Raw genomic sequence first — 70,373 nt, 5'->3', positions numbered from 1 at the left:
TTTCCCACAATGTGGCTATCAGGAAAAGAAAGATTCATCTTGCTGCCTTTGCTTTCCATCCTGACTGAAATTTAATTCAACCAAAAGAAAACATAGCTCAGGAGCTGCACTATAGCTGCAACTTTTAAGTAAGCCCAAGCAACACCCTCATCTGCTCTACCCAAGAGAAAGTCACCATATAAGGTTTTAGGCTCTACACTGGGAGGTGATTTCTTACATGTTTAAGTCTCCTCAAAAGAGTATTTTGAACAACATTAGCAGGCAGACACTTCCACCTTCGCTTTTGTACTCTCTTGGTTTATGGTTAGTTAATTTTCTCTCTTGACTCTCACTTGTTGGGCACACTGGGAAAGACTTTTTTTCAAGAAAGCATTTGGCTTCACTTAATTGGAGAGGAAGTAGAATAATTATTCTGCCTTCTGCTTTATTCTACTTGCATCCAGTATTCTCTTGCTTGACTTTACTGCTACCCTGTTTGTTGGTAGCATGAGGACAGGCCAGCTCTGTCCTGCTGAAATGAGCTAACGCCAGTGTAATAATTCAGAACTTCATATGCAAAATGTGCTGATCCTAAAAGTCCAAGCAGCAAATAAAACTCAGAGAACCACAGATACATTTTTCTACTGGTAGGTAGACTCTAATTTCAACATCTCCATAAACTACTGTCGTGGTTTAGCCCCAGCTAAGCACCACGTGGCCACTTGCTCACTCCTCTCTGTGCCCACCCTCCATGGGATGGGGAAGTAGATCAGAAGAAAAAGGCAAAACTTGTCAGTGGGGATAAGGACAGATTACTAGGGCAGCAAAGGAAGAGGGAAATAACAACAACAGTAGTAATGAAAGAATATACAAAGTGGGTGCTACACAATGCAATTTTCTCACCGCCCAGAACCCGATGCCCAGGCTATCCCCGAGCCACCATCCCTCCTCCCTGGCCAGCTCCCCCCTTTAATACTGAGCATGGTCGTATGGAATATCCCTTCGGCTGTTTCAGGTCAGCTGTCCTGGCTGTGTCCCCTCTCAGCTTCTTGTGAAAATTATCTCTATCCCAGCCAAAAACCAGGACAACTACATTTCATAGTTCTGTTAAATACAGTGTTACAGTGACGTAGTACTTACGTAACATGGATTTTTTTTCCTGAGACTTTGAGGAAAGGCCCATAGAACTAAGCAGAAATTCAAATTTTCATCCCCTAAACCCTGAATTGAGTGCCATAACTGCTTTCTGTTCTCCAGCCCACTACATTTTTAGCAAACTCTGTGTCTGGTCAACCAATTTATCTTTTCCAGACTTACGCTTTAGTGTTACACTCAAGTTTTCTGACTCCAGTCAGCAGTTTTAATACTTTTTTTCCCAACAGATTACAGAAATCAGAGATTTATCTATGTAATCATGTCACATGACAGTCTTCTTTTTTTTAGTGAGACAAACTGATCATGTTTCTCACATCTCTTATGACACATTTTTCAGTCCTTGTAATTTTTGCAGCATTTCTCTGTTACCATCTCCAGCTTTTCAGCAGTTTTGGAAGCATAACTGCCTGCAATACTGAAATCCATGCTTCATCAAGTCTAATACATATGCTAAACCCTCCCCCTACGTCTTCTCACTACTCACATCTATGCATCAAGGATCAGATGAGATTTTTCAGACAAAGCATCATTAGATCACTGCATTTGTGCGATGCAGCTAGTCCTCTGTGCTGTAACTATGGCCTCAATAACTTGTTCTAACAAAATGACTGCATTCAGAGAGCTCTTTAGAAACATCCCCTTTCTGTGTCCATTCCTCATTGGCAACCCAGCTCATTCCAATTTGATGATATGTTCTTAGCCTCTGGAAGACATGATGTTGCTAGTGACAATGTGTGTGTAGAATACAGTGTGGTCCTAACAGAAAGTCCCAAGAAAAAGGCAAGCCACTTTGAGCAGAATCACATTCAAATGAACTGTGCACTTATCAATGGCATCACCTTGCTTCTGTAAAGGCATAGTAAATATATATTTAGCACTTCTGGATTTCGAGTTTTAGTAACACCTCTTACTCACCCCATGAAGAAATGCATCTTGACATATATCTTTCCCCAGTTCTCTTTTCCCCTAATATTCTTAGATTCCTCATTGTCATTAGCCTTGTCAACCATAGTTTTCCCTGATACCACTGGCTTCTCCTGATCTATTTCGTACATTTCATAATTTTTAATTTGTACTGCAGTACTATGTATTTCCTTTTTTCTGTTCATTTTTTGCAGCTTTTTTCCTGCCTTCCCTTCTCCTCTGAGTCAATATGCCAGAGTTGCCTTCTTGACTGACTGCCAGACAGTTGTTGACTGCCAGACAGCTATTGCAAGAATTTTGGATCATGGAATGTTATATCAACAAGGATTGCTTGTTGTACTTCATTAATCTGTCTTTCTATCTGTATTGTACTTACCACAGGCAACCTTGGCATCTGGATCAATACTGAGATGAGCATCTAGAACAGCATCACTTATCTGATCACACATCTTATCTAGAAAATAAAAATAAGACAGATATAACATTTCTTTTTGTGATAAAGACAAAAAAGTGATTTCTTAATAAACTTTCATTTCCAGTGGGCAAGAGACTTCTCTTTATAGAGCATCTGCCAAGAGGCAATTTTAGCAACTTACACTCTGAGAGGTATGTCTTACCCTGTTTTCACTCCTTTCCTCAAGTCAATCCTAACTGACGTTTTACTATCATCTGCACAAGCCAGCAGCCTCCCAGGTGAGGGGACAATGAAAAAGACCTGCAAAGGCGTCCTGAAATACTAGTTTCAGGAGAACAGAAGACACAAGAAGTAACTTTGGAAGAAGTATTTAAGCTAAGTCCTTTCTGTAGGGCTTTTGCATTCTTCCCCTCTTTATTTTAAACTTTCTATTGCATTTTCTGTGTAAATTACCTATTTTGATCTACATCTTATAACTATAAGAGGTCTGCACTTAAGGCAGTGTTCATCCCTTCACTACCTCCAGTGGGGACCTCTGAGATCTCATGGGTCAACTTTTTTGGATGACAAGATCCATTGCCCTCCCTGCAAACAGGTACATTAGATTGAAGTTCACTCCCAGAATTATCCACAACTATCCAGCTCATTTGAGTTTAGAAGAGCATCTGCAAACATTCTCTCAGGAAAAGCACTGGCCACTCACAAGTTTCCACAGTTGTATTTCTGAGTCTTGATCTTTTTCTTAAGGACAAAAGCACTGGAGAAAAAAGTTTTTACCTGTTCTGTCTTTAGTACCTATGACTTATTGTCCAAGTAAGACCTGAGTATGCCAAACGCATTTGGTTTGTTAAAAGTTAATGAACAATTTAGGGGACAAATTGAGATTTTTTTTGTCTCATTGGGGTAACTGAACCAGGTAAAAGCAATCCATATTATTTCTTCAAAAGTACAGCTTTGAAAGATTGCAGAAACAACAAAGGTTTTGCAGAAACAACATGAGCAACACACATTAATCTTCACCCACCATCATTACTAAAAAAGGTATCCAAAATATGTTCAGCCACACAACTACACAGCTGGATCTACAATACTGTCTGTAATAATGAGCCAGATGAGCTACACAGCTGGATCTACAACACTATCAGTATGAATGAACCAGATGCCTGTATCATTTGCAACAACCTGTATAATTATTTATGTAATTGCCAGTCTAAAATAACTTCTCTTGCAGGAGTGACTACGGTTACATATGTACATAGGTTTGAGGGCCCAAAAAGGAAGATAATAAAGAAGCGTATCTGAACGTCTACCTTTAACTACCTATTTACTTTTAAAGATAATCTGCTCTGGAAGCAAGCAAACATCAGAATGAAATTATAAGGTAAGAGTGGAGTTATTCTGTACCCCAAAATATCTGTAATTCAATGCAAAGTTTAAATGCAAATTGAATTTAATATGAGAACTTTAGAGTAATATCTTCCAGTATCATCTAAAAGCAAGGAAAAGTGAAACATGCTAGCCTGTAGCGTTGAATGGATGAGCCATTGCACCATTAATGCTCAGACACAAACTAAAAACAGGCTAAAAGCAAAGCATAAGAGCTAAAAATGTATGTGACCCTTTTATTCAGTCAGGCTACGGTGATCTCAGTGTTGCGTGAGATTGCTTCTGGAGGTGCTGTGTTGGGTTTGCATGGCAAGGTTTTGGTAGTGGGTGGGGGGGCTACAGGGGTGGCTTTGTGAGAAGCTGCTAGAAGCTTCCCCTGTGTCTGAGAGACCCAATGCCAGCCGGCTCCAAGACGGACCCACCACTGGCCAAGGCCAAGCCCATCAGCGCCTCTGTGATAACATAGTTAAGAAGGAAAAAAACAGTTAGAGAGAGCTTTTGCAGCTGGAGAGAGGAGTGAGAAGATGTCAGAAACTCAGCAGACACCAAGGTCAGGCAGAAGGAGGGGCAGGAGGTGCTCCAGGCGCCAGAGCAGAGATCCTCCTGCAGCCCGTGGTGAAGACCATGGTGAAGCAGGCTGTCCCCCTGCAGCCCATGGAGGAAGGATGAGGGGGTGTAGAGATTCCACCTGCAGCCCATGGAGGACCCCACGCCGGAGCAGGTGGAGGCACCTGAAGGAGGCTGTGACCCTGTGGGAAGCCCACGCTGGAGCAAGCTCTTGGCAGGACCTGTGGACCTGTGGAAAGAGGATCCCACGCCAGAGCAGGTTTGCTGACAGGACTTGTGACCCTGTGGGGGACCCACGCTGGAGCAGTTTGCTCCTGAAGGTCTGCACCTCATGGGAGAGACCCATGCTGGAGCAGTTCGTGAAGGACTGTAGCCCGTGGGAAGGACTCATGTTGGAGAAGGTCGTGAAGGACTGTCTCTCGTGAGAGGGACCCCACGCTGGAGCAGGGGAACGATGAGAGGAGTCCTCCCCCTGAGGATGAAGAAGTGGCAGAAACACCGTGTGATGAACTGACCGTAACCCCCATTCCCCGTTCCCCTGTGCTGCTGGGGGGGTGGAGGTTGAAGCTGGGAGTGAAGTTGAGCCTGGGAAGATGGGAGGGGTGGGGGGAGGTGTTTTAAGATTTGCTTTTATTTCTCATTCCTCTACTCTGTTTTGATTAGTAATAAATTAGATGAATTCCCTCTCTAAGTTCGGTCTGTTTTGCTCATGATGATAACTAGAGAATGATCTCTCCCTGTCCTTATCTCGACCCACAAGCTTTTCGTTGTACTTTTTCTCCCCTGTCTAATGAAGGAGGGGAGTGATAGAGCAGCTCTGGTGGGCACCTGGCCCTCAGCCAGGGTCAACCCACCACAGGTGCGTAGGTCTCTTCACTGGCGTAATTCTCAGAATCTGAATCAGTAATTTCAATACCTTTATGTTTCATTTCTATAGTATTCTCTGCAATCAAGCTGAAGCTAATTTAACTGTGCATTACATAAGCATTTGCAAACTAAGTCCAATAATTTAGAGTTTCAGAAAAAAAAGCCAACCTAATAGCTGTAAAGCCTGTCTTCAGCTATTTGTACTGCACTGATCCCCAGCTCAAGCATTATCTTACTGAAATTTCTTACTAGTGTATTTACTCAGAGAATCAGAATCCTGCTCAGTTACTTAAGTTATATTGCACCTTCACTGATAAAAATTGACCACAGTTTGAAGACACAAGGACACAAGAAGCATCATGTGGTCATAATTTCACACTCAGAAACAATTTGTGCAATCAAGTAGAATATCAGTAATGCCAAGTTCCAAAGTTTGTCATCTGGCTAGTTTGTCAACAGCCCTGAGGCAAATGGAGTCCTGAAGATTGCGAAATGGATTCACACCAGAGGATCCAATGCTCAAGCAGGAATGGCATAACCTGGAACAACTGGTAAGTTTTATTGCCTTCAGCTATTTGCACCATTGCAACATAAGGTGCAGTTTTTTAAAGCAAAGAAGTGGTTGTGGTGCTTCAAGATATGATGCTACATGCTGCAGGGATCTTGCAGCTATTGGATGGTTCACTAGGGGCTGGGCAGACAGATTAATATAACTGGTCTCATACAGTGCCATTCCCACCTAAAGAGTAAGAATCCTGAGAATACAGATACACAAGAAAAACTCAGCTGCAAACCTTCAGTGTTTGACATCACCCTCATTTTCTCACTATTAGGCTTTTTATCTTTCCTTCTACTATGGAAAAAATAAGAGGTAATGTTATTTTTAGTCTTAACATTAACATGCTCCTCCGTAAAAGGAATGGTTGCTACCTCTACTGTAAATTTGAGTCACTAGCACATCTGCTGGAGATCCAAACTTCCTGCAGCCATCAGTTAACATAGCTTCTAGATATATATTTGTGTAAGAAAAGCTGTGTGAAAAATAGCTGAATTTAATGAACAGCGATTAGAGCTGAAGCATTGCCTTGCAGTCCCAGACCTGGAAAATACAATGACTTTGTACAGCCTACAGCATATGTAAACTTGTGTTAGGGAGAGCAATGTGGCAAAAGAGGCATATGTAGTATTACAGCAGTATCTGGAATGCAGCTCTGATGAAAATCAATGCTTAGTATTCCAAACGTTTCAGAAATTCAGTTTAATAATCACCTATAATAAACATTTGCATAAAGTAGTATTTTTTCATTACAGAACTAAAAATGAAATTGTAATTCCAGTATATGTGGCAGCTCCAAGTCTACCTGTAGAAGACTCCCTCCGCACTTTTTTCTCTCAAGCAAAAGTTTAAAGTTGTCTATACCAGGTTATATTGCATACTAAACAAATAAGACAAATTCTTGTCAAAGACGCTACTCTTAAGCCTATTCAAAATAATTGGTTCTTCCTTTTCTCCACTGGGGGAGATATGACTGAACTTTCATCAGATAGCATTCCTCAGTGCAAGTATTAATAAAAGCAAAGATTCAATCACCATTTTTACTTACCAGAATGTCCTTCAGCAACAGATTCTGAGGTAAAAAGAAATCGTTTTTCTTTTTTTGAAGTATGAATTGACATGTCTTGGTATCTTTAGTGAGTCTGCAAATGAGAAAGACACAAACTGGACTACAGAACAAGCACAGGAAGAAGGTGAAGTGGAAAGGTTAATGTATTTATGCAAACAGCTGATGTAATTGCTTCTGTGTATTTGTTCCTCAGAAGTCCAATAGATTAAGACTGATCTGTGTGGATTTTACAATGCACTGCTACAGAAACTCCTTTCATAAGACTTTGGTGTTTGGTTAACCTTGGTCCTGCTAAACTCTGCAGAAGTGTTATCATTATGTGAAATGTGAACACAGCCAAGCCAGAGTTCAGTGCTTCTGCACACATCTCCAAGCCTCCTTTCTTACTCTTTCTTCTAAGTGCTAACTAAAAAGCACTTCAAGATAGTTACACAGCACAGAGATTTTATCTGCATTTGTAAGGGCAAACGACACTTTCACCTAGGCATAATATCCATACGTTATACTCAGCTGCAGCAGTGAACTGTGCAGAAATGTGTCTCTGTGTGAGAACAGATGCTTATAACAGCTCCAGGTGGTAAGCTGTGCTCTTCTTCCCGAATACTATTTGCGTCAGTGGCTAAGTGAAGAGCTGTAGAGCAACCAACAGCATGCTCTGTAGAAACAGCGATAGTGGGTTGATTATAAGCTACTTTGAATTCTGAGACTAAAGGCTATGCTTTAGCTCAATAAATCTTAAACTTGTCAATGGTCAGGCTCTTGCAATTCTTTTTACTGAGCCCTTTTCTCCTACCGTTTGCCTTGATGAAGAGATAGTCATAGGAAACAGCTGGACTCAGGTATCTAAACTCTGCAAAGAAGCGCTGCCCCTTTGGAAGCACTTTTTGCCTTCGGCTTATTTCAGAACACAGTGCAACAGCACACCAGCGCACCTGAGTACAGCACACTGTGGCAAAGCAACAAGATGTGCACCTGGCCTTAAAAACCCTTGTCCTGCTGAGCAGGTCTACACTGTGCAATACACTATGTTGAGCTTGGCTTCTCTAAATCAGCAGTCATTTCTGAAAATCTTGCTCCATAACCTAAGCATGTTAAACAGTAACGAGTGGTACTGAGACACAGGTACAACTTCAGCTACAGCTGAAGGCTTTACCGCAGGCCATCACGAGCAAACCATATCCCCTACCAGGCCACTACCAAACATCTCACAAGAGATCTGTGTGTCCATTCTGCAAAGACGTCTTCACTGCTGGGAAGCAGCGTACCTTCACTTCAGGACACTTCCCAGTAGTGAGTATATGAGGTAACAAAAGCAGTAACGAAGGCAAAGCACTTAGCAAATGAGTCAAAGCCAGCACTCAAAAAAACTAAAGAAAAATTTTATTTCAACTGCAAGAATAACTGGAGAAGGCGCTGCCTACCTGTGGTGACTCAAGTGGTGGCTAGTATACTGGAACAGCCCAGTCCCCCTCAGCGAAAACCACCACCCTACAGAGCAATACACGAAGAGGTGACTTGGTTGGAGGAAAGAGACCATCTGCACCTCTTTGGGTTTTCGCTTTTTTTTTTTTTTATATATATCTATCCCAGGAACAAAAGTTCTTAGCACATAACACCAAAAAACACCAGTTCTCAGAGGACAATGATTGCTTAAGTGTGTGTGAAGGAAAGCGATAAAGAGGAAGACTTTAAGCCACAGTTAATGATTATCAGAACTGCCCTATGAAATCCATTAACTGGACTATTTCATTGCCTTTCTTTAGCTTTAGAATGTATTATGATAGAATACAAAATAAAACTAAACACAGAGATTGTGTACCTGGTACTTAAATTCTGTGAGCTGAAGTTACATGTTCCATAAAACACTTCATACAAAGCATAGAACAACATTCATATGAAGAATTTCAGTCTCCTCCATCATGAATTCATATTATGCTGCATTCTAAAATTCTTGTACTTTGTTTACATTGTGTCTTGTATTCTAGTCTCATTCAACATATGCTCCTCAGCATGTTTTATAATGTAGGGTATACAAATACTCCAACCCCAGCCTTGAATGTAAAATAAAAAAATAATTTAAAAAAAAAATATACAAAGGACAGTCAAGCTTTGTAAGTGAAAAACCAAAAAAAAAAAAAAAAAAACCCAAATGGGGGCAACAGACACCAGTGCAGAGGCGAGAGGTGCCAGGGCAGGAGAGACATGAAGGCAGGAAGACACTGGAGAGAAACAGGGCACAAAAGTAGTTGCCTGAGCAGGACTAGAGCAGAGAGACACCCGCACGGGGCAGAAGACACAGGGCAGGTATGCCTCCGAGGGGTCTGCAGACGATGGAGTAGCCCTTGCCAGAGGAGTGGAGACAGAAACCTGGAGGAGCAAGAGAAAAGCAATCACAACACACTGAGCCCAATCTCATGCTCCCTGTGGCCTCACCCAAGGGACTGAGGCCAGGCATTGGGGAGGATAAATGTTCAGAGGGAAGATTGGGTGTTTTCCCTAAGTGATCTTTGGTATTCTTTATTCTTCAGTACTAGAATCAGTAATTAAACATTTGCTAATTGGCAATAAATTAAGTCAAATTCCCTGCAACAAAACTGTTGTGTTGCCTGTGGGGCTGTGTTTTACAAGGCAGCTGTCAAGATTAATCTGTCACTGGTGAATTTGTTCGAGGAATATCAGTTGCTTCTGTAAAGGTCATGGTTCTTCCTTTGCCTCTTTTGCTGATATTTCTTGACCAAGTGTGAAAAACTCCATCAGCATCAACAGATTCAGAAAGCTGCTATGGAAAATGGCAAGATGAACTAGAAGACCTTTTAAAAATGGGATTACTTCAGCAGCTGAACTTTCAATATTGCTCTGCATCCCAGGACCTCATGAAAAAACTACTGTTGGAGCCTCAGAACTGTACCTGTCCCAACTGAAGTCCATGCATATTCTGCTTAGATTTCACACACCAATTCAGTATTTCAGCCAAAGGCTTGCTCCTTTTTGTTTTACAAGTTTTTTTTGCCACAGTTCTGCTATTTTCTCTCATCATCCATAAAATACTCTAGTTCAATTTGCTTATGAAAACAGATTGAGTTCTGAGATCTCACAGTTGAAGTGGCTCTTGTATTTCAGTCACTTCCGCAATTAGTTCAACAATGTGTGCTCCAGCTCAGAACACTCACGTCAGCCCCAAATGAAAATGTTGTTCATTAACATAAGCTGCCTCGGGAAACTTCTGCTGAACAAATGCTGCCCTTAAGGGCAAATGTATTCAGGCCCTTCTCTCTAGACTGTTTCTGGCACTCCACCAAGATCTCCCAAGGTGGTTCCCCAGCCTGGTCTTTGCTGATGCCCATTGCTAGTGCCTGAGTCTCCCCATACGCATGTTAAAAGGCTACTTGGCTGCTGCTTTTTTCCAGGTGAGGCCTCCCAGCTTTTCAGCACTTTCTTCCAGCTGCTTCTTGCTTCTGAGTGCAGCCAAGATTCCTGGCTTTTCTCACATTCTTCTTTCTAGGAAGACCACTGCAATTTTGAGGCATATCACACTCTCAGGCTGATTGGTTCTGGCATATAGGCAGGTCTACAGCATCCACCCACTTGCCTGCAGACCCCAACTAGTTTAAGAGCTGACTTTAACCAGACGTAGAAACACCTCTTGATCAGAGCCTGGGGCACAGCTGAGTGATTTCCACAGGTTCTTCCAACTACTGGCTAGATTGTATTGTATTATTTCCAGCTCCTATTTATGAATTTCAGAGATTTCCACAGGAGTTCTAGCATATCTCCATGACTCTTCCTTCCAAAAAGTCTATTAAAATAATTAAATAGACTAATACAATACAATGTTAAAGTCAGCTCTTAAACTAGTTGGGGTCTGCAGGCAAGTGGGTGGATGCTGTAGACCTGAGCCCAGTAACTCATGTCACCTGCATCACCCATCAACTTTAAGATTTCAAGACACCAACACAGACATTCCCAGATGTAGAGAAAATCACCCTTAGTTATTTCCAACAGCAGCACCAGTTACCCCAGCAACACCCCGCCTTCTCCCGCCTGGGAGACCCGTCAGGCCTCCCCTCCTGCGGAGGCCGGCGCCTCACAGAAGGGCGCGGGAGGGGCAGCACCGCTCCCGCCCCGCCCAACGGCCGCCGCCGCTGGAGCCGCGGGCGGAGCGCAGCGGGGCCATGTCGGCTCCACGGGCCGCGGCGCAGGGCCCCGGCGCCGGGGCGGCGGAACGGGAGACGGTGCGCGGCCGGGGGCTGGAGCTGGAGCTGGGGAGCAGCACGCAGACGTCGCACAGACTGCTGGCTTACAGCGACGCGCTGCTCTCCATCATCGCCACGGTGATGGTGAGCGCCCGGCCCAGCTGCGGCGCGGGGCCTGCCCGACCTGGCTCCGCCGCGGAACCCGGGTCGGCGGCGTTGTGCGAGGCTCGGGGCGGGCTGACGCCGCGGGGCGGGGGCGGCAGGGCGGCCAAGCCCGGGGACTGCCGTCGGGCGGTGTGAGGGGAAAACCCCGAGCAGCCGCAGGTTGTCGGGGACTCTGTGGATTGCGTTCGTGCCCTATCCGTGCGCTTGTCAGCCTGGCGAGCTGCCTCCCAGCCCGGGCGCTTTCGAGGAGCCGTGTTCGCTTGTCCCGCCCATCCCCAAGCCCCGTTCCTGCAGCGATACAGCGAAATGTGGGCGCCGGTCCCGGAGTGTGGGAGCCGGAGAGCGCGGCGGGGCGTCCCCGGGCAGCGGTGCGCGGTCGTGGGGCGGGGGTGACCGCGTTGGCCCTGCGCGCCCGAAAGTGATTCTGGCTCCCAGACGGCAGGCTGTTAGCAGCTGCGTGATCCACGAGTATCTGCGGCCACCTGAAGATTTTTTTTTTTTTTTTTTTTTTTTTTTTTTTAGATTTCAATAAAGCTCTCAGTAAGGAAAAGAATGTCATGTACTAATAAGGGTTTGTTATTTCAGATTTTGCCTGTGGCTCACACAAAAATACATCCTGATCAGGTATCATATGTCTTTTGGTTTGTCGTTTCTTGTCTTTGCAAGTACCTGTAACATCCTAATTTAGCACCCCCACTTAATTTCAAGTTCCAGACTTTCAAAAAGCCCAAACCATTATGTAGCATTAAAACCAACAGACATTTCCCCTAGGGAAGGAGCTGTTGAACTTGGGGTGAAGAATTTAAGTACTAAAAATCTGTGTAATCTGCAGAAATTGCGATATAAAAGCTGAATGAGCTGTATACTGTAAGCCATAGATTTTATACGGTTACTTTTGTATGACAAATGAATTGCCCATCTGACCAAAATATCTTTCAGAAAGCATCTGGTATCTTTGGTAATACATCATCACTTAGAGAAGCCACTCACATATTGCAAGCTGAATGCTGGTTTAAAACTCAGATTAATAATAAATGTTATCAGAATAAGCAAAGGTGGAAAAGAAGACTACAGAAAATAAACTAATTCTGAAAGAAACAGGAATGTTAGGAAACAAATTAATCATTTGAGAAAGTTTACAGGTTTGGAGTTTTTTTATCATGACTTATCTTTCTGCTCTTTAAAACTGACCTAGATGCAAACATTTTGTCTCAGTTTAGGAAACTCAAGTACGATCCACAGCGTGGCAGATATGCTGCATGAATCTATTAAAGCCATTGTGGTGGTACATGCAAAATTTGCTGTGGTTAAGTCCTTCCCTACCTCATTGTTAACAGTCATCACATGAAAACTTGTGTGATGTTTCTGCTCCAGAAGTCAGTGCTAAGAACATAAAAGAGGCATTTTGTGGCCATCCTTCCTCTAAAATGCATTATCACAGTAACAGTGATGAGAGAGTGCATAAATGAATCACAAGGTGAGCAGAGCATTGGGAAGCCTTTTTACAGATTGAAGACGTGTTGGTACATCATATGCCACTAACTGCATATTTCAGCATACTTAAAAGTGTCTAATAAACCAGTTCCTCTGCATGGTAGTAAAAAGATTGCTGGAAGAGAACTGTATTTTTGGCAGGCATTTAAAAAAACCTGTTACATGCATGTCCTTCCTCATTTTCAGACTCTGCTAATAATTTCACAATGTAACCTTTAACTTTTGCTTTCCTTTGTCTCTGGGTGTCATTTTCAGAAACTAGGTGAAAGTGTTCAGCAACTTCTTCTAGCAAAAATTGCAGTCTACTTGATGACCTTCTTAATAGTTACAGTGGCATGGGCAGCTCATGTAAGGTAGGAACACAGTGTTTAACTCCAAAGTTTAAGAAAAATTATTGTTTGAAAGGACAGGAGGTAACCATGTGTGTGATACATTTCTGTCTTACTGATACATTTCTGAATTGTCTTTTGTTGGATAATACAAAAAATTCATTGTAAAGAAATGCTACCCTAAGCAGTGGATAACTGTACTCTTACACCACTGACACAGGGATACAGAGAAAAACAAGCATTATATATATTTCAAATTAGAGTTACATATATTATCTTCATTCTACTTCATATTCTAGATGGAATTAAACTTCTAATTATGCTGAAAAAGCATGACTGTGTAACTTGTCTGCTACACAAATAGAGGAACTGAAATAGTACAGCTGATCTAAAACTTGTCTCTCTGTCCTCAGCAGTGCTTCTGACAAAATTACTGTAATGTTGCAGATGCTGCATTTTGCAGAGCTGTGGATACCACCACCTGCCTCTGTCTTGGTAGTTAAATTGACAAGCAGGCATGGTACTGGAATCAGGGCAGGGTTTTTTTTAATTTTGAAATTTACAATTGTTACTATATTTTTTCCTTAAATAAGTGGATTGACTGCATTCTAATAGACATGTGCAACCTGTAATTCAATACTAATACTTCACATCAGGGCTTTTATCACATTTATTTTATTGTATAAGTAAATGCTGAGGCATAGTCTTTGAATAGTTTGGGTTTTTGTGGAGGGTGATTGATTCCATTGTTTCTAAGTGACACTTCCGTGGATGAGGAATTTCATTAACAAGGTGTGGGCAGTTTGCAAGAAAGGCTTATTTTCTTTGCATAATAATAACTACATTGTATCTTCAGGAGAAATAATTTTAAGCCTTAAAATTCTGAAAATACTCTGGCCCTAACAGCATGAACTTGCCTCTGTTCTCCCAAGTAAAACTCAGAGAAAATCAGAATAATAGGTCTTCTCAGTGGCATATGAGACAAAAATCTGAGACTCTGGATGGACTCTGAACATATGGACCTGCAACAGAAGATCTGAGCCGTGCTACTGCAGGGCTCAGATCCCTATACAACATTGCTTCATCTGACAAGCTAAAAGTCAGTCTAGTGCCTATATTTTTATTTTGACATCAGAGTATCAGTTGGACTTTTTCATGTTCTTGCGTGACCAGTGAACAGTGCCTGCTGGTGAAAGTCTGCCTTTGTTCACGCTTCAGAAGCATTTGCTTGAGCAGTGAGCACCGGCTGTCAGCCTCCAGTTAGTTCTGGGCCTTGTCTGTGCTTAAGTAAATAGGTGATTAATTGACAACTAATAATAGTTGTCCTGTGGCTGCCAAGCCTTGTGTGGCTCACTAGCAGTTTGCTGGCTGTCCTGTGCCAGGTGTGTCAGGTGGCAAAAGATAGAGCTGTTCTGGAACAAAACTGCTGTGGGAGAAAGCAAACCAGTGGCCTGCCACGTGGCCTGGCTGTATTTCATCCTATAGGGAAGTGGCAAGTCCTCCAGAGAATTGTCGTCAACTCCTGCTCCGGAATCACCCCCATATCTGCCATTTTTCAAGGAATGATATCTATTTGTAGCTCACTGCCTTGTTAGGTTTTTGGTATGTGGCTCGATGGGTCAGAACTGACATCTGGGTCACTTCTTCACCAATTAATTGGCTTGTAACAATGGTGAAATTTACTTTGAACTAAATATATAATTACAGGTGTAGAGGAAGGATAGAGTAGGGGAAAAAAAATGAAGCCTGTCTGCTACATCGTATGCCACTTGTCCTTCAAATAGAAATGAGATTCTTAATAACCGCTTCATGATTGAACTTGACTGTTTGTATCCTGCTTGCTAATTTTTCTAACAAATTACTTCCATGTTTGAGCTAATGAGTTTTAGTAGCACCTGGACTACTTGTATAAATTCTGGAACAAGGGAAATCTGGTTCCCCTATATCATGATTTGTGCAATTTGTATACAGTATTGTAAAACATATTTCCGGAGCAGGCTTGTTCATATCTTGTCTTGCCTTGACAGGTTGTTTCAGGTGATAGAGCTTATAGATGATGTCCTCGCTCTTCTAAATCTGGTGAGTCTTGGCAGACATGCTGGAAGTTCATCTAGCAAGCACAGGCCACTTTTTCTTAGGTCACTTTTTCTTAAGTCTGTATGTACATATCCAGATGTTTCATTTAAAGAGCATAACTTTGCCAAATTTCCAAGTCAGGAAGATACAAAGAGCTTGAATTCCTCCTTGCCAGAGCGACTGATGGATAAGTAACTTGCTTTTAACTTCCACGTTTTATTTGAAGCCAAAAGAAGCTCCACAACAGGTTAGTCTGAAGTTCATCTGAGGGAACTGAAGAGGCACCTATGGCAAAAGCTTTTGATTCTGTTCATCTGTGTCCAGCTGAAGTATCTGTCCTCCAGGCTTAATAAAATGAAATGCTGTGTATTTTGTGGCAAAAAATCTTAGTGGTAGGTTTGAATTACAGTTATGTTTTCAGTCATTTCTCTGTTTAAGTTCCTCAGAAATTCATTCTGAAGCTTATTTGAAACAGCAGATTATATGATCTTTCAAAAAATACCACTGAGAGACCAGTCTCTGAATCAGTGTTTTGAGCTTTACACTTGTCTAAATAATCTCTCTTAAAAATTCATTTATTTATGTTTTTTGATGAGCTACCCTATAATATCTTGGTTACTAACAGTTATAATGGGGTGCTGTGATGGTGAACATATAGAGCTTTGGGTTTTGCTATATTGTTTAAAATTCTGTTCTCTGACAGTGCACAACCACACAATTAATTTAATTTAGTTAATAAAAATACTGAGTTTAAACTCCATGGGATAACACTACAGGAAATTATTTTAGAGGACTAGCTTAAGGCATGTAATTCTTATCTAATGTAGCTTTCAAAGCAATGCATTTCTTTGTGCTTGAGGTGTTATTTTTTTTTTAATTTGTCCTTTTTGTATATGAAATATTTGTGATCGGATCACCAATGGTTTTGGTGAATCAGAAACACCTCTTTAGGAGTTGTGGTACTTTTGGCATCACTACTTCAGAACGAAGTCTGCTAAGAATCATAGCAAAACTTTTACCTGTGGTATTGGTAACAAAGCTGTAGTGTTTTCTAAAATAAGCCTGTGCAGTTTGCATAGCAAACATGGAAGATGCGTAGAGAACTAGCCATTTGTTACAGTCAAAGCTCAGTAACTTCAGAAATGTGGGTTTTTTTCATGATGCCACATTAGCATTGGATCTGTGTTGCAGTCTCTGGGCGCATCTTTAATGGGGGAATTGCTTGCTTTATATTTTACCTAGTGTTTCAGTACACTTTTTTTCTTTTTTAGGCTTGTATGATGATCATAACTTTCTTGCCATACACAGTAAGTACTTTTCTAAAATTTGACATATTTTTAAATTACAGGGGTTTTTCCTTTATTTATTTGGAAAGACTTTACCACAGTATTTAGAACCCAGGAAAGTGTTACTATAGTATAAACCCTGAATCCCTTGTAATAATTAAGCCTTATTTTTTTAAAATTCATGAGGCCATGTTATAACTTTCAGTTACTGCATGTCATAGACCTGGCAGAAAATGGGTGTTCTAGAAGAAAAATTATAGTCATGGAAAGTTATAGTTTCACATGATATCTTTTAAAAATGCAGCTGAACTGAAAAAGGTCAAAGTTACCTGATGAGAATTTTGCATTTTGTAAGGGAACTAAAGCTACATTTCAAACTGCTCTTTAGATGACAGAACATTTCCCTTTTGTAACCTAGACAGAATTTTTGGTATCACATTTGACTTATTCAGCAGGGTTGATTCTGGCAGCCAATCATTCATTTTTTAAATCTGCAAATTTGATATTCTGCACAATTTCTGGTAGATGACCTTTAAACCTAGCAAGAATATTTGCAGATGAACACTGTATTAGCAGAACAAAACAGCTGCTTAAAATGCATCTTGACTTTTACTGTATATGTAGAACAGATTTATATGACAGGCACTTGTTTGTTTGGGGATATATCTGTGTTAGATATTAATCTGCAAAGAATAAGGCTGTGGTCAGTAAAACGATCTTTTTCAGCAAGAGCACATACCATTTACTTTGCCTTGAAGCTGAAATAACTTTTGGAAAGTTGTAAATGTTACCCTAATACTACTCCCTGCTTCCCCCCCACACCCCCAATGTGGCTGCAGAAGATAATACAACAGGGAGCCATGGAGGGTAGAGAAATTAAAAGATTCAAAAAGGTATCCTCATACTAAGAATTTTCACAGCTATGAAACTCTTATCCACTGAAAACACTGTTAAACTTTATGCTCAGCTACAAGCCAGTCTGTAGTCATTATGGAGACAAAGTGTCAGAGAGGTTAAGGTTTTGCAGTATCAACATGAGAGCAAAGAAATTGCATTTAGCGGAATTATGTTGAAATGCAAAGTATTATTTAGATTTTCGAATTTCATTATCGAATGAAGAGTGCTTCCATTTCTCTACTGTTGTTCCTGCATTGCTTCTTAATAAATACTTGATCTAGTTGCATTTTTTTCTAGTTTTCCTTAATGGCTGCCTTTCCAGATGTACCTTTTGGCATTTTTCTGTTCAGTGCCTGTGCTGTTGTCATTGGCCTTATACAGGTATTGGAGCTATCTGTTTACATTTTCACTTTCAAATAGATTGTCTTGGGTAGAACTAATATTAACATTTCTTAGCTGTGGGTATAAATTGCTAAATGTATTTTTTGTTTGTATAGCATTCTTTTCCAAAGTTATGCCTGTTGTGATAATATAGTATCTGTATATAAGATGAAAGTTTGCATTGCCACTGTCCTGTGAAGCTGATTTATGGAACTAAATCTGCTGATCTCAAAGTCCACAGAATAGTAAACCCTTTTCCACTCTCTAAAAATGCCTTGGGGAAATAGCAATTGGCTCTTCCTGCCAAGTTTCTTTCTGAGCTGTGCAGCAATGGCTAAGTGAACATGGGCTTTCAGCCTCAGTCCAATGGCACTGGTTTTCTGATGGTGCAGTGTCTTGTTGCTTTCTGTTCATAATTGTGGAGGTCTTCATTCCTCTTCATATAAGATCCATGGTCATGACAAGGTCTGCAGAGGAGATTAAAATCTTGGTATGCAGTGTTTTGTGAAATCTCAGAATTTCTAAGACCAGCCCTCCATGTAGGAATGAAAAATAAGGTTGAATGTATTTTGGAATTTGTTGATTTATAGTTTTACAGTTTTATATTTGAAATGCTGCACATACTTCTGTGTAATAATTTCAGTAATGCTCTTCTCCTTGCAGGCTGTGATAGTAGCATATGGATTCTATCACCCACACTTACTGAATCAACAGATACAGTTGTCTGAAAATCAGAATTTCTATAAAAGACATATCTTAAAGATTATCCTAAGAGGACCAATTTTATGCTTTTTAGCAGCCATCTTTTCTTTTTTCTTTATTCCTTTGGTAAGTTCTCCCAGTGAACCAAAAACTTTGATGCAGCGGGTTATATTAGTTGTATTTAGGACTGTGTATTAAAATAACAATGTCCATGTCAAATATGCAGACTTTCTCCGTTGCCAGTTCTGTGGTGTTGTAATCATGGCTGCAGTGCACAGAGACCAATCATAATTTGATCCATGAGTTTGCATAATTTTGAAAGAATATTCTGAAAGAATATTTGCTTTACTTGCTCTGCCTGATTTTTTTTAAATGCTTCTTTTAATTAGAAGCAGGTCTTCTAAACTGTAACTTAGCATCTTGCTCAATCATAGGAAGGTTACATGAAATAAACATCACATTGCACAAACTGAAGACAAGTGAATATAATCACTGCACTAACTCAGGGTGTAAGAGCAAACAGAATAAGCAGACCAGTTAGCCACTCTGCATCTCAAAACAAATGTTTTTGCCTAAGGGCTGCTCTTAGACAGCCTTTTTCTCTGCCATCTTTATTAAATGGCACTGACTTGCTCCTACTTATTAATAGCTTTTATCTTTCTCAGAACACCTGCTTGGAATTGAAATCTAGTTTTCAGATGTATCCTGAGCTTTCTTTCCTCTGTCTTTTTCTGTAGGATAAAGTGGATTTAACTGAATTTTGAGAAAGATTCTGTGGGAATTAGCAGTGTTTAAATAATCCCCTAATTTGGGAGGAAACAGGTTGCTGTCAATAAAAGGGACAGTTACAAGTCCAAACGTGAAAAGGCCTAATTTTAACTGAAAATACGTTTTCCTCTTACACCCTTACTTCCCTCTTCTCCCTCACCTTGTTCATTAGTGTATTTTCTTTTAATAACAGTCAAATTAGTCTCCAAGTTGCTCTTTCGCTTAGACCTGTGCAAAGCCTGTGAACCACTTATCACCCACTGAGGTGTCTTTGGGACACAAGTAGTAGAATCACAGGATCACAGAGTATCTCGAGTGGGAAGGCACCCATAAGGATCACATGGGACAGTTCTCCCAACTTCCAAAGTCATTACTGCATTTTTGTAAGAATTATTTCCCTTCTTGTTCTAGCTTGCTTCATTACTGGTAATCAATTAGCTATCAAAAGCAGTATTAAATTGCACATGCAATATTCAGGAGGTGCATGTGCATTTCAGGTGAGCCTTTTTCATGTCATAAAGTCAAGATTTGTTTTTCTCAATGTGATTATACCTAAAGATTGAGAGTAATTGTTTCATATTCAGCTTGGAAGGTAATTTATATTATAACTAATTTAAACTGTATTCATTTTCCTCTCCATAGTCTTACGTACTTCTTGGACTCGTGATCGTTTTTCCACATCTCACTCGATTCCTTATGTGGTGTAAAACGAAGATTGTTGGTGAGTAATAATATTCATAGGAGTATGTTCAGATATGTTAGGAGGTTGTCAACATGTTTTCCAAACAGCCTGGAATGAAGTAATTTTAGTTCTACTTCCATGTTCAGTCTTGGAACACAGTAATTTTGGGGCTTATTGCTGTGCTTCCAAACAGTTTCTCCCTTGCTCCCTTGTTTCCCTTAATTTGTGACTAGATTTGTGTAAAGTACAACACATTCAAAGATCATTTCTAAATTCAGAACCTCTCTGGTTTGTCCTGAACATGCATGCGCACACACACACAAATAATGGCTGCAGGCCATCTATCCCTTCTCCCTCCTAAAAAGGGAGCATGGGGATTGAAGAACATAGGAAGCAAGTGCTATGCCTGTATCACTTTCTTCTCAGCAATACTGTATGGTCCCACATTTTCAAACTGGCAGGCAGAGCACCTATAAATCAAACTTTTTCAGGGTGATTGACTGTTTAGGGTGTTACATCTCATTAATCTAACTGCTGTGGTCTAAAGGTGTGCCTTCACAAGTGGTTTAAGTCAGCCTAAATCCATGCTTCCTTCCATCACCCTCCTTGCTTATGTTCTCTCTGCCCCTCGTGTCAGCACTAACAATCGCGCAACCACACCAACAGCCAGAACAGCTTTTAAACTCTGCTGAGGAGGAGGTTGCCATTGCCAAAATAAAGGACAAGGTGGTATTGTGCAACCTATTCAGCCAAAAGGTGGAGTTTCCCTCTTTAAGAGCAATACAAACTGACCACAAAAACAGTGAATAGATCATGTCTTTGGACTTGGCACTCACAAGGTGAGTCACAGGAATAACAGCTTCGTGCTTCTCCCGCTGCTGTTCAGCCTAGTACAAGTCCATTGGTGTACACCGCAAATGGGAGCATACTTTCGACTCCACCATGTGGCAGCAGTAATGGCTGGGGAGGCAGAAATGCTTTGAAACAGCTAAAGCCAGACTCTCAGAGCCAGAGAATAAACACATACAAATATTGCCTCTGCAAATATTGCCTGTGCAAATATTGTCTGGGCTCACTGTGACAGGGGCGCTGCGGTTTGCAGTCAGGTCATGTCTGTGTACATCTCACCTGGTCAGATGGCTGACATAAATTACTGCTCTATTGACTGAGTTGTGACTACACTTGGTTTTCATTCACTTTCTCTCCTTCCTCTGGAAGCTGAAAGGTTTTTTTGTTCGTCCAGTCTGTAATCCTGAAGTGGTGCAGCTTGGCTAGCTGGGCAGTTCAGAGTCCAGTCTTTAGGGATGTGTTTGACATTTCTTATAAAAGCTCTAGAGCCCCACCTTTTGACCAAAGACCGGATTTATTTTAAAGCAGACCATTTGATGTCCCAGAGCAGCCCCTGTGCTCCAGTAAGTTTCTTCTCACGTGCAGTATAAGTTCCCCACACTGTCTTAGAGGACCTATAGCTATTAGGGCTTCCCAAGGCATAGCATCTGATTTGTTTAGCTCAAATGTTTTGTTCAATTACAGCTTTGAGTCATTACTCACTTGGTAGAAATGGTCTGCTATACAGTTTAAAGGACAGGGGGTTTTTGTTTCTGCAGCACTTGTTGTCCTGAAAGCAACATGAACTTCAGGGAGAGGCAGAGCTGCCAAAAAAAGTGGAGTGACTGACCTGTGTGGATGAACACCACTCTTCTTTCCACAGAAAGATTTTTGCAGGTGGTGAGAATGAGAAAGGTCATAGTAGGTTGTTTAACTACCTTGATTTATACTACCTGATTCTGTTTTTCATTAGCAAACATCTGGATTTGTTTCCAGGCCAGAGAGATGAAGAGGAGGCACACCATAGCTTAGAAACCTTCACTTTTTACCTCAGTGAGCCTTTGAGTAAGGAACGGGTAGAAGCATTCAGTGATGGAGTCTATGCTATTGTAGCAACCCTGCTCATTTTGGATATATGGTAAGTATTTGTGTTGCCTCTTATACTTTGTGTTGTTAAATGTAATACTAGCTTTTGTCTGCATGCAATATTTGATGAAATAAAATTAACAAAACATTGTCTTTGCCTTCTAAAACCTGCAGTGTATGATTTTCTGGAAAGATACAGAACACAAAAGATATTTCTAATGCCCACATTTCAGCAGTAGTGATCATCAGTCTATTTAAAGTATGTTGGGGTGGGGAGTCTTGAAGAACAAAGCTTCCTTTATGCTTAGTCATGTTTTCAGATAAATGGCTTTTATCAACAAAAGCTGTTCAGTCACTGTGGCAACTTTATTACATTAACCTAAAGGAACATCAACTTACTTTTAGATTTCCTTTCAGATCTAATTTATTTGCAGAGCTGTTACTTGAAATGCTGCTTTTAGGTTACAAATTAGAGAATTACAGAGTGGATGCCTGTTGTTCCATACTTGCTCAGAGTAAAGTGACATAGTTCAGTGCCCCAGGTGTGTTTTTGTAACATTTACATGCAAAGTAAAGTAAGTTTTCTCTCCACAGTGAAGATAACGTCCCTGATCCCAGAGAAGTTGAGGAGAAGTTCCATGGCAGCCTTCTTGAAGCTTTAAGTGAATATGGGCCAAACTACCTTGCCTACTTTGGCTCATTTGTAACAATTGGTCTCCTGTGGTTTGTCCATCACTCACTTTTTCTTTATGTAACAAAAGCTACACGATTAATGGGACTGCTTAATGTACTTTCATTGGCTTTCATTGGTGGGCTTCCACTAGCTTACCAGCTGACCAGTGAATTTGCAGAGAGATCTCACAATGAAATAGAAGCCATTCAGGTCAGCTGTGTTATCACTTTCTTTGCCAGCATATTTCAGTTTGCAATATGGACTACAGCCCTCCTCCATGAAAGGGAAACTTTGCATCCTTTTGCTAGATATGGTGGCAAGGAGCATGCCTTCATGTTTGCCAAGCTGGCTCTCTACCCTTGTGTAAGCCTTGGGGCCTTTTTTCTAACATGCTTGTTAAGTGAATTTAGCACAACAATTTTCCATCTTATGCAGATTGTAATCCCATTTGCTTTTCTTGCCTTGCGCATTTTTGTTAGAATTTCTTTAACTGTCATAAAGTCCGTGATGTCTCTCTCCAGACGGAAGGTTGTATTGTTAGAAGAAGAGGAGGCATGTTTGTCTCCTACGGAAACACTGTCCTAAATTTCTGTGCAGTACATGTGAAGTTATTAACTTCGGTTCTTCTAACTCTCATTATCTTCATGTGTGGATTATATTGATCTAAACCAAAGCCTGTGTTGGCCATAACTGCGGCGTATTTAAGTTTTAGCTGGTCATGCTTGAGATGTGTTCTCCAAAACCTGTAATTGAAAAAATTGGGTAAATATAGGAGACAAAGAAAAGCATGTTTCCCTTCCTTTAGAGGTACCCTTTTGGAAAAAATGCTGCTTGACATACAACTGCAGTGATAATCAATTAAGAAGTGCATGAACAGATGCCCAGCAAAATGCCCTTTTCTCTGACATATGGCAGTGGTTATGGCAGCCAAACATAGGTATAGAAGCTGGTTGTGCTGCTGTAAGCCTGGGAGTGAGGCTTGGAAGACATGGAGACCTCTGAATTTCTGTATGGTGCATCATGGTAAAATGTTTGTGCATACAGGTTGTTGGTTCTTCCCTCCCCTTCCCACCCCCCCCTGCTTTTTTTTAATGGTTTCAATGTCTCTGCTGCGTAGTCACAAACTTGTGATAGCATTTTGAAAACTACTTGTGCTTGGCTCTGAGCATGAGTTTAGATGAGACTTGCAATCGTGACTCCTACGCAGTCTTCCAGGCCACCTGAACACAAGTTCTTCAGGCATAATATATGAAGATTCATGTGGCTATGTATCCAAGATTTGAACTAGCTTTGGTATCTCCCAGGGGAGAGATTCAAAGACCTGTGGGACTAGAAGTAAATTTGTTTTCAGTTCTGAAGCAGCTGCTCATCTGAAAGGAAAGGTTTTGGTTTCTCAGGCTTGTGTCTGTTTTCATGCCTATTGAAAGGAACATCCTTCTGTTATTCTGAAGGTATAACGTCATATTCAGAGAGAGTATGAGACTTTTCTTCCATGTATAAGAGTTCCCCATTAGGAGAAGGAGTTTTTCCCTAAGTAGAGGCTAACTAAGAGATCCCACAGATTTCTGGGTCTCAGCAAGGCAGCAAAAGAAACTAATCCTGTAGAAATGCCAGTCCATAGCGTGTTGAATTTTTTTATGCGTATGTGCAGTTTGATAAGCTTTATGCTTATCAAATGTTACCCTGCAGAGAGCTGTACAGAAGGAGTGGGCAAAGTCATCTAGCCTCTGGCTGCCCTGGAAGCCATTACATTTCTTTTCGGCAGAGCCGTTAGTTTGTATATTGAAGTGTCTTAGTGCCTGATAACTTTAATGCCATGTTTAAAGGCATTTGAGGGATTTTGTTGTTCCTCTTAAAAAAAAAAAAAAATACTGTGGCAAAGAATGCCTCAAGTAATTGTTAGTGAAAAGAAATTCAGGTATCTCGTCTCAGTTTAGATCAGTCTTGAAAGCACTTGTGCTTTTTATTTGAAGCACCTTGGTACCAATATGTAATTGTTAGTATTACGTACTTCTTGTGAGAAAGTATGTTCAGATGTTTTATACCTGGTTGAGGTTAAATGACTTGCAGTAGGATTCTGCATTGTGTTGTAAATTGCTGTTTTTTTCTGATATTTAATAAAAGCACTTTTGGTTCTATATGGTTTTGTTTCTCATGTGCAGCAGGCACATAATAATATGTGTATTTGTAATAAATTTCAGTCAGTGAGGAAAAGCTTCTAGCCCCTTAGTACTATTCTGCAGATGAAACTTAAATCTGATGTCTACAATTAAAATTATGTTGGACATCTTTTTTTTTTCCTTCAGAATCATCAAGGTCCCTTCTAACTTCAACCATTCTGTGATCCTGTGTGAAACATCCAAAAGCTTTTAATGTAATATAAAGAAATGTTGATTCTAGTTCTGTTCAGTCAAAGAAAATGAGACCTGAAACAATCTGATGAAGGAGTTTCTTCCCAGTGTTTACAGGGGCGCTTTGAAGAGCAGTGAATTGCAACGTATAAATAGAAGGAACTGTATTGGCTAACTAATGCATTTTTCCTTTTTTCTTTTTTACCTCACTTGCCAGTAAGTAATTTGTTCTCCAGAAAGAAGAGATTTTTTTTTGCTTGTAGTCAAGATACCATTATTCAAACCAAATTTAGTAATATCTCAGAACCTAAACTTGAAGGCAAACTTGACCTGTGGTTTCATATGAACAAGTTGGTTTAGGATCATTCTGATAGTTTTGCTAAGTTCTGGAGAAACAAACGGCATTTCAAAGCATTAATTTGCATTGTGTGATTCTCAGGTAGAAAGAACATTCCCAAATCTAACTGTAACTAGCTGTTTACAGAATTACTAATGACCACAGGTTTTTGTCTCTAGAAAAATTAAAGTGAAACACAATGATTTTAATAATCCCAGAATCACAGAATGGTTGATGTTGGAAGGGATCTCTGGAGACTGTCTAGTCTAACCCTCCTGTTTAAAATAGGGTCAGCTAGAGCTGGTTGGTAAGGACTGTGTCCAGTCAGGACACAGCATCTGCACAGAATCACCACAACCACTCGACAGGTCAACCTGTTTTGAGTGTCTGGTCACCCTTACAGTGAAAAAAAGGGTTCTTTTCTTCTTTTTTCTTCCATTTAAAAGGAATTGCCTGTATTTTAGTTCGTGCCTATTGCTTCTCATCCTGTCACTAGGCACCACTGAGAAAAGCCTGGTTCAGTCTTTGCTCCTCCCCATCAAGTACTCTCAAACATTGCTAAGATCCCCCCTGATCCTGCTCTTGCAAGCTGCATAGTCCCAGCTCTCTCAGTCTCCCTTGTATGAGAGATGCTCCAGTCCTTGTGTCGTGTCCATCACCCTTTGGTGGACTTGCCTTAGAATGTCTACACCTCTCCTGTACTGGGGAGGGGAGAGCTGGACACAGCACACTGGAAATGCTCTCACCAATCACCCTTCACCTGCCAGTGGCACTTTTCCCAAGTGCAGGAGGCTGCTGGCCTTCTTTGCCAGAATAATAGATTTAATTAAAATCTCCTGAAAGTGAAGGAAAATGACAGTAAAACATTGCAGTAAATCGTCCCTTCTGATGACACTGAAATTTTTTGCCTGTGGTACTGGTACTGCCAGTTAGGAACAACTGCCTCCTAAACTGAATAGGTCAGGTTGAACAAAATATGGTCATGGATGAGAGGGTATTTGAGAAGCCCATTGTCTCTCAGTTCACAGTTGCGATTCCATAATGACAGCTGTTTGTTCAGACTGCTTGGCCTTGTTAACAGATTTATGTTCAAGATTAATCCATTCAAGACATTAAAGATGGTAACAGCCACTTACAGGCAACACTGCCATCTCTGCCTTGCATAATAACTAGTGCTAGCTTAACAATTCTGTTAAAGACTGCTGAAGGATGCAGTTTCAGTTTGGAGCCTTCAGAATAATGATGAGCATAAAGAGCTCTTAGTTTACTTCAAAAGAGGAACAGTCATAGCTGGAGTTCTTTGCAGAGACAGGATTTGTGTTTAATCACTGTAAACATTGTAAATGGTTTATGACTTTTTTCTCATTTTACTTGAAAACAACTGAGTTAGTTAGTGCACATAATGCTCTTGACATGTATTGGGAAGTTGTTTCTTAAAATGACTCAAACTTCTATGAAGTTTGAAGCAGACACAGACAAAGCTGTTGCTCAACATCTGATAAACCAAGAGCAGCTCTTGAAATTGGATTTTTCAGGAAAATAAATTCAGTAACCAGAATTTTGGACTTGCTCAGTTTAATTTTTTCAGTGTGAGAGTACTTAACAGCAGGTGCAAAGCTTAAATTCATGGTAGGAACTTGGTTTGCAGCCCTCAGCTTGGGAACCTCTGTGATTACTCACGACAGTGTCAGGTAACTGTGACCCTATTTGTTTGATACTACTGAATGGGGCAAAAAGATAAATGTTTTTGTGGTGAGCAGAAAGCACACCTCTCTCTTAATGCTTGTAATTTGAGATGTTATTGCGGGTAACTACATGACGCCATTTACTTCTTTTCTCCGTGTGTGATTGTGTAGCATCACGACTTCTAGTCCAAGTTGCCTGCTGCATCAGACCAGAACATCTTTTCTATCTGTGTATCATCAAAAGAAATGAAGAGCAGTGTTGGTATTTCCTCAGAGCTTTAGTGCTTTCTGTTTAAGCATCCAGCATAGGCATGTAATTCAATTAATTGATCAAAATAATTAAAAAATTGAGCATTTTGTTGCTTTGAATACATCAATCTCAGTAACTCAGTAAAGCAATTCTGCAAAGCAAAAGCTCAAAAAATGAGTTAGTGCTAAGTCATAAAGGCACTGGCTGAAGAGCAGAATCTGCTGTTACTCATGTACTCCTTCTGCAGAATTAATTTTAGAAAGATGTAAAACCTGCTTTTTTTTCTCACCCTCTCTTGGGAGTTTGGAACTTTTAACATATGAAACTTATTTCCTTTTTTAAAAGTTAATTTGTATTTAGTGCCCACATTCATGTGAGTCACAAAACCAAGTTAGCACTGAATTTCTTAGTTTAGGTCATCAGAAGGCGTTTCAGGCTGGTGGTACCCAGAAAAGGCTAGTTAGATGGCTGATTAAAGTCAGCTGTATTTGAAAATGAGTGATGCAGTAATTCAAGACCATCACAGTTTCTGTTTCCTTTGTAGTAGTAAGTTGAAAAACACTTCTGGCTAATGTATGATCTAACTTGAATTACTTGCTTTTAAAACTGGTACAGTAGCATCTGCAGAAATGCCAGACTGGGTTCTAGTTCTCCAAGTGCTGGTCTCCAACTCGGCATGTGTGCTCTTCACAGACCAACATAAAGAATCCTAGTTATACAACTGCTGCTTTGTGTTTGTGAGATTTATAACATTTAATTAATATCATGCCACTGTTGGGCATTTAAGGATTTTAAAATCTTACCTGGACATGCATTGGACAAAAGTGGCTGAATAGACAATCATTGTGCCATTGGTAACTTAACTGGTGTTACTGACTTGGCATTGAGCTTTGTGGTGAATTATTATGGCATTAACAACTGCTGTTGGTGTTTGAAACTAAAGTGATATCCACCCAGCAGTGACCTCTCATTTGTAACGCTCCAAGTGTCTCTCAGAGTTCTTGCTACTGCAAGTAAATAAAAAAGAAGAAATGTAAAAAAAAAAAAAAAAAAAAAAAAAAAAAAAAAAAAAAGCAATAGGTTACATACATTCCATCCATGAAAGAACTTTCAGGTCTTAATGATATAGGACATACAACAATTAAAAAAACTTCATGATACTACAAATGAATGGAATACTGAGAATCTTCCCTAAAGAGAAAAACATTTCAGATGTCTTTTAGTGACAGAATTTCAATTAGCTGTGGCTTGCTTAGCAGAAAATAGCACAGGCGATTTGCTTCCAGGGAGTTTAATAATCATATCCTTAGGCTTTCACTGTGTATGTTTACTTTAGGCAAAGATTTGAAAATGATGGCACTAATGAGCAGTCAGCCATGATTCAGACTCCTTGATTTTATGACAGATTATGAAACACAGTCCAGATTTCTTAGTTGCCTGGCACACCGCAAGATGATTTTGCAACGGTTCAAGACCCAGTCACAGGTGTACACTTCATAGTCTCTGCTAAAGTGGCCTTTGCCCTCTGCGCCAAACACGTAAAACTGCATGCTGTTAATGCAGTTTCTCGGGGATCGGTGCCTGCAGAAAGCAGTGTGTCCGCAGGGCACGAGTGGTGACGTGTGGACCGACGCCCGAAGCGCGCGGGTCCCCGTCACTGCAGGCAGAGCCGCGTGACGGGCTGCTGCGTGCCTCCGCTCCTCGCACTCCGCGATGCGGCACGGCGGGATGACAACGCTAAGGGTCCCGATGTCATTCCCGCGGGCTCAGGGGAAAAGCCGAGTCCGCTCCTCCCCGCGCGGACGGCTCCTCCATTTTCTGTCACAGGGGAGTGAGCACGGTCCATCTTGTGACGTGGTGGCTCCGCACTTCTGGGTGACGCGTCATCAGACGCTAAAATCCGGCTCTGGACAGTCAGAGTGTTTTACAAAACAAAACGATTATCACCTTTACCTGCCGCTCTGACGCAAGACGTGTCTCGCGTTCCCCGACGCCGGTGGGCGGTGCTCTCCTTTCCTTCCGCCCCGCCGCCGCCGCTCTGCGGGCGTCACTTCCGGCCGCCGTGCCACCGCCGCCAGGATGATCCCGCCGGTGCAGGTCTCGCCGCTCATCAAGGTGAGGGCGGCGGGCGGCTGCTCCGGCGGCGCGGGGGCTTTTCGCTGCGCTCCGGGGCGGGGGGAGGGGGGCGGCCGGCAGGTGGCCTGGATGGGCTGGGACGGACGGGCGGGAGGCGGCGGCGGGCCGGGCCGGGCCGGGCGGTGCGTGTGAGCTGAGCGAAAGGCGCGTCCTTGTCTCTGCCTCCCGCAGTTCACCCGGTACTCGGCCCTGCTGGTGGGGATGATCTACGGCAAGAAGCGATACGGTGAGTGCGGCGCCCCGGGCGGCCTCTCCCCCCTCCCCCGCGCGGCCCGCAAGGGCACCTTGAAGCGGCCGGAGCGGGCCGCGCAGCCGCGGGCCCGGCCGCCATTTCCCCCTCCCCGTGACAGCCCTCAGGGATGGGCTCTTACCGGTTTGAAGTGGCAGATTCCTATGAAATGTGCCTTTGTGCCAGAGAGACTGCTTTTTCTTCCTTTCTGAGCGACCTAGCGGGTGCAGAGCTTTCTGCCGGGTTCTAGAAATTCTGTTTTAAAACAAGTTTGTTAATGACAGACTACTTAAAGCCCATTGCTGAAGAAGAGAGAAGAATAGAGGCTGAAGAGAAAAAGAAACGTGAAGAACTTGAGCGGATTGCAAAAGAGCTTGCAGAAGGTAGTCCCTCAATTTAACGTATTCATCCCATGCCAAAGCATGCACATGGGCTTGCAGGTGGACTGCTGTTTTACTGCAGTCTTTTTAGGGGAAATTCAGGCTTGCAGCCAGTGGGCTGCAGACCCATGTGGATCCACAGACCAGTGGTTAGGGTTGTGTGAAGGATAAATAGTGCTACTGTTTGACAAGCTCTTCAGAATGTCAGCATCCGTAGAGGAAGAGTTACAAACACCTTTGCAGCTGAGCAGGACTTGTTAAAAGTATATCTGAATTTCCACTGAGAAAATAAGCTGTTAAAAGCTACTGGTTATTCTGTGAGGAATAACTGAAATTTTGTATTAAGTGTACTCAGATGTCTCTTACTCAGCTGGATGCAGCAAACTTATGATCCCTTTTCTCCATGTAATACAGAAATATCACAAATGATCAAAACTAGAAGTTACAGAAAACTGCTTATGATTGCACCTCAAACTTTTAAATGGTATTGCTAGCATAGCGTTAGAGGTCATCTTCGTTTGTTGTACGTCTCACGTGAAGAGAATATGCAGAAGCCGGTCAACTGGGATTAGTGCTGCTGCTTTTTTCTCATTCCCTTCCACCCCATAATATTCCTGCTGCAGCACGCTTTCCACCCTCCTTAGGATTATTTCTTGGGTCCCCTGTGCATTTCCAGGAGGATTCCCCCCACCCCTTACAGGGGAGTGTGCTTTCTAGCTTGAATTCACCTAGGTTTTTTAGGTGGACTAGCAGTTAGGAAGAACTTTAGGAAAATTGATTCATAACTGAAGCTGTACTTGGTGCAGCTACGCACTTGGTAACTATTTCCCCGGGAAATAGTGACATTTGTGTTATCCTAAAAAAGACTAATGATGTTGAACAAAACCTTGTAAAATTAAATTAACTACACATACATAAAATCAAATATGCAAGTTGGTGAGTTGTGTTGCTTACTGGAGAGAAAGCTATTTTGTACAGCTGTTTTACTGTCTTAAATATGTAGTCTCCATTGGCCATGCATTAAATTAATGAGTTTTTTAGATGTTTTCTAGTTTGGCTGAAACCTTTTGTATTTTTGGAGATAACAGGCAGTGGTTTTGCTGTAGTTTTCCAGTTAAAAAAGCAGTTATTAAAACGTCGTTCATTTGTTGAAGATTGTTCTTTGAAGATTAATAACTGGATGTATCTGTAATTATAGCTTTTTCTGGGCTTATTTGAATTGTCAGTTTAGAAGACCCAACATTTATTCATGTGTAAGCCAAAAAAGTGCCTTGACTCCAAAGCAATGAAATACAGTTCTGTTGAATAAGCAGAAGTTGGAATCATAACAACTGGCTAGAAAGAAATGGCATACTTAAAGGTAGCCTTTGATCCCACTAAGGCTTTGCATATTTTAGTACTGCATGGGAGTAACTAGTAGTCCTAACTATGTTTGTTTTTTCTTCTCTTCTAGCAAGTGAAGAATCTATACTGAAATGAACAAAAGATTGGATCTTAATTTCACACATGGAAATATATGGCTAGGCTCTGAACTGTTCAGTAGTTGGTGGACTCTGCATGCTATTCTATCAATAAAATGCTTACAACGCTTCGGTTGGTATTTTTTGAGTGAATTGCACAGAACAGCAGCAGAAATATTTACAGAATGTGACAGGAAGCATTTGTCACAAGCTGGCCATTGCTGCAGCTGAAACACCAGTTGTATTCCTCCAGCAACAGCCAGTCCACTACACCTGTTACTCATAGGTAATGTTTGTGATCAGAAAATACATACAATTCAATATGTAGGGGCAGGTGGGGGAGGCTAGCATGGCACTGGCTGCCCGGACCTATTTATTAAATGGCTTCTCCAGGGAGTTGCTGTCATGTTTTTTCAGCTTTGCTATCATAACGGATTATTGCACAATTCTTGCTTTTGACAGTGCAGTCAAGTTTGATTGTGACTTTGTCAAGCCGTGCTGAGATCTGACAAGTTAGTGCTGACTCACTAGTCAGTTGTTTCTAAACCTTTTCAGATTTAACAAATGGTCAAATGCTGTTTCCCCAAAATTAAGAACAAGTTACAGCCTAATTGTAGTCTGTCTCTTTTAGAAGGAGTGACTGGCTATGCAGGTGACTGATGTTTAAAAAATTAGTGGCTTTTAATGTGAAATTAAGTCTGCTTTTAGCATGTAAACTGCTAAGGCATCTCCTCAGCTGTACAGACCGCAGATGTCCCAGAAGAAGGTAAAAAGCCTGTCCCTGTAGATTGTGGTCTCCAGTGACTTGTTCTGTGTTCTTGTTTTTTCTCACTGTAAGTAAAACTAGTAACTCAAAAGATTCAGGGGGTCTGGCTTCTTTGGACAATGGCTAGCTTCCTTTTTGTGACATTGCAGATTAGACAGCTGAAGCGGTGATTTCAGCTCTAAATCTTTCTAAGTGATAGCAAACTTTCAGGAAACATTGTCATATGTTTTGTTAAACTAGTTGCTCTTTATAAATACACAGTCTCTTAGATAACTTTGGTGCATGCATTCTTCGATAATAAAGCAGTCCTATGGAGTATAGGGAAATAAAACTGGATTTGAATTGAGAGTGTAACATATCTAATAACTGCAGGGAAAAGGGGCTGAGATGTGATGTTTTCAAGGAGAAAAAAGGAACAGGAAAATCAGCTATGTGTTGTCATGATTGGTTTTTTAGTTATTTCTTGGTTTGAAATGATTAGTGGATGCTAATGAAAGCAAAGGTCTAGACTGCCAGTTAGTTTAAAATGTTATTTCTGTAAAATTGAAATAGTGCATCGTATCCTGACCTCTCAGGATAACAGGATGTGTTGCATACTTAAAAGCCAATATTCCAAAAGCCTTTTATGTTCAGGGGCTGTAAATTAGATCTGAAGTGCTGGAGAAAATTTTTTTTTAAAGCACTGTTGCTCATGTGGTGCTAGTCTGTAAGCTGTCAAATGATGGTTATGTGAAATAAGTGCTACTGAAAACCCACTGAAACTCAACACTTGGGATTGAGCTGCGACTCAGTGCTTGAGCAAAATGTGATAACAGGATCCTTATTTACTTCAAGATGAAATACCTTTACTGCTGTCCCATTAAGGGCCGGCTGTACAGGTAGGTACTACTTTTATCTTTGGGTTGCTGGAGCTGGCCCCAGTTTCTGGAACAGCTGTGGCCTGCTGCTCACCAGAGGGCTGAATGTGGTCACCTTCATCTGCTCCTACTCTCCCACCTTGTTAAAGTGCAGAGTGTGCCAGAGAGGGGGGCAGGGGGTTCATCCCTCCCCTCCTTTTACTTCACTGAGGTATTTGTTTATGCCAGTGCTGATTCAGTCCCCCCTGAGGACAGTGAGGCTGCTCCCAGCAGAGCTGAGCCTGTCCTTCCTGGTGTGCACATGTGGGGCTTTTCACAGGGCAGCATCCCAGCCTGTGCCAAGGGGTGAGGGGTCTCCCTAGAGGACACTTAACAGCGGCCATACATGGAGATTTCTGCATCACTAGCCGCCTGAGTTTTGCTGTCTTGCGTAGCTCTAGGGCCACAGATGACTCAATCTGAACTCTCCTGTTGGCTCTTGCATAGTGTGTTACCTTCCTGAGTTCTAAATGTGAAGGGGGCGGGTTCTTCCTTTGCAGTCAAGGATGTCTGTCAGATCTACAGGGATTAGGGTGCAAGAATCCGCCACACAGGATGATGCAGAACAGCCACCCTTTCTATACAGTTCTCAAAACATGGCTGCAGGGCCAGGCAAGAAAGCTGTCGTTGTAATACCTCTTACATCGGGATGAATTCCCTGGTGGGTTGGAAAGGCACTGCAAGCCTCATTACAGCCATCCCACAGTGGCCAAATTACTCCTCTGCCACCCCGTTCTGTCCAGGCAATAGTTGAAATTACTCCGAAACTATGTTGCAATGACATGGCTTTTCTCTCAGGCCTGGGAAGATGCTGGAAAAATCTGTATGTTGGCCCTTCTCCATGACCAATAAATCTGGGCAGCCAGGTCTCAGCTGCCGAGGGGGAGCACTGTGGGTAGGAACCATGCCGGGTTTCGCAAGCGTCTAACTGGGTAATGCGTCCAGTGGGAAGCAAACTGCAACTGGTGTGGTTGCGATGGTGCAACAAGATGTAGAAGCATCTGTTAGTAAGAGATTGCTGACCAGAAAGGACAGTGGTCCCGGTCTTTTGGCAAAGTGGCTATGTGGTTAGGTGGTACCATTTTGCAAACAAAAAAATTAATTTCATCACCTGACCTGCGTAGTACACGAAAGTCAGTGTTCCCCTCAGACACTCAGCGTGTTAGGCATTGGGAGTGAGCGCCACAGTGAGGAGCAGAAGGGAAGGGCAGACTGCTTGGAGCTCAGGGCTGTACGTGCTGTGGCTGGAGACGGCCTGTGTGTCAGGCGAGAAGGCTGCAGGACAGCAGACAGAGCATCTCATCAGAGTGTCTCCCCAGGAGTGGGGAGGGAAGGGTTTCCTCCCTCCAGCTGCCCCTCTCCGGGGTATTGCACTGTGCCATCAATGCTTTCCCTGGATGAGCCAGCCCAGGAGGTGACGGGTCGGGGCCTTTCCCAGGGTACCATGGATGAGCAACAAGTGCTACCCTGCACTTTACTGTTGGATAATCTCATACTGCAGCTGAATGTTGTCTCGCTGGTGCTTTCACCGCACCTTGCACCTCCTTTCAGCTCCACCAGTGCAGACGTGCTGCTTGCCTACGGACCTGCAAGGATCACTTCTGCCTCCTGTCACAGGTCTTTCCCCTCAAAGGGGAACTGACCAGTGACTGTCCAGCAGGGATGCAACTTCTGTGCAGAAGACGGGCAAGAACTCTGCAGCCCCTGAGATTAAGCTGCAGGGGAAAAGTTTTACCTACAGACTGTATCCTATCACAAATAGATATAGTGCAAGGGGAAAATAAAGGAAAATTGAAGGTCTTGGCTAGCTGTTTCTCTTACTGCCATCTGATAGCTGCATGTGAGTTCCCACAGCGACATGAGAGACAGCTGCAGAGCAACTAGGACACACGACACTGACGTGCAGAAATGGTCCAACCAAGGGTCATGGGTGGCAGAGATGTGTGCTCTGGGTTGCCTGAGGTGTTGCGAGCAGACGGGGAGTGGCTGGAAGGGGAGATGGGGACACTTTCCCTGTCCCCACCAGCGAGGAACAGCTTCCTGTGGCACACGCATATGAGGTCCCTGCTGCAGCGGGGGTCCCGGGCTGCCCAAGCCCCACTGTTGCAGAAAGGAGCCTCGGAGATACTCCTGCCCCCACGGAAATGGGTCACCCTTGAGAAACTGCCTCCTCCACTGGCACCCCACCCTGCATGTCCACGGACACCCCTCCACGTGTATATGTGGTCCCCCTCAGAAATACACAGCAGTATGCCCACCCTGATGCTGTGCGGGGTGAGCTGCGCTCCCAGGTGCATGCGGGCTGATGGGCCACTTTGTATGCTGTATGATGAAAGCCTCCTACATGGTTCTGAATGAAACTGAGACATACAATGTGAAGTCGTTACTAGTGGCATATTTAGCTTTCATGCAAGTGGACAGGTTTCTGTATTTTCTTGAAAGACAACTTGCTGCTCACAGAATTGCTGCGTAGTGATAGAAGATTACATCTTACTTGCTACACTGAGACATGGATAAATGATCACCAGATACTACCATAGCTCTAGTTCTCCTTTTACTTGCAGTATTTTTGTAATGCAAAATGAGATACTGAAGGGTAAAAGCACTGAAGGTAGCAGGACTAACAGAAGAAGAAGAAGAAAATCCCCAGCAAAACAGATCTCCAAACACTTTAAAAAAAAAAGAAAGAGAGAGAGAGGAGCAGAGAAGGGTATCTACTGCTACAAGAGTGTAATTGAGTGTTCTAATACAGTTGCATGAATAAACATGAAAACTAACTTTTATCTGAAATAAAAGAGTACAAGTCATCAGTCTTTCAAAGTCTGGAGGAGAATCTAAAAACCAGACACCTCAGAACAGGACAAGGAAAGGAAGGAGGGGTGGTACAGATTGGAAGAGGACTGTATTAAATATCATTGGCATTATGAGGCAAAACAGAACAAATTTAGGAGATGCCATGATTCAGGTTTCTTGGGTAACTGCAACTGGAACTGTAATGGGTAATGATAACACTGTCTTCTTACAATTGTGTTACAGAGCGAAGCCTCGGTTAGCGCACAGTGTGGCTCCTGCTCGTGAAGATGGCAGCTACTGGGTGTTGCATGAATGGCTCCATGCTTTAGAGCAGCAACCTATACAAATTCTTGAAAAAGTGCAGAACTATTATCTCTGTGAGTATTTCTTGGATTTACATGGAATTGTAACTTTTTTAGAGCAGTTCTAAGGTTTACTATGGTCAGTTTTCATGCTTTATCCCTACCCACAGATTTCTTTCTGATATCCTAGCAGATACAGGCTTAGATATAATAAATTTGGCTCTTCTTCAGTTTTCCTACTCTGAGGGCTATGGTTGCATACATTGTCAATCACGTGGGGTTATATGGAGCAGGGTGTGAATTCACCTGGCCCATTAGCTTTGGGGTAAGAAGTGTTTCAGTGCAGGAGAAATGCTCTTCCATAGCCATGCAACCTGATTTATTGGACTGCATGTTCTGACTTGCCATATGCCATCTGACATCAGGTGCATTAAATGGAGCAAGAGACAGGCCAGAACTGGCTCCTCACCGTCAAGAAGAGATGCAATTAAGGCAAACGAGATCTAGCCCTTCCCTGGTTGGTCATAAACCTAATTAAAGTGGCAGAACAGTCCAATCAGGAATGTATTTGTATGCCATGATTACTTTTTTGGGTTTTTTTAAAAGCATGGGCATTGTCATTTTGGGTGGCATATACTGCATTGATAATAGGTCTAAAGTATGCTACAGGTTTTGGAAGCTGGAGCTGTTCCACCATTACAGGTTATTCCATCTGCCATATAAAAAGAAACACAGAATTAGAGGTACAGTCATAAAAGTCCTTCTCAGTCATTACAAGAGGTTTTTTAGCACTTTTAAGTTATCCAGTGATCAATGTAGGTCATACCTATAGTACCCATATCTAGAGCTGTCTGCTGTGCAAAGTAATTGTACATGTAAGGCTGCTTGGAAAAAGTTTTTTAGAGTTAGTAGTAACCTTCCTCACTCAGATACCAATTACTTAGTCAGGAAATAATTCTTCAGAAATTTTCCAAATCATACTAAAACACTTACTTTTGATATTTTAAGCTAATTACTATGAATTAAACTGAGATTAGACATCTAGATAGCTCTAATAATCTCTAAACTGTGTTATTTGAGGAATGTCCACCCCATGGACTGTTGGGATTTTGGTCCAGTTTGGAACAAAAGGAGACTTCAGATACAGTCTCTGTGGAGTGGAGGCACTAACTTCTGATGGATGTTTGCTCAGACACTTGGGAGAGGCCAGGAGATCCTTCTGCTTCCACCGTTCTGAGAGTCAAACAAATCCTCAGGCTATCAAACAAGCTTTCACCCAATGCTCGCTACAGCTGATATATTTCAGTGCTACCCAGGCTGAGCCCACAGAAGAAGAAAAATGGATTTCACAAAAAAAAATTGCTACTAGCTACTACTACTACTACTATTACTACTACTGCTACTACTTGCTTCTTGGTGGTATCTAATCTGGTCTAGAAATGGGATGAACTGTAATTCCTCAAGTGTTCTCCCCAGGAGTGTGCTAGTTTTTCTTAACTCCTTCTGCTTCATGACCTGTGGCACAGCACATCGGCCACAGCCCCTGTGTACAAAGGGATGTCTCCCTGCTCTTTTCCAGGGACATACATACACTGCAAAGGACTTTCTGCTGTCCCCAGCTGCATGGGTGCTTGTGCTGAATGTAGTCTCACTAATTCCTCAGGCACTAGCCCCTTGGCATTTGAGCAGGTGGCCTTTTTGACAGCCTGTCATGGTGTCAGGTTTGAAGACAAGGTGTCTTCAACCTTGCCAGTGGAGTAAGAATGAGGAAACTTGTTCTGGGCATCTGACTCTTTGCCATGTCAGCAAAGCTTGCTGCAGATCTGGGAGAGTATTGCATAAGTATGTTTTTGAGTTAGGAATTAAAATATAAGTATTGTTTCTGACCTTTCTTTGCAGCCATTTTCTCTTCCTCTTTTTTCTTCTCTTCCTCCAGAGCTTTCATTTTTGCATCATACTCATCAGCACGGGTCTTCCACTCATTTCTGTTGTTCAGCAGCCCATCGAGCATAGGCTGAATTTCCTCATGGAAACGGGAAAATTCCTGACCAAAACACACCCATCAGCACAATGCAGCACAGAGGCAGTGCTTGTTCATCATACCCTTGGACGGACCCCAACACCTCGCCTCCCTGGCTGGCTCATGCAGGGAAAGCATTAATGGCACAAAGAGGGACCACACTGCAGTGTCCTGGAGAGGGGCAGCTGTTGTCTCCTCTACCTGTCCTTCTCCCCATGAGTGGTGTTGCTGCATCGGGACTCACTCATCTGGGATTTGAACCCCTGTTGAGAAGGATGGGGTGTGCAAGGGTGTGCTTTGCTTACCTTATAGACAAACGTGCACACAAAGTCGATGAAACCCACTTGAAGCTTTGGAAGCTCAGCAGCTTTCCTCCGGTCCATCATGGGCTGTGGGAGGACACAAGTTCACCATGATTTATGAGAACACTTCATTGAAAAAATACTTCTCTGTTTTGTCCCCAAAACTGCCTTGTTGTGCCAGCCTGGCAGTTCTGCCATGCCATCCATGAAGGCTGTCAGTCACAGCCCTCTTCCTCCGCTGCACAGAGTGAAATGGGCTCACTTCCTTTGCTGTTTTAGCAGAAATTTTAGACAGCTCTTTCAGTTCCTATGGATGGGGAGGAGGACAGAGAGTTTTTCCCTTGTGCCTCTCAACCGGACACCTGAGAGAAGGTTCATTTTATAAAGTGCTGAAGAGGTTTTCAATTCTCTAAAACATAACTTAACATGAAATTCTTATAAGGCCTTGTTGCTTACTGTATCATTTGTGATGCCTCTGTGGGTAGAGGATGTGTTTGAAAGTCTACTTAAAGAAAATCGAAACCACACAGGTGGAAGTCACATCAAGGAATGACTCTTGGCTCTTTCAATGTGAATTTTAAGTATTTGTTATTATAGCAGAAAAAAAAAAATGTTAAGAAACACTACTGTAGTGCACTTCCATTTGCCAGAAATAATCTCTGGGCTCTACGAAGTTTGTGTTTGTAGTTTTTATTGTGATTGGAAACTCTGCTTTCCTCTAAGATGTATGTATTTCATTTTCCTTTTTCCTTTTACGGACCAGCAAATTCTCCCAGGAGACAGTCACTCCTTGCTGGTTGACATCTAGTGGGACCCATCTAACTATATGGAGATCTGAACAAGCGGCTCTGTCACAGAGGGTCTACCCTAGCTGAGTACCCACTTTTCCAATGGATTTTGTCAGACATGGTGATTTCAGGAAGACTCACAGCACTCTCAGAGCAGCATTGCTTCTAGTGAGTCTTTGCTGAGACTTGCTGTCTGAACTGAACTGTCTGGCTCTCACATGGTACTTACAATAGGCTGTTGCTGAAGGACGCTTATTTCTAAGTCTCCTTGCTCCCAGAACTCAGCTGCCACCAGGAGAGCTACCTGCATTGCCAAGGAGGGAAAAAAGAAAATTTAGCACTGACTTTGGCTTTCTAACTTGATGAGCTTTAGGTCTCCACTATGAAGCAAATCTCACTTCTAGCCCTTCTGTTGCTTCACGTCCAACCCAGCCCCAGCCTTCTGCTGGGAAGAGCAGAAGTGGCAATGGGGTTGCACCCGTGTAGTGACAGCTCAAACAACCTTATTGCACTGGAGCTCTTTAGTCCACTGCTTATCTATTAAGAAATGTTTCCAGGGTGTCCCCCTCAAGGATTTGCCTCTTGGTCACAAAGACCAAGTATGGTATGGCTGTCTATTATGATTTTCTCAGTGTCCTTTCTCCACACTGAACAGGAAGGTGGGATTTATTTCTTTTATGATCCTTTAAATTTTAATGTTTCTTAGCAATTGCTCAAGTACAGTTCAGGAAGGAACTCCTAAAGGAAATCAAACAACTGAGCAAAGAGTAGGTATTGCTGTATAAAAAACAACTTGTATGTTACATGCAAAAACCCCTCGCTGTAACCCAAGAAGCTATATACTTGTGGGTTTTCTTTTCTTTTTTTGGTAAACATGAATTTTCTACAGAATTCACAACTACAATCTTAAAGATTGATTTATCCATCAAAACCATAGTTATTCTCAAGTCCTTTTGGTAGCTTTGGTAGTAGACTTTGATGCAGCTTCTAGGCAGCTCAGGAAATTTCATTCCTTTAAGTATAAGCTAGAGAAATTTAACAGTATATCAAGCATCTGACCTTACTCTGGACTTCCCAAGGCTTTGTGATTGCTGACAAATCACAGGCAGTCATCATCATGGCCCTAAAACCAGGAAAGAAAATAGTTTATTCTCTACAGCCTGCACTGTACCTCTTGCAGGCTCCCCAACACCGTGTCAGGTATCCCCCCGACCCTGCTGAAGTGATAGATAAAGAAAGATGGGCTGCTGTAACAGCGTTGGCTCTGACTGGGACACTCATCAAGGATTGCTCTCTTGATTAAAATGGAATAAAGCTAGGGAACTGCTTGCTTCTGGCACTAGGATGTTTGCTGCTTTAGTCACTGCTGGGCTGAACTTTATGACTTTGAAGTAACATCTTTGGCTCCCTCACGGAGGTGTAGCAGTGCAGACTGCAGTGAGGTTGTGGGTGCACTTCATCACCAGTGCAAAGCATCCTGTAAAGCATCACAACAACAGCATTGTGCAATTCAGATTGGTTGGCACTGGGAAGAACAACTAATGAATTGGATTCCCATAGATCTGCTATTGCAGTCTGCCCTGGCTTGTGGCCTGCAGGGTGGTCTGGTAGGAGTACATGGCCAGAAGCAATCCTGCATCTCGTTAGGAGTATATGACCAGGACACTCCAAAACCAGTCACTCACCTGTATGAATAACGACTTTAAACTTTTTTCCCTGCTTCTCCAGATCAGATTTGAGTGGACAGTAACATATCACGTACTGATTTTGTGCTAAGTGCAGCGCAAGGCATGTTCTGGAGCTCTCACCAGGATGGCAGAGGTGACCATAATCATTAACCTTTCCAGAGCTGACTACTCACATGACAACCTCTTTCTTTGTCGTCTCCAGAGACAGGTATTCAGTCCAGGCAGTCATGCTATCATACGTCTTGGACTCATCAACGATCTTTTGGAACATTGTTCTCTTTCTTTGAGGAAAAAAAAAAAAAGAAAAAGAAAAAGAAAAAAAGCTCCAAAATGAGGAAACAAGTGTGTTAAAAACAGATGGTTGATCTTGGCATTGATAACCCTTCCAGAAGGGTTTCCAGTAGTTGCTGTCTTGGCATTTAAGTTCTCAGGGAAGCCCCCAACAAAACCAAGCACCATCACCTGCTTCTCTTAAGTAGGGGAAACTATTGTAAATGACTTAAAAATAAGTATAGGGGTGACACATGAGCAGGAATTGAAACTATGTGCTACTGCAAGTTATGTCAGCTGAGAAATGCTTCCATGTTTGTTGGCAGCACAAGAAGGCTTTTTGCCTGAATGTTAAGCAAACTGGAAACCTAGAGCTGGCTGGAGTATTTGTAAAGATACCTGGGTTCATATACTTAGTTTCACCTTGTTTACCTTATTTATATATGTAAATATATGCAGCATATTCTGGGGAGGGTTTATACACAACACACCCATGTTTTGAGTGGTGTGAAATCTGGAAAAAATCTGCTGTTACAGTGCTAGCAGAGAAGACATATAGGCCAGATCCACAAAGCAATTTGCATACATGTTCTGTCCATATCATTTTGCCCTGGGTCTGATCTCAACCAAGCCTTTGCTTGCAGACCATGGACCAAGGAGGGCAAAGACTGGCTTGTTCCCACAAGGTAAGGAAGTGGTGGCATCTGCTCCCATATAGACACCCTACCTCTGGAGTAAGAGGACTGGGTATTGCACCCTTCCTCATATTCCTTTTTTGTGGACTGCTTATATTTTGCATAATCATTCTTCAGTGCAAAACACAGCAGCAGTCTCTGGTCTCGGCGCTTTATTTTGAAAGCACATTTTGAAAGCTCCTTGCTAATTAGGAAGTCATATGTTGTTGACTTCCAGTCTTATGTCCCAGGAAGTCAGCACATGCGCCTCCAAGATGTTTGGCATTTTTGGGTTTTGGGTGTGAAATAGACTATGAACTGGATATTCACCTAAAACGGGCCACTTGTTATTTGGGTTATGCTGCACTCCCAGGGAAGTTAATGTAGCCCTGGCCAAGACACTCGCAACTTAGGAGTATTTTTAGTGCTGAAGTGCTGGGTGGAAAGAGATAAATCAGACATCTCTTTCAATTAGATCATATAGCACTGCCTTATTGGAAATAGAGGGTTAAAAAGTCATATATGTGATCTAATAAGTAAAAGTTCAAAATTCTTTTGAACAGTTTGAGTTCTCCATGCCCGCTCTGATGTCAATATTAAAAGCAGCCTCGCGGAGGCAGTGTTTGTGGAGAGGATTGCTGCACCAGAGGCTCTCAGAGCACGGCATCACGTTGTGCTGTTGTAAAGTACCAGCTGCTTTCTGCCCTTCACACACAGTGTAACATGACCGACTTACTTGAAGTAGAGTGCCAGGTCTGTTGCTATAATGGCAATTTCCATCAGGTGAATCATGTGCTCATGCTGTCTGCGGTTGAGGTTCTGACATATATTCAGCGACTGAAAAGCAAAGGAAAGGGAGCTGCGAAATCCAAGCACTGTGGTGTCATGAGTTACTGGCCATCTCCCTTTCTCAAATGTGCTCACTTTTTTTTTTTTTTTTTTTTTTTTTAATAGCTTCAGCTTGCTCCCCTAAGGTGCAAGGGCTATGAGCCCATTCACTGTATGTTGGTGCCTAGCCTCCCCTTCTGTTTACCGAACAGGGTCAGTGCCCTGAAGCTTGTCACACAGCGTGTGCCCAAACCCTGGCCCCTGGCCCCAGTGTGAATTTGCCTGAAATGAAAAGTTAGCTGGGGGAGTTTGTCAGCCTTGGCCCTGTCAGAGGGGCTACAGGAGGACAATCCTGTATTTAATGTATTCCTATGAGTACAACAATATGGCTTCTGAAGAAACCGAGTCATTCATTTAGGAAGCCTATGTGTTTTGGTCCTGGGTGAGTGTAGAGTATGTGGGGAGTGAGGCAGCTGTAGTTCCTCAGATATCCAATCCAGAGAAAGGTCTTGTGCTAAGCTGACAGTTTCGTTGTTGCTTGAAAAACTTCCCTGAAAGTAAATTATTCATGTTCTTACACTGGAGTTCATTACCAACCTCTTCAGAAAGCAAGAATTTTCCAAATTCCAAGTGATGTCTCTCTAAAATTGAGGATCCATGAAGTTTAGCTAAAGGGTTTTGAGATCTGGTTGCGTAAAGGAAAAAGTTAAAGATGTTAGCTCAGCACTTAAAAATAAAAGGAAGTGTCCCATTTTATATTTAATTTTGTCATACACGCAAGTTCAACTCATTTTAAAAGGTTTAAGAGTAATATTTTTAATTAATGACTTCAGTCTAATAAAAGGCTTTTCGCACTGCTTGTAACTATTTGACACTGTATAAAACATTCTTCCAACTACAAATTTCACCCAAAGTGTTGTTTATGACTAGACTGTTATTGCTCATGTTGTAAACTTGTCTCATTCCCGAATAACTACATGTTGATATCTGGTAATAGGAACAGAAAAATCAGCAGTCTTTGGACAATTTCCTTGCTGAAAAGCAAGACCCTCTCGTATGCAAAACACCAGCCAGCTTCACTTATATTTTTCCAAATCTCCAGAAAAGAGTAAGACAGTACATCCAGCAAGCCAGATCAGTGTGATCTGACACTACTTTAAGTGAGCAACACAGACTTAACTGGTCAATGAAATCATGCAGCTGTTTTTGTGTAGCTAGTAACCACCTACTGAGAGCAGCACCCTCATACTCTCAGGTGCTTTGTTTCTACAGGTGGTGAGGTCAGTACCATGCATGGTGCTTTCTCCATTGATACCTTCCATCAAAAAGCAGGCTTCTTATGTCCAGGATGCTCCTTGTGGCATCCTGAGTCTCCTATCATGCTCAGGCCACTGAAAGCCTGTGCTGCACTTGTTCCACCCTGTAATGGTAACATAGGGTGTTGCTTCAACCAAAGGAGGTTTGGTAGGGGGTAACAAAAGCCTCAGAGAGCACTGTAAAATTTCAGTTTCCCCACTGGCCAAAGCATAAGCCCAAGTGCTGTAGCAAGCTGAAAAACAAGGTTATTTGCAAAAGAAGGTCATTATTGCTTGTCTATAAAACCAACAGAGCTGTACTGGAGTTTGGTGTGAGCACAGCTTGATCCAACTCCACACGAGAGCAACAGTAAATGGTTTGAAATGGAAGGAAAGTGCTTACTTCATTTGGTAAAGGTTGTTGGTTCCCCTGTGGTCAATATCATGGCACAGAGCAGCAGTTACCATTGCAAGGGCTTCGAGGTCTGTGTAGTAACGCTTCAGTTTGCCAGTCTGGAGGGTGAGAATTTGCATGTCATCTGTTAGTATCTCTTATGGGAAAACGTACTCAGCTGTGACTGCTCTGTGCTGGGGATCTCCTCATTGAAACAGTCCAAGAGAACTGAAAATACTTGTGAAGCTAAACGCAATACACAGTTCACTTTTAGGTTAAAATGGGGAAGCAGCTGGAAATGAAACATTTCGGACTCAGGTAGGCATGCGTGTTGTGCGTATGTGCTCGATGCCCTCCTGCTATAGCAGCCTCGTGCCCTAGGGACACCCAGGTTCTCATAAGTGTCCCTCCAGTCACTGGACACAAAGTACTTTGCAAAGGGTGTCTGCAACTTTCTGAGCAATGGGATGTCCAAGCTGAATCGCCCAGAGGATTGCCTGGGGCTGGTAGACATAATTATTCTGCCAGCTGTGTGGGCCATACTGTCTGCACTGGGTCCTGGTGCTAGTCCATCCTTGGTGTGGAGCAGCAGACTGACACCTGTTTTTCTTGTTGGGGGACCTGTTGCCCTGAGATCCTGTGAGAAATGTCACTTGCCACATTCACACTAGCAATAGACTTACACCTGTGCCTGTCCTGCCTGGAAATGGAAATCATGAGGTGGTCTCCATCCCAGCCAGCTAACTTCAGTCTGGCTCTTACTGTCAGAAACTACTGGAGGAAGGGAAGTCCTGTACTATCTGTCCCCTACCCTGCAGAATGATTTAATCTGGAGGTTATTCAATGTCATACACATCTGTAGCTATGAGAATTAAAGCACTTCATTCATTAGGCAGTATCAGCCGTGGCTTTAAGTGTAATGCAAGCACTGTCACTTCAGGCAAATGGAGACCTCATTTAGCAGGACCTGTGCTAGGAGTGACAAACTCTTACCCTACACCAGGATTCAAAGGGAGCCCTGCATATCTCCAGGGCACAACTGAAGACTTCCTGTAAATAAAGTCGTGCCACAGATTAACTGGGGTGGTGTTACCTTACCATCAGGAGTGTGAACATGGTCTGCGCGACGTTGAAGCCATGGCGCCAGTTGTGGTAAGTTATCTTCCGGTAGCCTTTGCTGACGGAGTACACAAACCTTACCAGAACCTGCAAATTGGGGAAGAGAATGTTAGTTTGTGTGATGAAGCTGCTGCTTGTTGCTCTTGCAATAAAGACCACGTACAGAAATCATGAATGAGGTTCAGACCAGCTTTACAGAGGTGGCCCCAGAAAGGAATCAGAAGCTGTAACATCATCAGGCTCCCCTGATGGTGTTGTTATAGTAAAGTCTAGCGGAGACCTAAAGGGGACACTAAAATACAGCTCTTCACTTTCTCTTTGTCTCTCTTTTTTTTTTTTTTTTAAGAAAAATAAAATCACAGAGATGCCTGTGGGGGGAACAAGCAACAACAATGTCTAGAGGAAAAGAAATTTCATCCTACTGTTTCTGAATTTATTGAATTTCTGTGTTTCTCTATGTTGTCACTCATAAGATTTGTCCCTCCCATGTCTGGAGATTTACTGATACCTCTCTTCTAGTGATATGGCTCTGTAAATGTAAAGATGGGTGGTGTTTATATCACCTAAACAAATACCACATAGGGCATTAAATAACAAGGGGGTATCTTCCCCCTCTGCATTCTACTTCTCCACATGTGCTAACTCTTGTAGCTATATTGGTTTTCTCATTAGAGAGCAAATTAATCATGGATGAGTATTCATTTTTTAAAATCTCAACTGCTCGGAGTGGCAGCCAAGAATGACTACTTTTCACACTTGTATCAAGGGTTAGTCTTTTCCAGAGTAGCTACTACGAATACTTTTTGACATCGACATGCTGTAACTAAGAAGGACAGTAGTAATTCCCATTCAGCGCCCTGCACTTCCCCCTTACTTACTCCCCTGTAAGTAAGCCTGCCTTTCCAGGGTGAAAACTCTTCCTGCAGTTACCTCCAGATCCCACTAGATGGAAATAAACCTCACACGATGTGCTGAGAAATCCCTTCGGGAGCAATAGAGCTGCTGAAACGCCAGTTTCACAAATCTTGCAGGGACTTGAGTTGCGGAAAAAGCCGTGAACTCGCACATCGGGGGCTACGGGGTCCCTGTTCGCTCGGGGCCACCCCACTCCTGTTGCCAGCGGTCAGGGAGCCGGGCACCACCGCACCCGGTGAAGGCAGGTCCGTGTTTGCAGGGGGAAGAAAAGCAGAGGAACCCGCCAGTGTGAGCTTTAGCATTTGTTGGCTGAAAGCTATAGGAAACTATAGCAAACAAAACATGCACACAAGTACGCGCTGCCCTGTGTTGCACCTGGAAACTGCTTTTACACTGCGTCTGTGAGTGGTATCCCAGCAAGCACAAGCAATGTTTTGCGTGGTGCAGCCCCCACCTATATAGACCCGATAGCAAGCCCACACCTGTAGCAGACAGCGCGAAGCAGAAGAGGACAGCTTCATGCTCCAAACCCATGTGTAGTGACCAGGGGCTTTGAGAGGGGGTTCCCTGCTTTCACTGGGGTGAGGGGGCTCAGGATGCATGCCCCTTTCCTTGCAATCCCCTGTGAACCCAGACCTCTGCCCGCCCCGTGAGCTGCACAGGGCACGTGGAGGGACATCAGCCAGGCGACGAGTCTGCTGGCCATCCAAGACAGCAGTCCCTGGGTGTTGCCAGCTCCTACCTCCTGTGGGATCTGGAACTTTTTCACAACGCCAAGCTCGTAGTACATCTGAATGCCACACTTCACCAGCTCTAGTTCGGTGCAGTCAAAATCAGAGAACCTGAACTCATAGATTTCGAACTTGGTGGGCCCCGGGAGTTCTTCTTTCTGTAAGAGAGGTGGGACAGTTTATTGCTGTGCTACTTATGCCATCCCTAGAAACACCTGGAATGGGTTTTGCTTAATAAAAAATCGTCAGTCTGATACTGCTGGGAACTTTTCCTTTTAGAATATAACACATAAATAGACTGAAATGCAGCTTTACGTTATAAACCTGTTAGTGGAGTAACAGAGAGGGCATTTTTAGTCAAGTACATGAAATATTGCTTGTTTTCTGCTAAGCACTTTTCTTGTTGACTTGATACAGTTTGTCCAAACTTGACAGGTCTTACAGGGGAAGACTTACAGCCCTTCACATTTACTCCGGAGAACAGCATGCGTGACAAGTCAAGGTGGCTGATGTGTTTCCAGTTGGAGTTTGAACCCCTTGAGATAAAGCAGCAGAGAGCAGGTACTCCCCAGGAGCTGGGGAAGGCATTCGCTGCACCTGATAATAATAACCTCACACTCACACAGCAGAGGAGGGCAGGGTGTGCTTTGCTTCACCCTTCACCAGGTGCCCTGTCGATGCGTATCAGTGTACAAACACTGGGAGCTCTTCCTGCATCCACCTGGGCAATACTTGTTTGTCAGGGCTGCCCATTCCCGTGGTACATTGCTCTTACCAGGATGCTTGCCAGCTCCTCTTCCTCACACTCACTTGGCTCCTTCCCCAGCTTTTCTCGTGTTGGCTGCAAAGAGCATGGACATGTTAAACTGATGACTGAACCCCAATGGACTTCGCACTGTGTAGCTTTGGGGCAATCTAGGGCAGCTCTCATATGCAAATTGTGTTTTCTTGCTGGACCTTACTTCTATTTCTAGTCTTTCAACCCATTCTTCCTAGTAAAAATTTTGTCCCTCTCCCTGATTTTGGTTCGTGTTTCTCCCACTTGCAAATGTATCCCTAGAGCCAGTGTCCCAGCTGCAACCTCTAACTCCACATCCTCTGTTTTGGGATGGTTTTGGGGAATAAATCAGCTACTCTTCCACCCCTACAGCCCTGCCCTGCGTGAGCACACCTCCAGGGCTGGCTTTGCTGAGGAAATCAGAAAGGACGCAGCATGGCAGCGTGCCAAGGTGGAGGGCAGGACTCAGAGTTAAAACCAAGACTTGTTCTGCCACTGTACAGTAACTGGCGCCCCAGGTGCTGCCTCCACACCATGGTGGCTGGAAGCATTTCCATGGGATGGGAGACCTGTGTCCATGCCCTAAGTCAGGGGCCAGGCCAGTACACTTGTGGGTGTGCTGCATGTTGTGAGGCATTACCAGAATTTCCTGGATTTCATCCCTGTCACATTTCACGTGGTAGAGCACCATATCCTGAGCAATATCCTTCCGGTTCTCCAACTTGTTCATCTTATCATATGTGTCTGTGTTCAGTACCGACCAGCCCAGGAACTGTGTCAAGGACTTGGTGAGAGGAAAAGAAGGAAATGGGGAAATAACTAAAACATGTGCTCCTCAAAGACACAGAAATATAACACCGCATGATATATTTTAGAGAAACACAAGCTTCACTGTGGCCACAAGCCTAGCAATGAGCAACTGTTTGCTTGCTCCCAACCACTTCTTGCTCCTCAGCAGAGCAGCTCCCCAGCTGTTGAATCTGCCTAGGCTTGGATTGCTCTGGAGGTTGGAGGACCCTCTGTCCAGTTCAGCATATGGAAAGCTACTTCTGTGTTGTTGTGTCTCCACGCCTGTGGAAAGGCTGGTGCCACAATGGTGACAGCAGGTCAGGAACTCTTGTATCAAGGGAGAGCAAGGTGGTCTCATCACCTTTCAGATATGTGTACTCACACCCTGTGTTTGCTTTCAACTTGTTTGCTGTCCAGTGGCCAGTTCAAACCCATTATTTTTTTGCAGTCTTTTTGTTTGGTAAGAAAAGCCTATATCTCAGGAAACGTTCTGATTGATAGCATACCAAGAGCTGAACGCCTCTATTGGATTGAAACTAGCACAGGAGCATTTCTAAGCAGCAAAGTCTTTAATTATAGATGCTGTTGGTAGATTCAGTAGCTGGCCACCCTTTGTATCTATCTTAGCTACACAGACAATTTCTGTATAATTTCTTGAGGGAGTTGCCCAGGCAGTGTGAGCCAGCTGTCATGTATGTGAACACCGGTCAGAATGGTCATGTTAGTACATCGTAGATGCTCATGGCTAGTTGTCCAATCCAAGAATGCTGAAACAAAATGATGAGAACACAGCTGGGTTTCCAAGACTGAAAAAACCCCTAGTATTTCATATAGTTCCTTTCAAAACTTTCAAGCTGATGCATAACACCTCTGTAAGAAACAAAGAAACTTAATTAACTGCAAAACACTGGGGGATGATGTACAATGAGCAATAGTGACCTCTCTCAAACATATGAACTACTTCCAGCAAGGAACTATACCTCCATGAGGGTCTCATCCTGTTCATCAAATGGTTTCCCATCTTTTCTGTTATAAAATGTGACAACCCCAACAATTTCTTCCTTTTTGTTGACTATTGGCATGGAGAGAACGTTTTTGACAGTCCATCCTGATTCATCTAGAGGACCTTCCTTGAAGCAACAGCAAGCAGAAAGACATCATGTACTTAATGTGTTTTCTAAATACATCAGCACTTTAATTTTACATCAAGACTACAGGCTAAAGAAACATTTATATGCCTAATATTGACTCTAAATTACATTTCTGCAAGCAAAGTAGAATCCTTGATGGGACTGGAAGTTTTCACGGTACCTGAAAGTTAAACATCTCATCTGCAGCTGCATTCATAATGTTGCAAATCTAGGGGATCACACAAAAGAAAAAGTTTTACAATATGGGCAATGAGAAGTTTAAATACTAAAACAAAAACCTGAATGGATGAGAAAGCAGCATTAGTATGACTTCATCTCAGAAAGCCTTGATGAAGCCTAAATTAAGTACTTACAAATCCACTTTCAGCCACATAGGTTGGCAGTCCAGTAACTAGTGCCCAGTGGTCTGGGGTAGGATTTCTGAAGGAAAGAAAAATGTGTAAGGAAAATTAAGGATATACGTTTATGGAAGAATGATCATGGAGCTGAAATGTATCCAGCTGACTGCACAATCCATGTTTACATGTTTCACCCTCAGTTACTAAGCAGTCCTGTTACTTTCAAAGGACCCATGTGTGCAAGCCAAAAATTTTCACGTAAGTAAATACTTTTCCTTCAAGGATTCAATATAGAATAACTCATAAAATATCATCACCTGCATAGACTTTAGGAAAAAAATTGTTCCTGGGAGTGGGGACTATGTTTCAGACCTTCAGCCCAGAGAAAGATAAGAAAGTTCCTGGCTAAGGGTGTCTGCCAGCCTGAACTTTTGAAGACTGCTGTGCCTAAGCAATGGGAGCCTTTCTTGCAGCACTTACACTGATGCAAGGCGGTGTGACCACAGCTGGGCAAAACTCCTGTTATGTCAGGTTTGTCCAAGGTGCTCAAGGCTCTTCTGAAAAATTCAGTGGAATGAGAGGGTGGTTTTCAGAAAGAGCATGTCTCAGTGTGGTGTCAAGAAAGGAAGAAAAGCCAGGGATAACCTTGAGGTGTGGTCAGTGACTGGAGGATAAGATAGCAAGGAAGCTGAAGGACAGACAAGGGAGCAGGAGTGACCATGAGAAATTGGGAGGGTATAGAGGGGTGAGGGGCAGGGCTGGGTCAGCAGGTGCCTCAATACAAAGGCAACCTGCATAGGGTGACCCGCTGACCCAGGGAAGGTACCAAGGAGGAGTAAAGCCTCAGCCTGGCAAGGCGAGTGGCAAAACTGCAGGCGGTCAAGGCAGTCCACTCATGCATCTAAAAAGAATCATTGGTTGCAGTGACTTTTAGACCCTGACTTGCAAGCCAGGATCCCAATGCTCTGGAGGAAATCTTTGTCCCACAGAAATGTAAGTCAAAGCACCAACTTCAATTCTGGCTCTCTTACCCAGTCTTCTATCAGTCCTTTGGATATCGCCTCATAAGTGTCTGTAAATCATGGGGAACCTTGGTTTTAGCTACACTCTGTGTCAGTACCTAGCATACAGAAACTGGGCACTTACGGGATGACTTTAATGTCTTCCTTTCCATGTAATATATAATCAATGACCTTGTAAAAGACTATTTCCTACAAATAGAAATAAGAGTGGTGTTAGAATTAATGGTGGGGCAATCCAGCCAGACAGGAGAGAGTTTAAGAAATCTGGCTTTCACATACCCTGCCATCCGGGGTTCGAGGTCCTGAGTAGGGGGGAACTTCTCCCAGCAGGACTGGCCACAGGTCAAAAAATTCCTGGTTTTAAAATGAAAGAGGTATTTTTAGAGTAGAAAAGTGCATTCTGCCTTGAGCCTCAAAGTAACTACTGCTCTACCATGCTGGTTTTGGTACTGTGTAAACAAGGCATGAAATAATAAGACTAGTTCAATACTAGGCAGCAGAATGATATATCTAAATCAGGAAGTCTCAGGTGCATTATATGGCTGTATATAGTCATATACTGCCTATATACAGGATGCTGCTTCACTCAGTGAACAGCATGGGCTGACAATATTTTATGTGTTCTTCATTTTACAGAGTGTGATCATAGGGCTGATCTACTACCTGCTAGCTTGCTAAAGTGATTTGATTTTTTTTTTTCCCTTATGCTACATTACAATGCTGATCAAAGTGTCTTTAGCACACTAATGATCTTTTAATACACCTCTTCACAAGACAGCATGCTATAAAGGCTCTGGGAACATGGTGGAGATCCAAGTCCATGGTAGCCTCGGTCAGGCTGACCATGGAATAAAGCAGAGCTCCTGTAGCAAGGCTGCTGTGTAACTCCCACATAAAGCTTACCAAAGCTGCAAACTATCAGACAAAATCAGAGCTGCAGAAGTAACAGCTTCTGTCAGTTTGCATTTTTATGAAGCCAAATTTCACCTAAAAGCCTGGATAACATACACATGGATGAGTTATTGCAGAAGGTGGCTGCTTCACTGCTAGGGGTTTCCACAGGTATCTCACTATACTTCTGATATCCACAGACTTTGTGAGGCTGTGCTTATGTTGCAGGCTTTAACCAGGATTGCCATGGTCAGACACATTTGCCCTTCCTTTGTCATCCCAGCCTCAGGCTCCTTCGACAGTTCCATTCTAGTGATAAGCTCTTTCCTTTCCCTCTCTTTTCTTTATCCCAGGCTCTTCATTTGCACAATGGAATAAAAAAAAAAAAAGTCAACCAAAGCAGGAATAATGACTCAAAGCTAGCTTGCACTTCCTCTTGCACTTATCTCCACATATCACCCCTCAGTGGATAGCAGTTATGCAGAAAGATGTACAACACACATGTGAACACTCACCTTCTGCTTTGTCATGTCCAGGAGACCTACTGAGTACCGGTCACAGTTCAGGTATGCTCTCACCGTGTAAAAAGCCTTGTGGAACTGCCTCTCAATGTCTGTCAGTTCCTCAAAAACCTTATTAGCTGACCACAACAGCACCTGCAGGATAAAATCTAAATGTAGGCATAGCCCCTCCCGGAGAGCTGGGCTTCCCAAATTTATTTCGAGTAACAAGGAAACAACCGAGTTTTTATACAACAGTTCCTGAAAAGTGCAATAGCAACCTATATTGTAAAATGTAAAAGCATTGCTTATTCACACTGGGAATTGCTAGGGAAAGATGCACTGAGGAAGAGTCAGGTCATCGTGGAGTGCTATGTAGAATTTCAGTCTCACAAATACAGCACAAAAAAGTAGTAGTGCCAGATCAAGAGATGGTCCCACATACATTTTATACCCATAAGTAAAAACTTGCATCCAAAAACAGTTAACACCAAAAGTGTTGCAAATTCCAGAGGCTGCAGTTGGAAATATCTGAATTAACACTTTCCTCAAAGTCTTTGCACAGCCGCTTTGCATGCATATCAGCTAATGATGCTTGTCCCGTCCCGTGCTCTGCAGATGTACGCTTAAGCAAGCTGTTGCTATTAGGCTCTTTCATTTGTAAAAATGGATGTTATGCAGCAAAGTAGACAAGTATTTCTGGTGGCACAAGGAGGGTATTTGTGGGCCTAAGGGAGAACTTAATTTTCTCTGACATGGTAAGGAAGCCACCTATGCAATTGCCTAGCTTATCTAGTGCATAAGTGCCTATATCTAAGTATGTGTGCTTTGCTTTCTGAGCCCAGGAGACATCAGGAGCAGTGCTTCAGAAGCACCAAGAGCTGCTACCTGAAGCCGACTGGACCCGTGCTTTGAATAAGAAGTCTTGTTACATGGCCACCATCAGGAAAAATGTGTGTTACCTCTTCACTGGGCACTGGTAGATATTTCTAACAATTCTGAGCTGCATTATTCTCTGTTTCTAATCTGTAAATTGGGACAACTCTGCTACTCTCATAAAGTCTGATATGTTCAATGTCACTGGCCTCTGAGCATCCCTCAGATAGGATAGTGTTATACAAACCATTAGAGGAAAATGAGCAATGGCTTATTTTTGGCATTTTACAGCATGCAATAAGTAATGCTGAAAGCCAGAAGCCCAGTGGTGAGGACTGAAAGAAACACCTGAAGAATGGCCAGTTCATGGAATAATGTAAAGAAATCGGGCAAAATGTGTTATATGGTGTTCTAAGAAGACTCTTACACAGTACCTGAGCACAAGCAGACTGAACTTTCTTTGCACAGGCCATTTACTTACAGTATCTCCCAGTCTTTGCAGTTGGGATTTGCAATATTAAAATCCTAGACCACCTTTGAGAATGTCATTTGCTCACTCTGTACTTCGGTATTTTTAAGTCGAACACAGTGAACCATATTAATTCTCACACAGACCTTTGGATCTAGATGCCCAAAGGTCTGACAATTGCACTATTAATGGCACTAGGAGTGTGTCTTGTGTCTGGTTCTTGCCTTACTCCCTTTCTGTGGGACCTGCTGATGCAGGCCAGCCCCAGACCAGAGCACCCTACGGGCGACATCAGACCTTCCTCCTCTTGGGTCTCCACCTTGTCTTCTAGCTCCTTCCTTACCTTCTGCAGCCCTACTGCTAAGCCCTCAGCAGGAATAAACCTTAGCTAGTTCTACTTTAGTTGAATTACCCAGCGTTGCTATATGCCTGTATCATCTGACCATTGTTCATGTTTTTGATTACTGAAAAAATTAGATGAAGAACATGAGATAATGAATTAGTAAGTATAAATGCTGTCCCAAAGCTTCTAAAATAAACTTTCATTCTGCAACCACTTTGCTGAAAGAGATGTTTATACCCCATGGGAACCCCTACTGGAGACAAGAGCATGGCATATGCATGAGGCATGGATGCAATTGCACGTCCTCAATGACAACCAGGACGTTGTCTGCTGTAGAAAGTGATGGCACGGATTCACATCCATCCCAATAAATTTGAGAGTCCTTTCATAACCCAAGTCATGGAAAAGAACGGTGGCTGAATTGTATCAACTGAAAATACCCTAAACCCCTCTTCTATGTTAATTTCTACCGAGGGAAGCCAATACAACAGGCATATAAGAATCATTTTACTGGTGCCAAGAAGAAACTCAATAGCACTTTTTAATAAGCAGATAAGGAAAAAATACCACATTCTGAATTGTTTTGGGCAACCTCTTGGTGCTGCTGGCTGACGTGGTTAAAGACGCCGAGAGTGTTTCACAGCCTGAGTTCAACAAAACATCTGGAGCTCAGTCCTGCTGAAGCTGGTGCCACTGCCTCAGCTCGTGCAGTTTTGCCAACAGCAGCAGGAAGAGAGACTAATGAAGGACTCTGGGGAAGGAACAGTATCTGAAAGTGGATGAGGGCACCTTTTTCTTTCTGCTCTTCAGGCACAAATCACTGAAGCAGATCAGCTACACCTTTGGAATCAGAAGAATGCACTCATCTGATTTTAGGTTATAGCCTAATCTGTGTTTTCACTCTTACCTGGCCTCTTCGAGTCTCACAGTTGTGAAGATAACTCAAGTGATAAATTTTCAAGTTCAAAGAGGCAAAATTCAGGTACTTCAGGAAAAGCTGAAAAGGCAAACAATGGGATTGAGTCAAATGCAGTAGCAGCCTCGTGTGTACTGGATTTCATAACACCCCTTTAGCAACGTCATGGTAATTCCCCTGCATAAATGCTTTGCTTTGCACTGGGTGTAAGATAAGGCTTATCCCACTGTAACTTCCCTGAAAGATTTCTGACATAAGCATCCACATAATAAGCTTCTTCTGTTAAAGGATGAGTCCCCTGTAGGGAAATTCATACCAGTGGAGCTTCACTACAACAGAGATCCCTAGTGTAGAAGAGTCTGTGTTACATGGCAAAAGCAACAACTGCTTGATAGAAACCAAGCTACTGACCACTTACTGTTTCATCAGAGCTGGTGAAGTGTGGGCCATTCAGCTTATTAATAGCCAAAATGACAGCAACTAAATCTTTGCCGTTCAAGATGGGTGTCGCAAGGATGCTTTTCGTAGTGTAGTCGGTGAGCTCATCAACAAATGGACTGAACTGTGCACACTGTTCAATAGAGAATTTACAAATTAAGCATTTTCCATACTGTTTGTAGTCTTAAAACCAAGTCAAAGCACAGCCTCTCAAAGTAAGCTGCCTGAAGAAAGTTTTGCTTAAAAAATTATTGAGGAAGATAAATGAATTAGCAGAAAACTAGACAACATACAGGTGATTAAAGCTTCCATCAAGAGGACATGCTGTGGCTTCTGACTGCAACACATGCACTTTTTCACTTTTTGCAAAGATCTTGCAAATCATAAGCTTTAACATGTCAAACTCTGTCAGAACAAGGAGACTCTCCACTGGTCATTCTCATATCACTGGCATCCTTCATATTACCTCCTCCATCCTTTCCTCTGACTTCTCATTAACACTACGAAGGGGGTACAGCCAGTTACCATGCAGCACTGCGTAGCCAGAGTTTATGAACCAGTGCTGTTTGGTACAGTCACTGGGAAGTTCACTCACTCTCATTTTTCTTCTGCTTTTGCCCAGGCCCTGAAGCAGCTGTCGGCTTGCAGCCTCCATCAAGCCATCTACCCCTCATTTCTCTTGAAAATATTATCCTAGGCTTTCCCTCCCATGTTGCTAGGCCTTTGTGCATGGGATGGTAGATGATAGGGAAGGTATCCCAACAGAGGATGCAGCTGGCAACAGCAGCATGTGATTCCTTGCACTCTCCCCCTGCCCCTGAGAGTGGCCCACCCCCTTCTGCCCCAGGAACATTTTGGCAGGGGATGCAATGTGCAGATAGAACTGCTATGGACCAGGCTGCCCAGGGAGTCCTGCCCATGGGGGAATCACCATTCCAGCCACTGGGAGAACGCTAGGTTGCTCTAGGGGCAACACAAAGGGAACTCAACCAGTTGTCCCCCATCCCAAAAGAAAACAAAGCTGAGACAGGGTAGTGCGGGGAAGGCAGATGATCTTGCCTGCACAGGGCCTTATTGACACCATCATCACTTGGGAGTGCAGGGATGGTCTTGCTGAGCCAAGATCTTCTCCCTACTCCATTGAATAACTTGTCAGCTGCAATTCCTTCTAGTTGGGTTAGAAAAAGCGCCACAGCTCTGATCATATTCAGAAGACTGCACCAGAAAGAATAATTACTCCCTAAAGCAGCTTCTCCCCACACGTCCCCCACTGCTGACCTTCCCTGCCAATTGGGGTAAACCAAGCATTAAGTCTCCGGGTATCCTTCAAAGGAATTGCCTTATGGCAGTGCCTGAAAGCACCAGAGTTGGAGTGCAGCACTTGGCTCACAGCACTGAAATCCTTCCATATTTTTTGAGAAATGTCTGAAGCCAGGAAGCTTCAAAAAGTTTAATTCACATTCTCATGTCTTTTTTTTCCCCCTCCTCAAAAAATGGTTGCAAAACCAAATCAATGTCTCAATATGTTCTGTGGAGGACAAGGAAGTTCTTGCTGAAGCATTTGGATATGGTCATATTGAGCAACAAGTGGATGGATAAACAGATGGTCTCTTTGTAACTAGCAAACAATAGATAGAGTAATCCCAAATGCCATATGTGGGTCACATGGATTTTAGTTTTATACCTATGATTAGAACAAGTGGATTGTTATTGCTGCCATTCAGAGTTACATGATTCAACCCAGGACTACGGGGGGTAAATATTATCATGAAGGGATAAAAATAAAACATTAAAATTCCTTGGATCCTTCCTGGTATTGCAGTATGCAGTGTTTGCTGAAAGCAGTTTTTTGGTCAAGGTTTATCTCTTGCTGCTTCTGATGAAGATCACTCATATACAGGTTAACTAACCCACCTGCTCTAAGGTCCACTCCCTCTGGTTGATAAAAATGCCTCTACAGGCCCTTGGCCCAAGCTTCATCAGACAGCAAACATTTTCAAATGTCATTCATGGTGCAAAACCCTTTCTGGACTTGCTGTAAACGAATTCTCTCTCTTTGCCAATTACTCACGGAATATAAATGTGTGTGGAAAATTCCATGTGTGTTCAGCGCAGATCTGGCTGTACCTCTCTCTTCTCTGCTGGACTAGATGTGATTTTTATTTTTTTTTTAATTAGACAGGCAAGGTGTGACAGTGCACTTGTCTGCAGGCATTAACACCTACTGTAATAATTAATGTGCTTAGCTTTACCTCACTCCATAAATGAAACTGGAAGTAACTTACAGACTTGTTCCTGGTGCTTTGGTTTCCACTACACAGCTATTACACTGCAAGAGGTTTGACCAAGCAATGAGATTCCCTGCTACCTCTTGACCCCTTTGTACTAGTAAGCATGTGAGCTTTTCTTCTACCATGTGAATGAATAAATGGCCAACCTACCTCACTGACATCCTTGATATTCATGGTTTTCTTGGTTTGTGCAACGTAGCCCACAATGCCTATGTCCAATGGATAGACAATCTCGCAGTCTGGGGAGACGAGGCATTCCTCCAGGGTGCTTCCCTCTTGGATGTTGAAAAGCCTTGTTGCTAGTTCAGGCGTGCCATTTCTCTGCCTGTACATGAAAAGACTACAGCGGTCAGCGTGAATAAGGGACCTGATTCTTCTCAAGGTTTTGAAAACAACTTTCTCCATGTTGATGCTTTCTTGCATGTCTTGGATCAACTCAAAAAGGATGTCACTCTCATTGCTATCCCAGGACTCTGTTCTCAGTTTCTTCTCAAAGTACTGCTTGGCAAAAGCAGGGTTGCCATCAAGAAACTTCTCCACGTCGTCTTCACTAATGCTCATTGTGAATGCCCTCGGTCTTGTGGTAGGTAGTGGTCCAAGGATGTAGTCTATGCAAACAGCACTCTAATTTCTGCTGTAGTTACTAAATTTTTGTAGTAGAAGGCGTTGCTTCTAGAATGACCAAGGGGGAGGTAACACTGCAAAGAGAGCTTGTCATCAGGAAGAGGTATTCCTTTATAGCGCTGAAGGTGAGTCTGTGGGAGGACAGATCTTCTCAACCAAACAGATTAGATGACCTCTACAAGAGCTTTGGGTCAACTTTCTTCTTCTTAATCTAAATGCAAACAAAAACTAAGTACTCACAATGTCTGAAAACACTCTCCTTTCTCTTGATGAGCAGAACAGTTACTGGAACAATTATACTGAGGCAGCAGCAACCGGGAAGAACTGCATCTCCTAACATTGAAATAAGCTCTTTAAAGTCTAATTAAATATATACTGCTTGGGCCTAATCCTTGGCTAACAAGGTGAGCATCTTATTATTTCTGCTCTCCCAGCTCCCTGCAGTAGTAGGAAGTGCATTCTTCACAAAAGAGCACAGTGGTCAGAAATAAAACAGTGAGGTGGTGCTGCTCTTTCAGGGCTCCCTCTACTACTGCATGGTTCTTTATTTGCTGCTGTAAGGGCTGTTCTCAAATGGAGGCACCAATTCTGAATGCTTTAGTCCAGGATTTTAATTGAACTTGCAGAGTCTGTGGCCTCTTCTTTTTGCTAGTAAGAATCAGGAGAGAAAAATATGTCTCTTAGTGGCATCCCTTTAGGAAGGAATCTGGAGAGCTTCAGGTTGGAGTGGCTGGGTTTAAACACTCTGAGGAATCATGGGAAGCCTTGCAGAAAACCAAACCAAATCAAACCAAACCAACAAACAAAATCAAACAAAACAAAACAAACCCACACCAAAATACCCAGGAAGGTAGAAAAATTTCCCTCATCCCTATGAGTGGAGAAAGGATGGGAAATATGGCTATGAGGGACAGAAATTGTTTCACATCAATGAAGCCACCATGCCATGCAAACAGCAGGTGAGGGTCAGCATCACGCTGGGAAGCAAAATGCTATGGCAGCCACTACTCTTCAGAGGAACTAAACTGTACACCAGAGTTTTCATCAGTGAGGAACAGGAGGAACCATAAGTCCCATCCGCCACGTTGCTGGAAGATAACCAAGACTCACTTGCTAAAGGAGTAAAGGTCCAGGATGCCCATTCCTGTGAGCATTGCACTACTGCCAGGAGTAGTGCAAACCAGCCCAAATGTGACTGTAGGTGCCTAGGAGAAGGGTGACAAGAGAAGAAGCTGTAGTAGCAGTGTTAGAAATAATACTTATGCAGGTGGGTCTGGAGCTCAGGAGGGGTACAGGTGGGGAAGGCCTTGACTCCCATCAGCAGGGCAGACAGAACAGATAGCTGCTGATCCATCCCTGTTCACCCCTGAAACAGGAGGTGAACACGCTTACACAAAGCCATGGGTGTATAGGGGAAGGGAGTTAACAGAAAAATCCTTTCAGAAGATTGTAGGTAAAACAGTGGAAACAGAGACAAAGATCTACAAGTTTATTACTTTTAATTCCATTTTCTCCTACTCCCTCTTTCAGTTCCCTGGATCACTGGGGATGCAGAAGGAAAGCTGCTGGGTCAACTGATTGAATGTCTTAGATGCCTTCATGCTAGCGTGGCAGAGACTTGCTCTGTAATTCTCATAGGATATTAAAATAGAATTATTGCTCAAGAAGACTTGGAGGACGTGATGTGTGCCAGGGGTACATACACTGCCTCCATCGCCCATGTTCTAATGGAGGGACAAGATTTGCTCAGCACTAGTATGGTGGGGGTCTGCTCCAGGTCTCCAGAATGGGGGTGGATGAAGCCTTTTTGTGAGCAGCAAGCAGGACTGTCCCAAGCACAGGACTTGGTGGCAGTGGGGAATTTTACTTACCTGACATGTGTAGGTATGGCAACGGTTCAGGTTGCAGGCTGTTCAGCAAGGTCTTGCATGTTGCAGCAGTTTTCTGGGTAAAAATGATGGCAGAAAGAGCAAGAGGAAATTTTCTTTGGATTTGACTGGAGCAAGGGAAACTAGCTGAGAACTTGAAGGAGGGAGACCATTTAGGTGAGCAAGACCATGAAATAAGAGTTTGAAACTGGAAAAAAACAGGCCATTTTGTAAATTATGTGCTCTTGTTAATCTTAAGCAAGAGAAAAACAGACCAAAAGTATGTAAGCATGGCCAAATTATTGAAGATGGGTATAAAAATACCATAAAGCCATAAAAATGGAAAGTCAGAAAGGTCAAGATCCAAAATGAGATTAAATTAGGAACATGAAGGACAATGAGCATTTTTTGGTATCATAATGGCAAGAGTAGGAACATTAAGGAAATTATTGAAGGACTGAAGTGCTTAGAGGGTTGCGTGAAGTAACCTCCAAGCTGTTTACGGCTTTTTATGACAATTAGCGGAGAGTCTTCTGAGGTTCTGAAATGCTGGGAAAAGGTAGATGTAATAATTTTTTCAGCAAAACTGGGAAAAGAAGAATTGGAGAATTCCACAACAGACTGAATCTAGCTTCTAAGAAAATATAGGAACAAACGTGTTTCTGTAAACAACTAGAGGAGATAAGTAACAGCCAGTGTGGTTTTGTGAAGAGCAAACTGTGTCATACCAGCATAATTTCCTCTATGCCAGAGCAAGAAGTCTGTGGACAGAAGGAAAGTAACGACTGTCACAGCTCTTGACTCATAGGGAAATGACACATGGGATAGTCTGTCTCTTAAGGTGAGGGCTTAGATGAAATAGTTAAAAGGTGGTGGCAAATCTATTTGGAAGATGACGAGTTGTTGTTAGTAGCTCACTAATGAAATGTAAGAACTTCTTGAGCAGATTCTCTGCGGAGGCTGTCTTAGATGTAGAGCATCTCATTATTTCCACTGATGGGTGGAAAATTGCATATTGAGCCAGAGTATGAGCTGCGGTCAGGTGTCCGTAAATGTGTTTGAGCACCATCTTAAAACTGAATTGCAGACAGGTGTGTACAGGAGAGGACTAGAACTCACCAAGGGTGTGTGCAAAGCCCTACTTATGTAGAGAACAGTCACCAGGTGAATTCATGGGGATAAGTCACTATCTGGGCTTATCACAGGCTGAACATGTGTCAACACTACCAGGCAGAAGGAGGAACTTTCTATTATGTAACAGATTATGCCAAATTGTACTAAACAGATGTGTCACCTGGAAGATAGTGGGGAAAATGTGACCTCCAAGGAAAGACTGAGGTTTGTCATGTCTCTTTTGAGTCACCTTTTTTTGTAAACATAGCAGTCCCCAATTGTATAAAAGGCTACTGCTAAGAAAAAGGGAACAGTCTGTTCTCCAAAGTCATGTAGGACAGGAGATTTCAGATCTGCACTGAAAGGGTCTCCACAACAGTGGGAAGAGATGGTTCTCACCTTATCTTAGATAGCCCTAGAAACAGAGATGCCATCCTTTTTCCCCATGATCACCTCTTGTCAGAAGTGATGCACATGTAATGACACCAGCCTGCTGGAAGTGGTATGGACAAACAACTTCTGGAGGGAAACATGTTTTTCTGTGGGTCCAGCCTCCCACAGTCCACGGCCTCTCAGGCCAATTATATGGGAGGAAATCATTGATTGGACACCAGGAAAAACTTCATTTGCAGCAGTGTAGACCTGCCAGATGGGAGTAATTTTACTGATGATTAATGCATGATGGAAGCTGGAGGCATCCTTCTGCCTTCCAAGGCCTCCACCCCAGTATCAATCTAGGCTTTCTAGTATGCTGTAAAGTACGAGCCTTGTTTCATTCCACAATGATGGGGAGAAAGAAAGGAGTGGGTAACGTAAAACCAATTAAAAGAATTGCCAGGGGATGAATGCATTCTGGATTCTGGTATCCCAAAGGATGAAGTTTCCTATCACCTGGACTTTGAAGAAGGCCTGAAGTGAAGTGTACCTCCTCTTATGATCTAGCATACTGTCGCCTGTCAGTTTTTCTGATCTAGTGGAATTTCCTTGTGTCAGGAGGTCAGATTTGTGAAAGAATTTGTGAAAGGTCCCCAGGAGCTTATAGCCACTTCCCTGAATTATTTCAATGTCCAGGAATCAGGCTGTGTATGAAATGGATATCACAGCACAGAGCTATATAGTTGGAGGATGTACTCAGGATGCCCTATTTCTGAACAGAAGGTCCTTTGGGCTTGGTGACATATGGTGTTTTCCAGGCTGTATGGCTTCACTCTTTTTGTATAAGCTGACATATAAACAGGTTTGGTGTCTGTATTAAGGGGTATACAAATCGTTGTACATGCTTTTGGGTTGTGATTTGGGAGCTGAAAAATTGCAAATGGGTGAACTATTCATACTGAATCGAAGTTGGCACTCTTGGATCCAAACCTCCCAGATATCTGCACTTTGTTTGATATGAAACATTCTGTTCAGTTCAAGATAAATGTTTTTGTTCTGAAACATTTGTAGGAAAAACAAGCAGTGTCCAACAGTGACACTCCGGGGTCAAAATATAAAAGATTCAAGCTCAGTTCTTTCTTCTGCACTCAGGATTTGAAACTTAACAAGATGATTTCCCCTTAACAAGGGGAAAGGATAAAGGTCCTAAAGTACTGAAGCTTATAGCTGCAGAAGTGGAGACACTGAGAAATTGAAATACTGGTTCAGCCAAGCCAGGGCTGTATAACTGCAGTGGAACTGAAACCACGTAGGAATGGCGGGTGGAAATCTAAATCATCTGTGGAAAGGGAGCCAGCAGTGCCAGAGCAAACCCCTTGGAGAAGGGTGTGCTGATGTACCCAGAATATAAAGCATGGTGCAAAGGCTGCAGGTGTTCCCTAGGCCTTCAGGGAAACTTAGGTGGCACCATGAAAGCCATTGCTGGCATGCCAATGATAACTGAGGTGGATACAGCCTAAGCTTGCAACGGGATAATGCTGTTTGATTGGACTTAGGCAGACAATGGAGGATTTTGGAGGAGGATGAGGCTGCTATTTTAGGAAACTTGCACTAGGCTGTCGCACAGCATAATAATATCTGAGCACGTGTGGTTGCACACATTTGTTTTTAATAGCTTTAAAACTGAATTGCAGAGTTGGCATAACACCTCTGACTCATTGGGTGTTGATGGATGTCCTTTAAACAGTGTTTCAAATGGAAACCTCAACTGCTTAAGCTGTCCTGAAGGCTTGGCTGATGACTGGGAAAATGAGCTGGAGTCTCTGGGAATAAAATTCCTCCCCTCCCAACAACTCATATCACAGTCTCTTCGCAGTCTTAGGATGGACACTACTTAAAACTCCAACTGTGAAGTAAAATATACTGCCCCAGAGAAGCAGTACTGTTAGAGCCATTTATGGGACTGTGTCCAAAGCAGATGGTGCAGACACTATGTGCAAAGCAGAAAGGGTGAGGGCAAGCCTTGGGGATGTTAGGTCTGAAAAATATTTTTGCCCCCTCCTTCATGGGAGCAATGTTTTCCTCCTAACCAAGAGGCGGTGGGGAGGGGAGCTGCAAGTGATTAATTTGATTAGACATTATCCCTACAGGATGCTGTATTGACAGCTACACTCGAACCTTTCTGGCCCACTCATCCGTTGGCATAAAGAGATTGCAGCTTATCTGATTTACCAAGTAATATTCTCATGCCACCTGCTTGTATCCAGGAATAAGCTTTCCTGCCTGGAGCCATGGGAGCCCAGTCAGGATCAGAGCCGTGTCCCTCACCCTTCCTGGGCCAGGGTCTTCTTCCCCCAAAGTCCAGCCTGCTCCTCCAGCCGCACACAGACTGTCTCTTGCCACACAGAAGGCTAGCATGCAAAACCTCAGGGCTCTTGCTCAGCATCCTCCCCCGGCTTTTCCTTTTCCTCCACAGCTGGCTGGGGACCTTTAGATGGCACCACAGCATGACCCTGCCACCTGGGTTCTCGGCCCCACGCCAGGCACCGCCTGAGCCCCATTCCCACCTGCTGCCCCGGCTGGCGGAGCCACCAGCGGGTGGGAAACTGCCACAGCCTCCCTGCCGGCACCCACCGACGGGGGGTGGAGGGCACACAGGCAAGTCTGGGGGGGTACCAAATTGGGAGAGGAGACAGCAGGGCTGGCCCTCAGAGGGATCTATGCAGGCTGGAGAAACAGCTACCAGGAACCTCCTACAGCCCAGCCTGGGCAAGCACTGAGTCCTGCCCCGGGCTGGCAGGAGCCTGGCAGAGGTGCAGGATGGCAGCAACGGGGATGTGTGTCTGCTGCAGCGCATGCATGAGCACAGCCTGAGCTGCATGCCTGTTTTAATGTCACCATCTTGTTGCACAGAAATACAGCAGTGGAGCACAGCAGCACGACTTAGTGACGATTCTAGGTCTACAGAAAATGCAGCTTGAGCAGTAGCTGGTTACGCTAGAAGTCTGTTTTCTTGCTCACTAGATAGGTGATATCTGAATTCTAGCAGGATTTTTAAACATTTATAATGAAGTATAAATCCCATCCACTACTGTGGACAGGGGAAAGTGTGCTGCTGGCCGTTCAATTGCAAAGGGTGAACAATGTGTTTTAGAGTCAAAATTAGTATCTGGACACCATTCAGAAAATTTTGCTTGCATTTTGGCCAGAATATTGGCTCCATCTTGTCATGACCAGGCAACATCAGCCCACGCCTTATTAATTCTTTTGGAGAATTACTTTAAAATTAGCGTACTAATTTAAGTATTGCACTGGTGATTTGCAGGAAACAGTCAGAGATTTGAATCTTAATGGTTCTTGCAGAAAGAAGATGATGCTATGGACACACACATAAATACAAAGTTTTACTTCAGATCAATAGCGTTTTCTGAGTAAGCAACAATCAATAGGTATGCTGGGTTAGCTTGCCAAAATGCTTTCAAATTTCACAAATTGATAATACTCTGAAAGTACCTCTTCAGATTAATGTGAGGTTAGCACAGTTAATAATTTTATTTTATTTCTGAAAGAAACCCAACCCAACCTCTCCTTAAATGCAGAATCTTGCAAAATTTTAAAATAAATGCCAAGGGGGGTTTTTTGTTGTTGTTTTAAGAATTGCCAAGTGTTAAGAGGAGGGATAAGAGCACCTGTTACATAGGAGGTACTTCACTCAAGGGAATGGTAGGGTGTAATAGACCAGACCCCGCACTGCCCAGCGCTCCAGGACAAGTCCTGGGTTTCCAAAAGTGGCAGCCCTTCACTTGCACTCTAGCACATAAGTCACTTTGGGATTTGGCAAGTCTGGCTGTTGTTTTTTGAGAGACATCTATGAGAAAAGATATCTTTGCCATGCCAGAATACTAGAAATGTACCTGAGCCTTGAGTAAGTCCACCATACCTGACATGGCCACGTGCCACCTTCTCTTTATCCTCCTTGTATGCTTTGTAAACATGCACAGATTGTCTTCCTCTTAATTTTCTGCAGAGAAGGCTCAGTTAAAAAAATTATTACAATACAGTAGCAATGGCAATTTCTGCAATAAGACTGCATGAGTTTATTATCTTTCAATTGGCAGATTGTATCCAAAGCTCTTAGCACAAATCACTGAACCTTGAGTAAGAAGATTACTTAGTTGGTCAAATGTCCTGTGAAGCTGAAGAACAAAAAAGACCAGTAAACTCTTCTCAAACTCTACCATGTGCACTTCTTATGCAACATCTTCCCCAAATACTCTCGACATGGAATTAAGGAAAACACAATGGTAGGACATATGAAACTTTAATAAGGAACACTAATAACACAATATGTGTGCTCAGATTGTGTGCTCAGATCTACCCAGAAGTAGTTTTGCTCCTGCAGTGTCGGGGGGGAAATGATGAAGAGGAGAGAAAAGGCTCTAAGAAAAGGTTTGCAGGTGTTCACAAAACAAGAGGGCAGCATCCCAGATGAGTGAAGCAATTTGTGGGAAACATGGCCACAATGGGAAAAAAAACCCCAAAAAACCCAAACAAACAAACAGAGAATTGGATTGTTTAGCAGAAAAGCAGTGGAGCAGAGGAACTGACTCTAACTTCAAGACTAAAGAAAGAGCAGAAGAGATAATAAAACAATGAGGAAGAAGAAAAGGACTATTGAGTCCATAAGAAGCTGGGGAAACAGCCAAGGATGGAAAGCAGGGAAGGAATATGGAGAGCGTGGAGAGTATGGTGATTAAAAAGAGTTGTGATGAATCAGGAGGGCCGTGGGGCAAAAGCCAACAGAAAATGCCCATCCATGTTTCTGGAATTGGTTATTGAGGAAAATACTTGGGCCTTTCATCAGGGAAGGTCCAGGGGACAGAAGCATTTCTGCAAGTTGGGGGGGGCTGTTGGGTAGGGGGAAATCAAGGCGGAAAGGGTGCCATGGGGAAAAATTTCGGAGTTTTCTTCTGGCTACTCAGATAGGCACAGGTGATGCTGAGTGATTCTCAACACAACTGCTCCAGGACAACTAAACCAGGCTGGGAAGATGCTCAGAGAAATACGTGATCAGGTGAGTTTAGAAAGCAGCTGATGGCACACTGAGATAATGAAGATGGAGGTAGCTCAGGAATAGGCCTTGACAGCATGAGGTGACAGTGCTGGGCACAGGGATGCAATCACTGAAAGTGGCTTTAACTGAAAGGACAGACTACTATGAACAACTAGGAAACCAGAAGTGTTGGACTGAGCATAGCCACCATGGGTAAAAAGTGGTCATGCCAAGAAATCATGAGAAGAAGCTGGTAGAGACTGTGTAGTCTCAGTGCACACACCAGAACAGTGTAAAGAGGGCTGCAAGATCAGCGGGTACGAGGCTGCAGCAAAGAGGAAACAAGCAATCGTATTCCAGAGACCAGCAACAGGGTTGGTCATACAGGTGTGTTACTGGTCGTTAACAGGAGTGGCTGTAGCTCTCCGTGGTGGGACCGCAGGCACAGAACTGCAATAAGCCCTTCAGAGGTTTTGATGGTGTTTGGCACACTGCAGCCTGTCCCCTTTTCCTTCTCTCCTTGTGGGCAGAGGGATGCTTAATGTTAATTTCCTGCTGCAGAGGTTGCTGCAGTCATGGTGTTTTTAATAGGCTTTAGTAACTATCTCAGCTGACAAGAAGCATGCCATGGTAAAAACAGTGAGGTTTCCTATCCATGGAAGATTTATCCTCAGGTCTTGCAGCTTAAAAGAAAATCAGCTGCTTAAAGCATAAAACAAACAAAATCCTCCATGAAAAAAACCCTGCAATAATTTCATCATCTTTCATTACTCAGAAAAAAACTTAGAGTTCTTTTCCCTTTTCCAAAGCAATATAATGAAGTCCATCCTTTTCCCCCACAGAAGATGCAGAAATATAAAGCTGAAATGCAGTTGTATGTGAAAGCTTTTGGCTTATTCTCTAGCTCTGTGACTCACTAATCAGCCTCACGTTCACAACTGTCCTCTTCTTGGAGTCCACAGAAGTGCTCTGACCTTCCCTCCTTAGTCTGTTTCTGCTTTCTGCTGCAGATGGAAGCTGTGACCTCTATTGCTTACCAAGGCCAGGTGCCTGGCTAATGGCCTTTGGCTGCATGTACATACAAATTCCCCTGGCTTCAGTAATTTGTGCTTCTGGTTTTAGCTTTTAAATCCAAGATCAGGGCTGGCATGGACATCCTGGCTTATCCAGAACTACTCAAGCTCTGTGCCAGCAGTATCACTTTTGTAAAGCACCTTGAGATGCGTGCCATGTAAGGAGCTGTAAATATCCCATTGGAGTAATCTGGAGCAATAATCTGGAGGCAGCACTTGCGGTCTGTAATATCTAATGGAGGACATAACATTGTGCCATTACATCGTGCTTTGAAGCAAGTTAGAGCCTACAGATTTATTCCTGCCTTTTTGGTGTTAAGCTGCTTCTGTTGCATCAACAGAAAAGGAACCAGACTTAGAATACTACACACATGATTTACATCTTCAGGGATATTCACATACCCTCCATGCCTCTTGTTTTAGGAAGACATCCTGGGAATTGCACCAGGGAATAAATAAGCTCCAGTCTGTTACTTCACTGCAAAATGTGGCAGGGGATACTGGCTGCCTGAAGGGAACAACCCCCTTCCTCCTGCCTTCCCCCTGGGAGAAGAATAGTATCAGGCCATGGAGATACCCTATGGCTGTCTGTCTTCAAGTGCAAAGACCTTAGTCTCAGGTAGCTGAACACCCCTGATGTTCGCAGCTGCCACCCTCCTTGCTCACTTTGAAAAGGCAGGCTCTCCAGGCTTCCTGTGCTGAAAGGGCTGATCTCAGCCCTCCAGGAGCTGGTGGGTTGGCAGAAAAAGACAAATATTCTGTCTTTAAACAAATCTTGCAACTAAAATGAACAAACCTGCCAATGCCTGCAAATGGACCAGTTCAGTAGTGGTAAATACTAGTATGTATATAGATATGTTAACAGTATGCCTAGTAGTAAATACTAGAAAACAACAACCAAAATGTCTACCTCTTTATTTGATGGTCAAAAAAGGTCCCTTCTTCATCAGGTTGACTCAGGCATGGATGGTCTTTTGGTACAGAGTAGCAACAGGCCATTAGGGAAACTGTCACGGTAGAGAAGCTTTCAGCACCCTCCTGTTTTCACTTGCGAACTGGGGGACGTGTGCCTGTCTGTGTCTGAGAGGTGCTGTGTGCACAGGAGCGTGTGAGCCCCTGCTCTACCAACTGTCAGCCAACATGTTTAGCAAGAATGACACTATCATACTTCAGAAGAAAGTGCCTTTCAGTTTATGTCATTTACAGCTGTGAGGTATTTGAATGGCACTTTGAAAGTCGTAAGGCAGTGATTTATGATGCTTTTTTATCTAATGATGTAACACACCCAAGAACCTTACCCTTGAACCACAGAGGAACAAACTTCAAATTATTTCCTCTTCCTCTATATTGCATCATTCTCTTCATTGGGAAAGATCAGCATTTCTGAGCAGAAGTCACAGAATCTGAGAACCTCTTAGCCAACGCCCTTCATGTGGTGTGCCACTATGGGAAAGCCTTCTATCTCCTGCCTCCCACCCTGGTGAGGGAGTAGAGCAGACTATCGCTGTCCTCTCAGTCCTTGGCAGACCTGGGACAGGGACATGGGTCCTCCACCAAAGCAGGCACATGTGTGTTGACACCCCAGAAGGAAGCCCTGCATCCTCAGCAGTACAAATTAGATCTAAAGCTAGAGACGGAAATCCTCCCGACCTACAGTGCAATAACCACTACAAAAGCTGTCAAGGGCAACTCAAAATGCATCTACATGTAGTTGTTCTCCAGCACTCTGGTAAATAAGCCCACAACTTGATTGCCTGCTGGACAGCAGGGAACTCAATGCCTGATGCAGAAGGCTATTCAGAGATCTCACACTGTGCCATTGGCTGCTGAGCTAGCACAGGTGACTAAATCCAAAACAGCAGTGCAATTGCAGTAATTCCCAGAGCAGTTTACCCAAAGCTTATTCCAATAATAAGGAAGAAAAAGGAGGGCTGTTAGGGGTAGGAAATCCAAAACTGCTACTGCTATATTTCATAGGATAGGGCAGAAGATAAGATTAATCATCTCATCTGCATGCCTGTTTTACCACAGGCCATTAAAACTACCAGTCACTCTTGTGCTGAGTCCAGTACACTGAATATATGTTTTATTTGGTCAGGTCACCTCTTCTATTAAAAAACAGCCAGTTTTGACGAGCAGGTATGGAATACACCCTTAGATATCTTCTTTGACAACCAGATCCTGCAGTGCACCTTTGTTTTTATACAATCCGCTTCATGTTACATCACATTTAAAAGGCCCAGGAAAATGCTTCAATGCTTTAATGCCTCCCTTTTTTTCCTATGCCCAGCAAAAATTACCATGATACTGTGAAAATGAAGGTTAGTTTGATTTTTTTTTTTTTCTTATTGTCCCAAACAGCAAATAATGCAGTGACA

General features: G+C 43.0%; 4 protein-coding genes across 5 annotated transcripts in view; 2 read left to right on the top strand and 2 right to left on the bottom strand.

The window, feature by feature from the left end:
• LOC104642792 (S-adenosylmethionine synthase) overlaps positions 1-7,062 on the bottom strand; it is a 21,500-nt gene extending 14,438 nt beyond the window's left edge. The window contains exons 1-2 of the mRNA XM_075739571.1: positions 6,898-7,062; positions 2,435-2,512 (exon numbers count right to left, since the gene is read on the bottom strand). Of these exons, the coding sequence (XP_075595686.1) occupies positions 2,435-2,512; positions 6,898-6,970 (151 nt within the window). The 5' untranslated portion in view covers positions 6,971-7,062. The remainder of the gene's footprint in view (positions 1-2,434; positions 2,513-6,897) is intronic.
• Positions 7,063-11,039: 3,977 nt separating this feature from the next.
• Positions 11,040-24,616, top strand: TMEM175 (transmembrane protein 175). 2 transcript variants are annotated; one of them, XM_075739573.1, is made up of 10 exons: positions 11,040-11,255; positions 11,862-11,900; positions 13,026-13,123; positions 15,127-15,178; positions 16,447-16,482; positions 17,656-17,739; positions 18,403-18,567; positions 19,852-19,930; positions 21,716-21,857; positions 22,400-24,616. In XM_075739573.1, exons 1-10 carry the CDS (start codon positions 11,091-11,093, stop codon positions 23,061-23,063), a joined length of 1,524 nt encoding a protein of 507 aa, XP_075595688.1. In that variant the 5' UTR covers positions 11,040-11,090; the 3' UTR covers positions 23,064-24,616. The 2 variants fall into 2 exon arrangements, with proteins under 2 accessions (XP_075595688.1, XP_075595687.1); XM_075739572.1 differs by having other exon boundaries at positions 11,046-11,255; positions 21,713-21,857; positions 22,400-23,213.
• Positions 24,617-29,052: 4,436 nt separating this feature from the next.
• Positions 29,053-31,435, top strand: ATP5ME (ATP synthase membrane subunit e). Its single transcript, XM_075739575.1, has 4 exons — positions 29,053-29,216; positions 29,409-29,463; positions 29,751-29,849; positions 31,300-31,435. Exons 1-4 carry the CDS (start codon positions 29,181-29,183, stop codon positions 31,323-31,325), a joined length of 216 nt encoding a protein of 71 aa, XP_075595690.1. The 5' UTR covers positions 29,053-29,180; the 3' UTR covers positions 31,326-31,435.
• A 4,153-nt stretch (positions 31,436-35,588) lies between these two features.
• PDE6B (phosphodiesterase 6B) lies at positions 35,589-58,548 on the bottom strand. Its single transcript, XM_010309455.2, has 22 exons — positions 58,040-58,548; positions 55,579-55,731; positions 55,152-55,241; positions 52,572-52,712; positions 51,445-51,519; positions 51,290-51,354; positions 50,159-50,225; positions 49,966-50,013; positions 49,635-49,784; positions 48,506-48,649; positions 47,863-47,928; positions 47,099-47,245; positions 45,421-45,528; positions 44,332-44,441; positions 43,231-43,318; positions 42,542-42,642; positions 41,035-41,142; positions 40,233-40,296; positions 39,403-39,477; positions 38,389-38,472; positions 37,951-38,107; positions 35,589-36,775 (listed from the first exon to the last, which is right to left on the bottom strand). Exons 1-22 carry the CDS (start codon positions 58,448-58,450, stop codon positions 36,717-36,719), a joined length of 2,511 nt encoding a protein of 836 aa, XP_010307757.1. The 5' UTR covers positions 58,451-58,548; the 3' UTR covers positions 35,589-36,716.
• Between the last annotated feature and the right edge of the window lie 11,825 nt (positions 58,549-70,373).

Source organism: Balearica regulorum, chromosome Z (genome assembly GCF_011004875.1).
Source record: "Balearica regulorum gibbericeps isolate bBalReg1 chromosome Z, bBalReg1.pri, whole genome shotgun sequence".
NCBI classification, from domain to species: Eukaryota; Metazoa; Chordata; class Aves; order Gruiformes; family Gruidae; genus Balearica; species Balearica regulorum.
Note: the sequence above shows the minus strand (reverse complement) of the source record. Positions and strands in the feature narration are given on the sequence as shown.

Bases quoted from the DNA above. Each gene is read 5' to 3' on its own strand.
- ATP5ME (XM_075739575.1), top strand. From the start codon at position 29,181: ATGATCCCGCCGGTGCAGGTCTCGCCGCTCATCAAG. The intron at 29,217-29,408 runs GTGAGGGCGGCG...TGCCTCCCGCAG, and splicing joins AGGTCTCGCCGCTCATCAAG to TTCACCCGGTACTCGGCCCT. The intron at 29,464-29,750 runs GTGAGTGCGGCG...TGTTAATGACAG, and splicing joins CTACGGCAAGAAGCGATACG to ACTACTTAAAGCCCATTGCT.
- TMEM175 (XM_075739572.1), top strand. From the start codon at position 11,091: ATGTCGGCTCCACGGGCCGCGGCGCAGGGCCCCGGCGCCGGGGCGGCG. The intron at 11,901-13,025 runs GTATCATATGTC...TGTCATTTTCAG, and splicing joins CAAAAATACATCCTGATCAG to AAACTAGGTGAAAGTGTTCA. The intron at 15,179-16,446 runs GTGAGTCTTGGC...TTTCTTTTTTAG, and splicing joins TCCTCGCTCTTCTAAATCTG to GCTTGTATGATGATCATAAC.
- PDE6B (XM_010309455.2), bottom strand. From the start codon at position 58,450: ATGAGCATTAGTGAAGACGACGTGGAGAAGTTTCTTGATGGCAACCCT. The intron at 44,442-45,420 runs GTAAGGTAACAC...CTCACCCTCCAG, and splicing joins CCATGTTCACACTCCTGATG to ACTGGCAAACTGAAGCGTTA. The intron at 42,643-43,230 runs GTTGGTAATGAA...TTTGCTTTTCAG, and splicing joins AATTCTTGCTTTCTGAAGAG to TCGCTGAATATATGTCAGAA.